The sequence below is a fragment of the Ursus americanus genome, chromosome 21 (assembly GCF_024610735.1).
Source record: "Ursus americanus isolate L20-20 chromosome 21, mUrsAme1.1.p, whole genome shotgun sequence".
Lineage (NCBI taxonomy): Eukaryota > Metazoa > Chordata > Mammalia > Carnivora > Ursidae > Ursus > Ursus americanus.
The window spans coordinates 56,793,316-56,851,140 of NC_142147.1; the positions used below are offsets into that span (position 1 = coordinate 56,793,316).

General features: G+C 43.0%; 3 protein-coding genes across 5 annotated transcripts in view; all 3 read left to right on the forward strand.

Moving 5' to 3' along the window:
* LOC123777515 (uncharacterized) overlaps positions 1-3,057 on the forward strand; it is a 13,311-nt gene extending 10,254 nt beyond the window's left edge. Inside the window, exon 2 of the mRNA XM_045774236.2 lies at positions 1-3,057. This exon is cut by the window's left edge and continues 4,161 nt beyond it. The gene's annotated coding sequence lies outside the window, so the exon portion shown is untranslated.
* A 7,464-nt stretch (positions 3,058-10,521) lies between these two features.
* LOC123777506 (uncharacterized) lies at positions 10,522-32,652 on the forward strand. Of its 3 annotated transcripts, XM_087853262.1 has the most exons (6): positions 10,522-10,772; positions 13,404-13,481; positions 20,574-20,700; positions 22,721-22,816; positions 26,174-26,322; positions 26,593-32,652. In XM_087853262.1, the coding sequence occupies exons 2-6, from the start codon at positions 13,449-13,451 to the stop codon at positions 28,189-28,191; spliced, it is 2,004 nt and encodes a 667-aa protein (XP_087709388.1). In that variant the 5' UTR covers positions 10,522-10,772; positions 13,404-13,448; the 3' UTR covers positions 28,192-32,652. The 3 variants fall into 3 exon arrangements, with proteins under 3 accessions (XP_087709388.1, XP_045630163.1, XP_045630165.1); XM_045774207.2 differs by having other exon boundaries at positions 26,174-32,652; XM_045774209.2 differs by lacking the exon at positions 10,522-10,772 and adding an exon at positions 10,852-10,898 and having other exon boundaries at positions 26,174-32,652.
* Positions 32,653-37,304: 4,652 nt separating this feature from the next.
* On the forward strand, positions 37,305-57,359 carry ZFP28 (ZFP28 zinc finger protein). The gene is made up of 8 exons (XM_087853257.1): positions 37,305-37,578; positions 38,081-38,172; positions 45,988-46,114; positions 46,296-46,391; positions 48,191-48,354; positions 48,967-49,081; positions 49,630-49,725; positions 53,322-57,359. Exons 1-8 carry the CDS (start codon positions 37,359-37,361, stop codon positions 55,022-55,024), a joined length of 2,613 nt encoding a protein of 870 aa, XP_087709383.1. The 5' UTR covers positions 37,305-37,358; the 3' UTR covers positions 55,025-57,359.
* The last annotated feature ends 466 nt before the right edge of the window (positions 57,360-57,825 follow it).

A 57,825-nucleotide genomic window follows, 5' to 3' on the forward strand; every position in this document is an offset into this window, starting at 1 on the left:
GACTTGAAAGGGTTCAGTGAATTACAGTGCTGGAGTGGGTGATCCAGGAAGATTTCTGTGGACCTTTGCATGAGGCAACCCTAGCAGACTCTTGAAAAAGCATGTTCACAGAGAATGGCACTGTTCTTGAGAGATCTCTGATCCCAGGAACTCCTTGGGTAACTTCACTACACAGGTATGATGCATGTTGGTGATGGATTTCACCCACGTAACAAATATAACCCCATCGCGCTCATACCTCCATGCTCAGGGAAGGCCGCTTTGCTGTTTTTTCCTTCTACATGCAATCAAGCACTGTGGGGGTTTTGTTTGTTTTGTTTTCTTTGGCCTCCTTCACTCAGTATTTTGAGAGGCATTGATTTTGTGTCTTTCAGCATTTATTCTTTGCTGAGTAGTAGTCTGTTCTGTTAATATAATTTGTTTATCCATTCTCCTGTTGGCAGACATTTGGGTTGTTTCTGGATGTTTTAATTATAAAGTTCTTGTGAACATTTTTTAAAGATTTTATTTGAGAGCGAGAGCGAGCACCAGTAAGTATATGGCATTTTATAAAGAGAATTGAAATTGGAACATGGAAGCTCCTTTCTCTTTCCCAGGGAAAAAACAGTAGAGATTCTCCATTTCTCACACTTGGTCATGAGGCTGAATCTCATACTTAAGACCTCTTCAGCATGAATGCATGCACTGCCTTAAATTTGAAGAAAAATTTACATACACAGCAGAAAGGGCAGAAATTGTAGGTGCACAACTTAATGAATGTCCACAAGGCAATCTATCCATGCAAGCAGCACTCTGAATAAAAACCAGAACATACCAGCACCCTTCAAATGTCCCCAGAACCCCTTCCAGACACCATCACCTCCCCTGGTGTAACCACTATCCCCCTGCTTCTCAATCATTATAAAATGCCATATACTGGCGAGAACTTTGACAGGACAAGTACATAACAAGAAAACAAAGGTTATCTGTAATCTCATAACTCAGGGAGCTACTTTTCACGTTTTAATTTAAAACTTAGATACATTTTTACCCCCTCATCTCTTTCACATTGTGTGAGCATGGAATTTGCAAAACTGGTGATCTATGTATATACACTCATTTAAACCTGATTTTTAAAAATAGTAATAAAAGGTGATTTTTAAAATAACATTTTGAAAAATGTGAAAGTATGTATTTCTGCAACCATGAAGCACCTTGATGTTCGTTGGGTTGACGCAGCAGAAAAAAGTGTTCCGTGTGTTGGAGTTTGGTAAGCTTTCCAGATGGAGGCAGATGAGGTGGAATAGCACCTTTCTGTGGTTTTCAGAATCATGTTGTCTTGACTTTATTGCTGCTTACCGCACTACCCCAAACCGTAGGAGCTAGAGCAGGAACCGTTTTTTATAAATTTCTCATGATTCTGTATGTGAAGCATTCATATTTTACTTGGGGGATGGGTATCTAACCTTTGGTCTATGTGGTTCCTGCCAGGAAGATGGCTTCTTCATTCATATGTCTGACACCAAGCCTGAGTGGTGAGATCATAATTATGGGGCTCCTATTTGCACCATCAGCTGCTGCTTCGGTCCTCTCCATGAAGTCCCAGCCCCTACCCTCACTGGCTTCTTCCTGTGGTCTGGACAGAACAGCTGGATTCCTTACAGGGTAGATCAGAGCTCCCAAGAGTGCAAAACAGAACTTGCCAGGCCTTTAATTGATCTAAACAGTGTTTTGTAGTTTCCAGTTAATAGAGCTTGCATAACCTTTATCACATTATTCCCTACATATTTCATATTTTTAAATCCTATTTGCTTTTTTCCCACTCAGAAAACAGGGCAACAGCCTTTATATATATTTCTACTACACACGAGGCTCATTTTTTTTTTTTAAGATTTTATTTATTTATTTAACACAGAGACAGCCAGTGAGAGGGGGAACACAAGCAGGGGGAGTGGGAGAGGAAGAAGCAGGCTCATAGCGGAGGAGGCTGATGCAGGGCTCGATCCCAGAACGCTGGGATCACGCCCTGAGCCGAAGGCAGACACTTAACCGCTGTGCCACCCAGGCGCCCCACGAGGCTCATTTTTTAAAATTTAAATTCAATTAGCCAACATATAGTACATCATTAGTTTCAGATGTAGTGGTCAATAATTCATCAGTTGCATACAACACCCAGTGCTCATCACATCATGTACCCTCCTTAATGCCCATCACCCAATTACCCTGTCCCCCCACCAACCTCCCCTCCAGCAGCCCTCAGTTTGTTTCCTATAGTTAAGAGTCTCATGGTCTGTCTTCCTCTCTGATGACTTCCCATTCAGTTTTCCCTCCCTTCTTCTATGATCCTCTGTGCTGTTTCTTATATTCCGCATATGAGTGAAACCATTTGATAATTACCTTTCTCTGACTGACTTATTTTTCTCAGCATAATTCCCTCCAATTCCAGCCACGTCAACGTAAATGGTAAGTATTCATCCTTTCTGATGGCTGAGTAATATTCCATTGTATATATGGACCACATCTCCATCCATTCATCTGTTGATGGACATCTCCGCTCTTTCTATAGTTTGGCTGTTGTGGACATTGCTGCTATAAACATTGGGGTGCAGGTGCCCCTTTGGATCATTATATTTGTGTCTTTGGGATAAATACCTAGTAGTGCAATTGCTGGGTCGTAGGGTAGCTCTATTTTTAGCCAGAAGAATGTTGAAAAAGAAAACTAAAGCTGGTGGCATCACAATGCCAGACTCCAAGCTCTAATCATCAAGACAGTCTGGTACTGGCACAAGAACAGACACGTAGATCAATAATTCTATTTGTCTTTTCTAAATTTCAATTTCTGATCATTCATTGCTATGGTACAGACACACAGTGGATGTTTGTATATTCCGTCTGTATCTTGCAATCGTGCTAAACTCAGTTGGTCTAGTTTGTTTTGGTTTTTGAACATTGGATAGGTTGTTCAACCTAAGATGATCCTGTCTTCTTCAAATAAAGGCATTTTTACTTTTTCTTGCCCATCTGGATGTCTTATTTATTTTTCCTAGCCTTATTGCACTGGCTGAAACCTCTAGTACAGAAGTAAGTAGACGTGAGGGCAGACATCCTTGCTTTGCTCCTGATTTTAGGGGAAAAGCATCCAGGTTTTTTATCATTCTGTATCAAATTAGCTGGTTTTGAAAATGGTTTTTATCAAGTTGAGTAAGTTCTTTCTTGGTTTGCTCAGAGTCTTTATCTGGATTGGATGTTACATTTTGTGAAAAGCTTTTCTGCATCTATTGAAGTAATCATGGTTTTTAATTTTTTGAGTTTTTTTAACATGGTAAATTATTTTGCTTGATTTTCAGATATTTAAACAACCTTGCATTCCTTGGAGAAACCTTATGTGGTTGTGCTGTAAGGGTATGTACTTAATGTTACTGAATTGTACACCTAAAAATGACTAAAATGGTTAATATTATGTATATTTTACCACACACACAAAAACCCCAAGCCCACTCCCCACCCCCCCACCCCCAAAAAAGAAGAGAAATCACACCTGCATTTGGCTACCTCAGCAAGCCAAACAGAATCTCTTTCCTCGAGGGGCGCCTGGGTGGCACAGCGGTTAAGCGTCTGCCTTCGGCTCAGGGCGTGATCCCGGCGTTATGGGATCGAGCCCCACATCAGGCTCTTCCGCTATGAGCCTGCTTCTTCCTCTCCCACTCCCCCTGCTTGTGTTCCCTCTCTCGCTGGCTGTCTCTCTGTCAAATAAATAAATAAAATCTTTAAAAAAAAAAAAAAAAAAGAATCTCTTTCCTCGAGGGAAAATCTGCAGACCCAGCTGTTAGGGGGAAAGGAGCACATGTTCCTTCATGTTATGGGAAAGCCAGGTAAGCAATGAGTGGGCACCTTACACCAGGTAGCCTAGTTTTGAAGTGTCACCTTTTACTTTCCTTTTTTTTTTTTTTTAAAGGATTTTATGTATGTATTTGACAGAGAGAGAGAGCAAATGGGGGAGGGGCAGAGGGAGAAGCCGACTCCCCACTGAGCAGGGAGCCTGACCTGAGCATGACCTGAGTCGAAGGCAGCTGCTTAGCCAACTGAGCCACCCAGGCACCCTGTGATTTTTAAATTATGAAAAATTACAATAAGATTAGTTGCCGTTTCTTCTCTCCTGTCTGGGTAGTAAGTGGGCCACTGCGCCTCCAGATTCTTAGTGTTTCATAAAGTCTGGTCCTTAGAGTGTTGTCTAAGGCGAGGCCGATGGCGTGTCCGTTAGCCCCACCTGACCTTACTGCATCCGTGTGGGTAGCTGCCACCATCGACAGACGCCGTCAGCCTTCACTTGGCTGAAACGTCAATGAATTGCACCCAGGCACTTCAGGGGAACCTCTGTAATTCAAAATCTCCGCTGAGCTAGTGGCTCTTTAGGGAAGGATAAAACTTCCCTGAAAAGGTGTCTGCCGTTCCTCCGAGTAAAACATGACGCCATGGGGGCACCTGGGTGGCTCAGTCGTTAAGCGTCTGCCTTCGGCTCAGGGCGTGATCCCAGCGTCCTGGGATTGAGCCCCACATCAGGCTCCTGCGCTGGGAGCCTGCTTCTTCCTCTCCCACTCCCCCTGCTTGTGTTCTCTCTCTGGCTGTCTGTCTGTCAAATAAATAAAATCTTTAAACAAACAAACAAACAAAAACCCAAAAAAACATGATGCCATGGGGGCACCTGGGTGGCTCAGTCGTTAAGCGTCTGCCTTCGGCTCAGGGTGTGATCCCAGCGTTCTGGGATCGAGCCCCACATCAGGCTCCTCCGCTGGGAGCCTGCTTCTTCCTCTTCCACTCCCCCTGCTGTGTTCCCTCTCTCTCTGGCTGTCTCTCTGGCTGTCAAATAAATAAAATCTTTAAAAAAACAAACAAAAAAACCCCAAAAAAACATGACGCCATGGCGAGGTTGGCTACACCCCTAAATAGAGTATTTCATTCAGCCAGCGAAGTCTTGCTTGCCAGTCATTCAGTCTAAATTGACTTGGAATGGGGACGTCAGGGAAAGAACCCCCAGGCCTGCCTGCTAGAAACCTCAGCTTCCAGGGGAGCTGTTGTACGTGCTGCCCGTGTCCAGCAGGTGGCGATGTTGTACTGCAAAACAGCCACTGAGCGCTTCCTTTTAGCTAATGCGTTCTTTTTTCTTTCATTCTGGGGTTTCATTTTATTTTCTTTAGATCTCCGGGGAAGGGACAAAAATCATATCTCAGCGTGGGACAAGCTTTTTTGGTCCTTTGTGGGTATTTAGAGAATACACATAGAACACATAGATTTTTATTATTTTTTATTATTTCTTTTTCTTTCGAGTTTTTATTTAAATTATAGGCAGTTAACATATAGTGTAATACTAGTTTCAGGAGTAGAAGTTAGTGATTCATCACTTACCTGTAACACCCAGTGCTCATCACAACAGATGCTCTCCTTAATACCCATCGCCCATTTGATGTGGTTTTGGAATATCGGTGAGGTTCAGTGGGGTGGAGTCCGGAGGCCACGACCAAGAAAGAATTCTTGAGATGTCTTTGGTGCAAAATGGTGATTTACGAAAGCACGGGGACAGGACCTGTGGACAGAAAGAGCTGCTGCTCTTTCTCAGAGGGGTGGCTGATGGTATACTAGGGGGTTGGGGGAAGTAAGGAAAAGGGAGGTTTCAGAAGGATTTTCACATGTTAAAGAAGACTCACAGGATGCCAGAGGCCTTGCCATTGTCAAGTTAAGGTTGTTCTTCCCTCTAGCAAGACATTGACAGTCGGGAACTTCCTGGAGGAACATTATGCTCTGCCCACATCAAGTATCTGTCAATGGGCTGCAGGTTATAAAGACATTTAATTCTATTTACATTCCCTTCTGGAAGCTATTGCTAAGGCTTTTGTAAGTAAACTGAGGGGAGACTCTTGTCTTGTAGGATTGTGATCTCTATTAGTTAACTATTTGTTTTTCCTTTGCTGAGTTTTAGGGCAGCCCGGAGTGCCTGAGGAATGTCACATATATCCCATGGGGTGGGGGGGGGGGCGGGTGTCCACTTCTGCTTTGTCCTCAGCTTGCCTTGTGTTCCCTCATCACTTTTAGCCCATCATCCCCCGCCCACCTCCCCTCTAGCAACCCTCAGTTTGTTCTCTATAGTTGAGTCTGTTTTATAGTTTGCCTCTCTCTCTTCTTATTTTCCCCAATGTTCATCTGTTTTGTTTCTTAAATTTCACATAAGTGAAATCATGTGGTATTTATCTTTCTCTGACTGACTTATTTCACTTAGCATAGTACACTCTACCTCCATCCATGTCCTTGCAGATGGCAAGATTTCTTTCTTTTTGATGGCTGAGTTAATATTCCATGGTGTATATATACACCACATCTTTATCCGTTCTTCAGCTGACGCATATTTGGGCTCTTTCTGATGAGGGAACGGAAGGCGAGCTGAGGACAAAGCAGAAGCTGATACCCTGCAACCCCCCCCCCCCCCATGTATGCAACATTCCTCGGGCACTCCTGCCTGCCCTAAAGGACAAAGAAACAGTTAACCTATAGATACCACAATCTTGCAAGACTTGAGTCTCCTTCAGTTTACAAATGTCTTAGCAGTTTACAAGAACAAAGCTATCAGTAACCTAGCTTCCAGAAGGGAATGTATGTAGACACTTAAATTTCCTTACTACCTACAGCCCATTGACAAGTCCTTGAAAGAGGCACGGTGACATTCCTCTAGGAACTCAGCGGCCTCCGTGTTAATACTTTGCTAAGGGCAAAAGGCAGTCCTAGCCTGACCCCCTCCCCTCCCCCAAGATCCTGTAAATCTACTTTAATGGATAAAAATTCCTTTGGAAACTTCCTTTATCTCTAACCCCCCCCCCCAAGATACGTGTTTGCAATCATCCCCCAAGCATGTGGCCCACCGATATACATCTGAAGGGTCTCATGACTAAGGTTTTACTAGACAGTAATAAATGACCTTTTCCCAACAATAGCTAGCCCCCTCAAGGTCCTGGAAACCTTGCTTCCAAAATTCCTTAGAGACTCACGCTATCCCTAACCCCCTCCCAACTTGAGGGTATATAATGGGCCACTCCTCATGACCCCGGTGCAGCTCATTCTGCCCACGGGTCTTGTCCCCGTGCTTCAATAAAACCACCTTTTGCACCAAAGTCGTCTCAAGAATTCTTTCTTGGTCGTTGGCTCTGGACTCCACCCCACTGAACCTCACCTATATTCCACAACCTCATCATTTCCATAATCTGACTACTGTTGAGAACGCTGCAATAAACATCAGGGTGCATGTCCCCCTTCGAATTAGTTATTTTGCATCCTTTGGGTAAATACCTAGTAGTGCATTTGCTGGGCTGCAGGGTAGTTCTATTTTTAACTTTTTGAGGACCCTCCACACTGTTTTCCAGAGTGGCTCCACCAGTTTGCATTCCCACCAACAGTGTAAGAGGATTCCATTCCCCTTTCTCCTCATCTTTGCCAACATCTGTTGTTTCCTGTGTTAGAACACATCAATTTTTAAAATTCATCCATTCAACATCTATTTATTGAGTACCCAATTTGTCCCAGGAAGTGTTCTAAATAGAAATAAAACAAACACTGGAGCATACACTTAGCAAGAGTTAGACAATAAACAGATAAATTAGTCAATATATAACCTAACAAGTATAATGGCATTCCCAAAGCACGATGATAGGACATTATGCTAGATAGTGCTATTTTCTCATTATATACTAAAGCAAGATCACTTTAGCTGTCAATCCCCATTGCAAACATTGCTTACATCTTATCAGCTGAATTTGGGGACTTTTTCCTACAGAAATGCAGATCCAAGGAGTTTAACATGCATGCTGGGGTTTGGAGTAGCTGCCAGATTAGCTGTTCTTTGATGGGAGCTTGAAAAAGGGCAAGGAGTAAGGGTAAGAGAGAGTAGTCTGGATGGTGGAAGAAATGAGGAGGCATTTTTTTCTCCATTTCCAATACCCAGCACTGCCTCCTGCCGTGGGGCCACAGAAGAGGGCTTCTGAATCCAACCCAACTGTAAAAGTTTGGGTCCCTCCTCTGCCTAAGATTCCCCAGGACACTCAACTTTTTGAATTTGCAGTTTTATACTTTCATCAAATTGAGAAAATTTTGGTCATTATTTCTTCAGTTTCTTTCTCCTCTGGTAACTCTCTGGTACTTTCAGGTAACTGTTTTTCATATTTTGTGCAGAGTTTCTATTTTAATCTGTAGAGTTGGCCCAGATAGTTCTAGTGAAAGATGCTAGAAGCTCTGGAGGGTAGACCAACATGTTGGGGAAGGAGAATGTAATGAATTCCAACCCAAATGCTCTGTGTAGTTCTCCAGTAACAAATGACAGTATACAATTCTCTGTGGTTCACATAGCCTCACGAATCTGAGACTCTCTGACCGCAGAAGTGAATGGCACTTACTTACCAGGCATCCACACTGCACCAACAGGAGGGTCAGTTGGCCAAGACTTGAGATAGAAGCATACTAAGAATTTGCTCAGTATTCAGGATTTTGAGCCCAACAACAGCACTTTTGTTCAAATTACTTGTGGCAATCAATAATTTTGACATTGCAATTATTTAAAAATTGACTAAAGAATGCTTTTTGACAAAGAAAGATAATAGAGAAAAATGTTATGGAGATTGTATACTATATACTCCCATTTTTCTAAATTGTTTATTTAGGTATACAAATCTCAACCAGGATGTGAAAGGAAAATAAATTTTTTAAAGATTTTGTTTATTTATTTGAGAGAGAGAGAGAGAGAGAGCACAAGCAAGGGGAGGGGCAGAGGCCAAGGGAGAAGCAGGCTTCCCACTGAGCAGGGAGCCTAATGCCGGACTTGATCCCAGGACCCTGGGGTCATGACCTGAGCTGAAGGCAGATGCTTAACAGACTGAGCCACCCAGGCGCCCCAGGAAAATATGTTTTTAGTGACATGCTACAAATGTTAATAGTGTTAGCAGCAGTTCTGAGTTGTGGGATTATGGATGGTATCTTTTCTCTATTTTTGATGAGGGAACAGAAGGCAAGCTGAGGACAAAGCAGAAGCTGACATCCGGCAACCCCCCCCCCCATGGGTTATATGTGACATTCCTCAGGCACTCCGGGCTGCCCTAAAACTCAGCAAAGGAAAAACAAATAGTTAACTAATAGAGATCACAATCCTACAAGACAAGAGTCTCCCCTCAGTTTACTTACAAAAGCCTTAGCAATAGCTTCCAGAAGGGAATGTAAATAGAATTAAATGTCTTTATAACCTGCAGCCCATTGACAGATACTTGATGTGGGCAGAGCATAATGTTCCTCCAGGAAGTTCCCGACTGTCAATGTCTTGCTAGAGGGAAGAACAACCTTAACTTGACAATGGCAAGGCCTCTGGTATCCTGTGAGTCTTCTTTAACATGTGAAAACCCTTCTGAAACCTCCCTTTTCCTTACTTCCCCCAACCCCCTAGTATATCATCAGCCACCCCTCTGAGAAAGAGCAGAAGCTCTTTCTGCCCACAGGTCCTGTCCCTGTGTTTTCATAAACCACCATTTTGCACCAAAGACATCTCAAGAATTCTTTCTTGGTCGTGGGCTCCGGACTTCACTCCCCTAAACCTCACCGATATTCCAAAACCACTCATTTTCACTCTTTTCTTCATTTCTCCAAAGCAAACCTCATTTCCTCCACTCTCTATTCCTCTGCCCTGGTTTGTTTCTCCATAGTCTTTTCCACCATTCCATACACTATTTATTTTACTCATTCATTTGTGTTCTCCATCCACTTAAAAGTCAGATCTCAAGACGCTAGGGAATTTTGTCTGTTTTTTTTCCCCTTTTGTATCCCTCTGCATGACTTTTTCTTCCAGTGCAAGCCTAATTCTACTGTTTTCTTAGTCCCCCATAGCAGGGACCGTTTCCACTGTCGGGGAGCAGGACGGTGTTCAAGCCCAGCAGTCTGGTTGCAGAGACGTCGTCTCATTCACTGCCTCTCAACAGTAAGGATAATGATGACGCGCCCGTTTGGCAGGAGAGTCATTTACTAATTTGCTGTCGTCACTTTGGGGATAGGACACGATCGGGATTCCCGAGCGCTGTTCTTACTGTCGCAAAACTTAGCGCAGGAAGAAAACCACGATCCCACTGCCAGCCTCGAAGGCCACACTCGGAGCCACTCCACGCTCACACGGACACAGCATCGCCTCGAAAATCCGCACCTGAGCGCGCCCAGGGAGCAGGCGCAGCGCGGCCTTCAGGCAGCACCTGCCGCCAGGTAACTAGGGACGCTTCCGGTCTCCAGGCGAGGGGAGGCGGAGTGCGCTTTCTAGGCGCCTGCGCACACTGCCGCCCAGCTCTGCCACGCCCCTAACCCCTGGGCCACGCCCCCGAGTACCGCGCTGTTCAATCGCAGGCACGCACGCTCCCGCGCTCGGGTTCCTCCCCCGGTCTTCTACAGCCCAAGGACACGCCCCCTCCATTAAGCCACTCCCCCACCCCGCCCCTCGTCCCTCGGGCTCCTCCCCCTTACACCGCCCCTCTCGGGAGATTCCTCGCCTGCGCGCTCGGAGCCCGGGCGTTGGCCCTTGCGGCCCTTCGGGTGAGAGCGGTGGTTTTCTGGCGGGGGCCGGTGGACTGTTCCCGCGGGTCGGCAGTCGGAGCCTGGGGGCCGGGCCGGGTAGGCGAGGCGGGCCGCCGTGACCCCGGCGGTGTAGTCCCCAATCGGACGCTGCCGCGGAGCCTTCCCTGAGCGGACTACATTTCCCAGAGGTCCGCGCGGCGCGGCGAGATCCTGAGGTTCGAGGGATCGCTGCGCGGAGCCGCAGCTTTTGCCTGCGGGGTTGGGGGGCGGCCGGGGCGGGGCGAGTGCGGGGAGTGGGTGTGTGCGACAGGCTGGACCCGAGAGGCCTGCGAGCGAGCAGGGTATGTTGGCGGGAGTGTGAGAGAGTGTGAGAGAAGTGGTGTGCCTGTGCGTGGAAGGTGAGCTCGTGTGAGACGCTCCAGGAGAGACTGAGTGGAAGGTGTGTGTGTGAGTGTGAGATACCAGACATGTTGAAGGTGTGTGAGAAAGTGTGACTGCCAGACATGGTGGGAGGTGCGTGTGTGAGAGAAAGTGTGAGCTGCCAGAGATATGGGACGTGTGTGTGAGATGTGGGACCTGTGTGTGTGAGAGAAAGTGTGAGATGCCAGAGATGGTGGGAGGTGAGTGTGTGTGAGAGAAAGTGTGAGATGCCAGAGATGGTGGGAGGTGTATGTGTGTGAGAGAAAGTGTGAGCTTCCAGGGATGGTGGGAGGTGTATGTGCGTGAGAGAAAGTGTGAGATGCCAGAGATGGTGGGAAGTGAGTGTGTGTGAGAGAAAGTGTGAGATGCCAGAGATGGTGGGAAGTGAGTGTGTGTGAGAGAAAGTGTGAGCTTCCAGGGATGGTGGGAGGTGTATGTGCGTGAGAGAAAGTGTGAGATGCCAGAGATGGTGGGAAGTGAGTGTGTGTGAGAGAAAGTGTGAGCTTCCAGGGATGGTGGGAGGTGTATGTGCGTGAGAGAAAGTGTGAGATGCCAGAGATGTAGGAGGTGTGTGTGAGAGTGTGAGCTGCCAGAGACGGTGGGAGGTGTGTGTGTGAGAGACAGATGTCAGGAGCATGTTGGTGTGAGAATGGGAGACTGCAGTATGTATGTGTGTCCTATGAGGTGTCTGAGTGTGAGAGAGGGCACTCTGTATTTGGTGTGTGCGAGGCGTGGGGGAAGGGGGCGCAGCTACAATGTAAGACACCAGGATGTGTTTGTGTGGTGGTAAAAAAAACAAAAAACAAAAAAACCCAAACCCAGGCCCAATTTGGCACCGTTTAGGCCAAGTCCTCAGACAGGCAGTTAATACCCATCCTAAATGCAGTTTCAACTTACCCCGGAAATGGAGTTTTAACTGTCCAGTCAAGAATTTTCTCGAGGGCACCAATGAGGTAATCTCGTTGTCACATGGGCCTTCTCCATCCCCCAAAGGGAAGCTGAGGTCATCTGCATAAGACCCCTTACATTCCCACTAAGGGAAAGTTACCTTGTGTGAAACAGTCCTTTCCTTTCTTTTGCTAGTAACTTCTTGCCCCACCCTCCTTCCTGTAAAAATGTCTGGTACAACTTGGAGCGCCCCTCTACCTGCAGGATGGGATGTAGCCCTCTTCTTGAATTGATGACTAGACCCAGTTAGATCTTTAAATTTTCCTCTGTTGAATTTTGTTCTTGAACGATATCTATGTGTGACAGAAATCCAGGTGTCTTTGAAAGTGTCTGTTGAGAATGTGTGTGTGTGTATGTAGTGTGAGAGATCATCATGTTTGTGTGTGTGAGAAAGAGGAAAGCTAGTGACGTGGTTGTGTGTGAGACCAGAGTGAGCAGGACCGAGATCATGTGAACTGCAGATTGTCCCTTGAAGGCTTGCAGATACAGCTTCTGTTAGGTTGCGGAATGTGCTCGCCTGAGCAAGGCAGAGATGAGGGCACAGTGAGCCGTGTTATGTGTGAGAGAATAAGATTGGGGGTGTATGTGTGGTGTTTGTGTATCACCATGTGTGTTTGTATACAGGCCTCTCTGCGACCATAGTGTATGTGACTGCAGATGATGTGGCTTCCTTTGAGTGCTTGGGATTGTGTCCTCTGTGGTCAGGAAGCCGGTGAGATCTTGTGTCAGTGATCACGTGTCACGCTGCGTGCTTGTATCTGGCCCAGAGTGACTGATGTGTATGGGGAGACTACTTGGAAGGTTGATAACACTAGCTACTTGATGTGTGTTGGTTTTTGGTATTGTGTGTTGCAGAGGTCAGAATCCTAGAGTAGAATTCCCTGTTCCCAGTTCAAGAATTCCAGTAAAAAGCAATAGGTGGGGTGACTGACTAGAGCCCCTGACTGGAGCAGGAGATACCTTCAGTTCTGGGTGACAAAAGGGAGGGGAAATGAAGGGACTGAAGGCAGAGGTGAGAGTGAAGGCAGCAGAATCAGATGCTAAATTGGTCCATTGTCCATTGTCCCAGTGTGAGAGGCAGGCGAGTCCTATGGGGATTTGGGTGGAGAATGATAACCCTGGCTTCTGATGCATTAAGGAGTCAGATTTTCAAATTGTAGGCTGTGTCAAAGCATGAAGCAGAGATGCAGGAAGGGAAAGAGCCACCTTTCCTATTGCCTATAAAATAAGACCAAGAATGGGAAGGCAACTTTTAGAAAAGAGATTAAATTTAGGAACCCAAGCGTAAAGAGAAACAATTATAAGTTACAGTCCTCAGTGGCCATAGGTTGCCTAGAATATTCCAGTTATTTGGGCAGTGGAATCAAGGAAAGCTGGGAGGAAGAAGGGGAAGACAGAATTTTTAGGCTGATGATTCTGGGAGTGGAGAGCTGGCCTCATCTCACTCTCCTTTCTCTCCCTCCATGCCTGTCCTCCAGGACACTGCTGTTCTCCAAGAGAGAAGCCAGGAAGGAAAGCTGGAAATGACTGTTGAACTAGTGAAAGCCATATCCCAGGTTAGTTATTTCCATTCTCATCCGTGAAAGGCAGTCTTACTCTTTAGGACTTAGTAATCCCTCTTTTCTTTTGAAAATTCCCTGATTAACAACGGTTTTGACGGGCCTCGTTTCCACTTCTCCCAGAGTGCACTAACTCAAACTGCCTGATGGGTAAGTAAAACTGAGTATGATGAGGCATAGAGCCTCCTCTGAGTCCCCTCTTCCCACTTCATTTTTAATAAAGTGTTGACTGAAAAGATTTGGTTTCTGTTATGTGAAATAGAGGTGTCTTGGTACCGGTGAGTTGGGTTCCAAGTAAAATGAGCATTTGCTGGCCCTCTCCTAGTTTTAGAAGAAGGAATCCTCCTTCTGTGGGGCGCCTGGGTAGCTCAGTCGTTAAGCGTCTGCCTTCGGCTCAGGTCTCGATCCCAGGGATCGAGCCCGGCATCGGGCTCCCTGCTCGGCGGGAAGCCTGTCTCTCCCTCTCCCACTCCCCCTGCTTGTGTTCCCTCTCTCGCTGTGTCTCTCTCTGTCAAATAAATAAAATCTTAAAAAAAAAAAAAAAAAAAAAAAGAATCCTCCTCCTGGCTGAATTTTGTTCAGATCTCTGATTTTATCCTTAAGTTCTTAAATGTGTTTCTTTGTTTGCCTAAAAAACCTTATTCTAGTTATGTTTTGCAAATTTAAAAAATTTAAATAGGTGATATATATAGTATGAAGCTTAAGACCTAAAACCTCCCGTTTGCCTTTCAGTTCTTAGGAGACAGATATATCATTCAGGGTATCTATTCATACATAGATAGGTTTTTCCCTTCACAGCTTGTGTTTTTTTGGGTCCTGTTTAAGAAATCCATGTCTACCCCAGGATCTGTAGATTTGTTTTACCCCTCGTGGTTTTCTGATAAGTTTATATTTCATTTTTATGATTTTTTCTGTGAGGATAAGGTTCAAAGTTATATTAAATTTAATTTATGTTAAATTGTTGCATTAAATGTTTACCCTATCATAAGTGAGTCAAGGGTTCATTTTTCCCCCACTTGCCTCTCCAGTTGACCCAGTGGCATTTGTTGAATAATTTATCTCTTTCTTAACTGATTTGGAATGCTCCCTTCATCTTACACTTGATTCTGTTGCTAGACTACATTCAGTTTTGGGTTTTTTGGTTTTTGTGCATTTTTAAAAAGATATTTATTTACTTGAGAGAGAGAGAGAGGGAATGAGTGCGAGAGCAAGCCAGGAGATGAGCAGAGGGAGAGGGACAAGGAGATTCCTTGCTGAGCATAGAGCCCAGCTAGGGGCTTGATCCCATGGTCCCAAGATCAAGACCTAAGCTGAAATCAAGTGTTGGAGGCTCAACTGACTGAGCCACCCAGGTGCTCCAGACTACGTTCAGTTTTACTTGTATTTCTGTTTGTTTGTTTTTTTTTTTAAATTTTATTTATTTATTTATTTATTTATTTATTTATTTATTTGAGAGATAAAGGGAGTGCATGAGCAAGTGGGGAGGTACAGAGGGAGAGAGAGAGAATCTTAAACAGACTCCATGCAGAGCGGGGAGCTGGATGCAGGGCTTGATCTCAGAATGCTGAGATCATGACCTGAGCCAAAATCAAGAGTCAGGCCCTGAACTGACGGAGCCACTGAGGTGCCCCCTTGTATTTGTTTTTAATCTTATAATTTTAAAACCTACCTTTTGTGAAAGGAACTATGAATGTAAAGGAAGACCTTAGTTTTCCAGATGAGAAGTTCTCCATTCCAGATTTTTTTCCAAGTGGAAAACATGCTTTCATTATATGGATGGGAATCAAATGTCCACTTATTAATATTTAATTACACATTTTATATTAAAAATCACATTAAATTAATTTTAAAACATTGCCCTCCCCCCATCTCCCACTATCAGGGTTAATGAAATATTCAAAAAGAATACATGGATTTGGGCATCTGTGTCTTTCTCGGCATTAGAAACACTTTATGAATCATCTACCATAATTTTCCAGATACAGAACTTTTAGAATTTGTGTGTATGAGTTATTGAAATTTTATGTGATCATAAGAACCAATTTGCATACTGTTAAGATTTTTTTTTGTGCTTCATTTGTCCTATAGGAAAAGTTGGGGATCTCCACAATGTTACTACTTTATGTCTTAGTTGTTGTGATATTTAACTTCATACTCCTGAATAAAATGTTTGGAACACTATTCCCTAACTATTTTAGTTTTAGATATTACCTATTAACCTACTACTACAGATAATAAAGATTCTGTTCAGTAATAACCCCAAACAGACATACACTTTTCTTTTTTATCAACCTTCCAACATTATTTTATTACTGTTTCAGTTTTGGTCTGTTTAGGGTAGCTTGGTGTCTTTCACTAATTTCGGAAAATTTTCAACCACTATCTTTTCAAACCTTAGCTCTGACCCTTATCTCCTTCTAAAGTTACAATTACAAAGAGGGTAAATTTTTTTTACTCTGTGTATATTTATTTATGCTCCAATTCTCTTCAACTCTCTGATTTGCTGTTAAATCCATCATTGAATCTTAGCTTTCATTATTGCATTCTTAGTTTTAGAAGTCTGTTTGATCGTTTTATGTAGTTCCCTGTTTTCTGCCTAAGTCCACCATTTATTTATCCAGTCATTTATTTGTATTAGCATGGACTCGTGGTTATTTATTTTATACTTTAGGTTATAATCCAATACTACATTATTGTGGTGTTCAAATTATTCTAGCTTTGGTTATTAGGAGCTATTTTAGCAACTCCTGTGTCCCAGTAACATACCCCATCATTGTGGGATATTTTTTGTTTGTTGAACACCGACTTCGATACTGCATATCTAGGTTCATCCTGTATACTTTCTGTACCAGTCCTACAAAGAGCCATTTCTCCATGGTAGAGACAGTTTACTTTTGCCTCAGACACACAGCTATGCTAAGAACAGCTCAATCTTAGTCTAGTCAGGAGCTGAAATGATTAGAGGCAGGGCCTCAGTCCTTCTGAAAGCTGGGTTATTTCTGGTTCACCGTCAATTCTGGGGTATAGTCCTTTTTTTGGGTTCTCAACTGAAAGCCTGGGGTATTTATTTACCAGAACCTATCTTGGGCAGATTGTAGTAATCTGTGAATAGTCTAGATTAGCATTTATTACTGTTGTTTCTCTTCACATGTTATTCTTCAAAAGTCCTCAACTTGTCAGCTGTGAATATTTTATCAGTCTACTTCTGCTTGGGATCTCTGGATAAAATCTCACTGGGTATACTGACATTGGAGACCTTGGAAATAATTTATGGTATAAAACACATTTGGGGAAATTTTTGCCTTGTCTTTGGGCACTTAGGGTATTTTATAATGTGGCAGGGCTAGTATTCTTCCCATTACTCATCTTTTCCAGAATTCTCTTGACTATTCTTATAAGTTTATTTTTCTAGCAAATTTTAGAATCAAGCAGTTTTTTTTAAATAGCCTGCTGGTTATTTTAAAGTCATTTATTTAGTAGATACTTTTTGACCTTGTACACGCCAGGTGGTCTTTAGGTTCTGGCAGTGCAGCAAGAAATGTCAAAGACTGCCCTTTTGGGGCAGAGGGGGAAAATAGACATAAATAAATGAATTAGTATACATAAAATTAGAAAAGTGAAATGTGTAAGTCTTTATTTGGAGATACGTTTTCATTTTTCTTGGGTAGATTAACCTGGGAGTGGAATTTCTGGGTTGTATGGTAAATTCATATTTAACTGAAGAAATTGCTAAGCTGGGGTGCCTGGGTGGCTCAGTCGTTAAGCGTCTGCCTTCGGCTCAGGGCGTGATCCCGGAGTTCTGGGATCGAGCCTCACATCAGGCTCTTCTGCTGGGAGCCTGCTTCTTCCTCTCCCCCTCCCCCTGCTTGTGTTCCCTCTCTCGCTGGCTGTCTCCCTCTCTGTCAAATAAATAAAATCTTAAAAAAAAAAAAAAAAGAAATTGCTAAGCTGTTTTTTCAAAGGGGCCATGCCACTTGACCTCCTCAGCAGCAGTGTATGAGGGTTCCCATTTTTCCATATCCTCTCTAAGTTTGTTGTCTGTTTTACTACTTTTATTTTATGGGGCGCCTGGGTGGCTCAGTCGGTTAAGCGCCTGCCTTTGGCTCAGGTCATGGTCTCAGGGTCCTGGGATTGAGTCCCATGTCGGGCTCCCTGCTCAGTTGGGGAGTTTGCTTCTCCCTCTCCCTCTGCTGCTCCCCCTGCTGTGCTCTCTCTCTCTGTCAAGTAAAATCTTTAAAAAAAATAATAATTTATTACTGTCTATTGGTTACATATAGATTTTTCAAGTAGATAAGGTTTTAAATTCATCTTTTCACAGTTTTTAGTTGCTCTGAAGCCTGAGCAGAGAATATAGCCTGAAAATTTTGGGGTTTAAAATTTGTTAATGCTTTTGTTGGCCTAGTATAAGATCAGTATTTGTTTACTGAATATTGGGGCATACCAGAAAGCTAAAAACTGCATTACCCAGACTTCTTTGCAAATAGGGTTCTTTTTTTTTTTTTTTTTTTTTTTAAGATTTTATTTATTTATTTGACAAAGAGAGACAGCCAGCGAGAGAGGGAACACAAGCAGGGGGAGTGGGAGAGGAAGAAGCAGGCTCTTAGTGGAGGAGCCTGATGTGGGGCTTGATCCCAGAACGCTGGGATCACGCCCTGAGCAGAAAGCAGATGCTTAACCACTGCGCTACCCAGGCACCCCTGCAAATAGGGTTCTATATATGACTTATATATGCCAAGTAGAGGCTTCCAATGCAATGTGTGGAAGGCAGAAGTTAGCAACAGGAAGCAGTAGCTAAGTTCAGGGAAATAGGATTTTAAAGCCAACATAGCAGCAGAGGGATTTGGTTTTTCTGGGGCAACTCTGGCAGAAGTTCCTACTGGTCGAATCCTAGCATGTTAGGTGCTTATCTGTGGGTGACACTGGAGAATGGGATTTTTTAAAAATACCATCTTGGTCTAATTGGGCTTTTCTCCTGATGTGTAGCTTTTGGTTGTGTAGCATGCAAACTTTGTTCTTTAGTCCTCCTGGAAATCCCATATATTGTCTGATACTTTGCAATAAATGTTTTTCTTCTTAAAAAAATAATTATAATCTCTTCAAATGCTATAAATTAGAATTTATTTAACCGAATATAAGATTACTGTAAAAAATAAGAACTAGACATACATGCATATAAAGATACTTATATAAACACTGGGAAAAGTCTGATGGTGTACATACCAAATAACTAGCCGTGAGTACCAGGATCACAAGCAATCAAATTTATTTTTCTGTGGGAATAACCACCTATTTCCTTACTAGTGACCAAATTATACTAAATATTGGGAAAAAAGTGACTACTTCTGCTTGCATTGGTAAATTCATGTGAATGAATTTGGTTTTATAAGAACATGTGAAGTGGGGGCGCCTGGGTGGCTCAGTCGTTAAGCGTCTGACTTCAGCCCAGGGCGTGATCCCAGAGTCCTGGGATCGAGTCCTACATCAGGCTCCTCCGCTGGGAGCCTGCTTCTTCCTCTCCCACTCTCCCTGCTTGTGTTCCTTCTCTCGCTCGCTGCCTCTCTCTCTGTCAAATAAATAAATAAAATCTTAAAAAAAAAAGTTGTTGTCTGATTCAATATGATACTATGTTAATGTGCCATAGAATGAGCACATTAAAAAAAAAAAAAGAACATGTGAAATGATGGGTATCAGCCAAAATGGCAGCCTCAACTAGCTAGAAGGGGCAAACCAGAATTCAGGAAAACCAGTAGCTCACAGTGAATCTTAAAAAAAAAAAAAATTAATACCAGGGTGCCTGGCTGGCTCAGTCAGAAGATCATGCAATTCTTGATCTTGGGGTCATGAGTTCAAGCCCCACGTTGGGTGTAGAGGTTAAAAATAAACAACAAAAGAAATATTTAATACCTTTATGTGAAAAATATACTAAACATTTTCTCAAAGGTGTGTATATCCTCTAAAGTCCCGTACATTGCATATCTTTGTATCATGCCTTTGTTCTAAACTTAAAGCGTTCACTGTCAAAAAGCAAATTAAGATGTTCTGTGTATAGCTTTGTCTTTTATATAGTCAGTTACCAATGTCATTGTACAAGGCACTGAGCATGAAGACTTTTCTTTTCCATGGAAATAGACAAATCTGAAGATGAAAAATGCCCATAATATTTTTAAATTTCTTACAACCTGCTAATGATTATAACTAGATGTTTATTTTTCTTTTAACACATTTAATTATTTAAGAAACTAAAAATTAGGGGCACCTGGGTGGCGCAGTTGATTAAGCATTCAACTCTTGGTTTCGGCTGAGGTCATAATCTCAGGGTAGTGAGATTGAGCCTTACGTCAGGCTCTACACTCAGCACAGAATCTGCTTAAGACTCTCTCTCCCTCTCCCTCTGCCTCTCCCCCACCCCGCTTAATAGCTCTCTTGCTCTCTCTATAATAAATAAATCTTTTTAAAAGTATTTTAAAAAGAAACTAAAAATTTTACTTATTCAGTTTCATTTTGATATTGTCTTAAATATATAGATTTGTTGTACTCAGACTCAGTATACAAATTGAATGTGTTGTAATCTTAACGCTGGGTTATTTCTCATGCTATTACCCAGTTTATGCTGGTATGGCATGTCATGCTAGTTCTTAATGAAATAGCATGAGAAAATTGCATTCTAATTATGTTCATTATTTTTACTGTGTTAGAAAAAAAATCAGCCCCATCAGTTCATTGCCCCTCCCTTCTGAAACTAGGATCTCATAGAGTACCATTTGGAAAATATCAATTTAGATAATCTTTTTTGTTTTTAAAGGTTCAACCACGAGTATAAGCCATTCCTTGAGGCTCTTATTTACTGCCCTGTGGCCACTTGTCCATATTTCCACATGTTGGGAAATAGGTTAGCGTCCGTGCATACAGTGCAATTTAACACTTCAATAACTACTATTTTAGGTTGGAACTTCATATTGTAATGGCTTAATTTTTTTTCTCCTCCAAGGGCTATTTCTCACATAAAGTAGAAAGAATTTAAAGCTTCAGCTTGGAGTTATGCATGAAGATGAGCATTGGTTGATCAAGAGCGTATTTGTGTCATTTCAGGACTTGGTGACATTCAAGGATGTGGCAGTAGACTTTTCCCAGGAGGAATGGGAGTGGCTAAACCCTGCTCAGAGGAATTTGTACAAGAATATGATGCTGGAGAACTATCAGAACCTGGTGTCCCTGGGTAAGAATATTTTCCCCTCTGCATAATTTAGGATTACATCAGGGACTCTTTACATCTTTATTTATTATTAAAACTTATTTTTAAAAGATTTTATTTATTTGGGAGAGAGAGAATGATAGAATACAAGTGGGATGGAGGGGCAGAGAGAGAGGGAGAAGCAGATTCCCGGCTTGAGCTGGGAGCCTGACTCAGGGGCTCGATTCTGGGACCCTGAGATCATGACCTGAGCCAAAGGCAGATGCCCAACCATTTGAGCCACCCAGGTGCCCCGAAAAGATGTGTTTCATGTATGAGTGAACAGTGTATGCACAATGCTTCTCTGAGAAGCCCCTTTTATCCTGCTGGTGGTTCACTGAGCTTCTTGAAACTAAATGTATGTCTTTCATCAAATTTGAATAATTTTTGGCTTTATTTCTTCAAATAATTTTTTTTTTCTGTCTCTCCTGGTATTTCAATTACAAGTATTTGATATTATGTCCTAGGTAACTGAAGATCTGTTCATTATTTAAAATCTTTTTTCTTTGTATGTCAGATTACATAATTTCTATTGACCTAACTTGAAATTTACTTACTCTTTTTGTGTCTTCTTCAATGTCTTGTTAAGGCAATGTAGTGAATTTTTGAAAAAGGTTTATTTATTTGAGAGAGAGAGAGCACGAGTGGGAGGGGAGAGGGAGAGAGAATCTCAAGCAGACTCTGCACTGAGCATAGAGCCAGACGGGGGGCTTGGCCTACGACACTGAGATCAGGACCTCAGCCGAAACCAAGATGCTTAACCAGCTGCACCACCAAGCACCCCCAATGTATTGAATTTTTAAATTTCGGATACTTTCCACTTGGTTCTCTTTTTATAATTTCTGTTTTTCTGCTGAGAAATTCTAAGCATATTTTCCTTTACGTTTTTGGGTATGGATATAATAGCAGTTTTTAAACGCTGGTCTACTAATTCCAACATTCGTGTTATCATTGGTTAGCTCTTCATTAATTGCTTATTTTTCTGAGTGTGGTTCACTTTTTCCTCTTTCTACTTAGGTGTAATAATTTTGGATTTTATCTCAGACACTATAAATAATACATTGTAGAGGCTGTAGATTCTGTTATATTAATCTGTGAAGAGTTTTGTTTTGTCTTTTATTTTATTTTATTTTTTTTCCAAGGGAAAAACAATTTTATTAGGAATCAAAAAAATAGAAACTAGGGGCGTCTGGGTGGCTCAAGGGGCACCTGGGTGGCTCAGTCGTTAAGCATCTGCCTTTGGCTCAGGGCGTGATCCTGGCGTTCTGGGATCGAGCCCCACATCAGGCTCCTCCGCTGGGAGCCTGCTTCTTCCTCTCCCACTCCCCCTGCTTGTGTTCCCTCTCTCGCTGGCTGTCTCTCTCTCTGTCAAATGAATAAATAAAATCTTAAAAAAAAAATAGAAACTAAGTGTGGACAGCATTTCCCCCCTTTTTTTTATAAAATTTTTTTATTATGTTATGTTAGTCACCGTACAGTACATCCCAAGTTTTTGATGTAAAGTTCCATGATTCGTTACTTGTGTATAACACCCAGTGCACCATGCAATACGTGCCCTCCTTAATACCCATCTCTGGCCTATCCCAATACCCCACCCCCTCCCCTCTAAAGCCCTCAGTTTGTTTCCCAGAGTCCACAATCTCTCATGGTTCATTCCCCCTTCTTTTAAAGCAGGCAGTTAACTTGACTCAAACTCCAAACTCTGTCTCTAGGGCTCTTTACAATGCATCACTTACTGGCTGTCTGATGATCCTGTGAAAATGCTGGGCAGAATTTCTTCCCCGAGTCCCTTAGAAAATTGTTTAACTTCTATAGAGTTGACTGTTGGCAGTCCCACTAGACTGCCAGAAGCTTTATGTAATCTGTCTCTAAAATGTGTTTTATCCTTTGATCTAATCATTCATGTTATGTCATTCCATCAGTATTAAGGAACTGACTTATAGTTCTGAAATACCCAAAACGTGGCCAGTTTTCATGTCTTTTTTTTTTTTTTTTTTGTATGCAGGTCTTTGCGTCTCTAAGCCATATGTGATCTCCTTATTGGAGCAAGGGAAAGAGCCTTGGGAGACGAAGACAGAGATGACAAGAAGCCTATTCCCAGGTGAGCGTGGGAGAATCAGGGGAATCCTTTCTAGATAATGGCTCAGCTATTTTCAAAGGTGACACTTTCTCCTTTCTTATGCTATTTAGAAACTCTTCTCAAGTCTTCCAAGCCTGAGGAGAAAATTAAAACTTTACTACTTAGCCTAGGCTCCCCAAATGTCTAGATATCTCTTCCAATAACTAACTCATTTGGCAAAAATCTGTATCCAGCTCTTTCCCATCCCCTTTTTCCTTTTGCCATATAGACTTATATAAGCTTCTCTGTTTCTTAAACCTTAACTCCTAAATTAGGTGCTGCTTGAGAATCATAATCTGTCCCGCTGCTTTAAATCTTTCTTTGCTTTCCTGTTGCAAACAGGAAAGACCCAGACCTTACCAGGTCCTATGTAACCAGCTCCATCCTACTTCTCTTACCTTATCTTCTATGATTTTTTAGCTTTTTCACTCTACTTTAGTACAGAGTTTTCTAAACTATGCGAGGTACCCAGATATTCAAGTATGTTAAAGGTATGCCAACATACTGAATCTCTAAGCCTTGGGAGACCAGGTGAGGCCAGAGGCAGTCTGAATTCCAAGTTTGGTTGCTTATGATCACAGGTGGTATCTTCTTTTGTCTCTGTTTGCCTCACAAATGTTGATGGGTGCCTGACAGTACAGTTGAGAAGCACTGCTCTTACCTGTTGGTCACCTTTTCTGAACTCACCAAGCTCTTTACTGATTCAGGCTTTTGCACTTCCTGTTTTCTCTGCCAAGCATACCCTTCTCTTGGCTGTCTGTCCATGCTTGACTGTTGTCGGGTTTGGCCAGCAAACCCTGAGATGGCAAATGAAAAGATTATTCCAGAGACCTTCGTAGGAGAAAGGAGAGGGCCTGGGGACCAGATGCTCTAGTGGCGAAAGTTCCCGAGCCAGACTCTGCCTCTACCTTTATTGTGAATGTTATCAATACAACATGGGAGTAAGAAAAACAGGAAGGAATTTTGTGAAGCTGTAATAATCAGGACAGTGGTATAGCGAGTGACACGTGAATAGAACACGCTGTGCTTGTGAGGGACGTGCAGACAGGGCGTGCGTGGAGTATGTGACCTCCAAAGATAAACGTTTCTCCCAAGTCAAGCATTTACTCCCTGGATGAGTGCATTGAGCTGCAATGAGGTTCTGGCTATTTTCAGCCCAGAAACCTTAAAGGGACCCAGTTTTCTCTATAGTCCTTTGCTTTTCAACTAGTTTCATCCAGGGAGACATGTGTTTATTAAATCATATCTAGCCAGGCACTGTGAATTCCTACAGACTCTCAAGCCAGAGCTCAAAAATCATCTCATCAGAGGCCTTCTCTACCCATCTTCTGTAATGAACATTCCTTTATTCCAACCCAATTACTTTCTATCAAGGCACTGTTTATTTTCTTTGTAACACTCAAGAAAGCCTATAATTAACCTGTTTATGGTTTATATGTTTATTTTTCTGCCTCCCCTACTGATCTGAATGTTCACAAAGACAAGGGAATGTTGAGATCATACATAATAATTGTGCCTTTATGAAATTCTCCTTTCACTTCCATAACAGTATTTGATCTTTACATTTTGAGATGATTTGGATCCTAGACTTTCAGGGTTCTCCAAATAGCCAAATATTGGAAGATAAATTAACCCTGCTTAGACATGCTTTATACTTTGGTTGTATAGGAATCTACTACCTGCCTTAAATAGGGAAATAGAGGAACTTTCCTGATAAGAAGTAATAATTGGCCTTGTGAAGAATAGGTAGGTAGAAGGAAGCGGGATGAAGCCTATACATTTGGTGGGATATTGAGTCGTAGTATAGATTTAACTATTATTAAGTGAGTAAGATATCTCAGCTATTGTGTTGAGAAAAGCCAAAAAGCTAAGGGACAACCATGGTTCCCTGTGGGAGGTTGGGGTGTTGAAGACTATCTTCATGGGAGGAATCCATGATGTATCTAGCTTTCTGTTTTTCTGTCTAATATTCCTCCCCTCAGTCGTCTATGTAAGAAAAACCATAGGTAATCGGTTCATTGAACTCTCATGGCCTCAATTCTAGAATTACTGAAGCCTGAGTCTTACGAAGGAAAGAAGGAAGTAGGAAGGGGTAGGAAGCTTGTTAACACTACAGAGTCCTTCTTAACTGCTTTAGTAGATTTGATCTCTTCCATCTCTGAACTTCTATACTAGTTTTACTTTTTACCATATGGGCTCTCACTTGATATTTCCTATTTTCCTCTCAAATTACTTTCTTTGTTGGTCTGGCCTTTCTAATTACTGTCTATACGCCTAAGGAACAGCTGGTCTTTTATTACATTAGTGTCCGTAACACTTAACACATAGTAGAAAACTGCTTTAGGGAGCGTCGGATTAGTCTGTAATTTGCTATGGATAAGATAGGAAAGGAAAGCACTTTCTCTTGCCCTTTCTTGATACCAGCCTTTTCCCTGAAGTTTTCTCTCAGTATCATCTCTTCAATGCAAATTTCTGTATGTATTTATTGAGATGCCTTAAATATGCCTGAGTTTCTGTGATATATGTTAAGTGACTTGGTAGCAGTGTTTAAAGCATATTATTCCTTCCCTGAAGCTTATATTCTAGCTCACAAGGCAAGAAAGGCATTTTAAGGGGCAGTAAAAAGAACTTAATTAATAATAGTAATACCTACCTATATACCATTGTCAAATTAGTTTTTTCAAAAAGACTTATGGCAAAACCCCATTAAGATGTGGCCTGGGCCTACACTCTTCGTAGGCTGGTAAAAATGAGCAGATGAATGGAAAAATGGCTTACTATGTAGCCTGAAGTTCAGGGATCTCTGAGAAATAAGGAGTTCACTGTCCTAAAACATGTAGCAGTGGTACATACAAACACTGTTTTCTGGTAATGAAAAGATGAGTCTAGAAGTTTACCTAAACCCCAAGGGAAGTCGTGAAGCTTACGGTATTTGTGGTTGCTGGGGATCTGTAGAGATTTTTGATCAGCAGTAGTTATGTGATGATATTGATATTTAAACAACAGTAAGCTACTAGTATATGCAAGTCAACCAGAAGTGGGGAAGAATAGAGGAATGGTGTTTAATTTGTATAGTCTGTTATGTTAATACAGGATAAAGTGAAAGAAAATATTACTACTGTAGTCTACTTCTCTAGGACCTCATTATCTGACATTTAATTCTCTTAATCACCTTTTCCATGTTTCCCTGAGCTCTGAAATCCACTTGCATATTTTTCAGTTGATGTGCTGGTGCATAATAGATTTTGTGGGATTCACTATTTTTGAGTCACCTTGTCCACATTAAATATTTCCTTTGTCCATGATAAAGGAAGCACTTGCTTTTTTGGTATCTTCCAGATTCGGGATCTATATATGAGACACAAGAATTATCTCTGAAGCACTTCATGTATGATGATGTTTTAATAGAGAGAATTACAGGCTATGGACTTGAGTGTTCCACTTTCAGAGAAAATTGGAAATGTGAAGATCTTTTTGAGAGGCAGTTGGTAAGTCAAGAGACATTTATCAGGCAAGAAGTAACCACTCATAATAAAACCCTTACTAAGGAGATAGGTCACAACTATAACAAATCTGGGGAATTTATCCATCTAGGCAGTGTAGAAGAAAATATTTATAATCAAAAGTCAGATAAAAAAAGCTTTTCCCAGAATTCTGTGGTAGTAAAACACAAGAAAGTCTATGCAGGAAAGAAAGTTTTTAAGTGTAACGAATGTGAGAAAACCTTTACCCACAGTTCCTCCCTTACTGTTCATCAGAGAATTCATACTGGTGAAAAACCATATGAATGTAAAGAATGTGGGAAAGCCTTCAACCAGAGTCAGCACCTTGTGCAACATCACAGAATACATACAGGAGAGAAACTCTTTGAATGTAAAGAATGTAGGAAAGCCTTCAGCCAAAATGTGCACCTTATTCAACATCAAAGAATTCATACTGGAGAAAAACCATATAAGTGTATGGAATGTAGAAAAGCCTTCAGCCAACCTGCACACCTTGCTCAGCACCAGAGAATTCATACTGGGGAGAAGCCCTATGAGTGTAAGGAATGTGGGAAAGCCTTCAGTGACGGCTCGTCCTTTGCCCGACATCAGAGGTGTCACACTGGCAAAAGACCCTATGAATGCATTGAATGTGAGAAAGCCTTCAGGCAGAATACATCCCTTATCCGTCACTGGAGGTATTATCACACTGGGGAGAAACCTTTTGATTGCATCGATTGTGGGAAAGCCTTCAGTGATCACATAGGCCTTATTCAGCATAGGAGAATTCATACTGGAGAGAAACCATATAAATGTAAAGTGTGTGGAAAATCCTTCAGTTATGGCTCATCCCTTACTGTCCATCAGAGAATTCACACAGGAGAGAAACCTTATGAATGTGTTGTCTGCGGGAAAGCCTTCAGCCATCATGCTTCACTCACGCAGCACCAAAGAGTGCATTCTGGAGAGAAACCTTACGATTGCAAGGAATGTGGGAAAGCCTTTAGACAGAGTATACACCTTGCTAGTCATTTGAGAATTCATACTGGTGAAAAACCCTATGAATGTAAAGAATGTGGGAAAGCTTTTAGCATCAGTTCACAGCTAGCTACTCATCAGAGAATTCATACTGGAGAGAAACCTTATGAATGTGAGGAATGTGGTAAAGCCTTCAGCCAGAGGGCACACCTTGTCCAACATCATAAAATTCATACAGGAGAGAAACCTTATGAGTGTAACGAATGTGGGAAAGCCTTCAGCCAGACTACCCGCCTTATTCAACATCAGAGAGTTCATACTGGAGAGAAGCCCTATAAATGTAGCGAATGTGGAAAGGCTTTTAGCGACAGCTCATCTCGTTCCCAGCATCGGACACTCCACACCGGCCAAAGGCCCTATGAGTGTGTTGAATGTGAGAAGGCATTTAGAACAAAGTCATCCCTCATCTGTCATCAAAGATGTCATACTGGGGAGAAACCTTATGAATGTAGTGTGTGTGGTAAAGCCTTTAGCCATCGTCAGTCCCTTACTGTTCATCAGAGAATTCATTCTGGAGAAAAACCGTATGAATGTCAGGAATGTGGGAAAACCTTTAGCCAGATTGGACACCTTAATCTACATAGAAGAATTCACACCGGAGAGAGATCATATGAATGTAAGGAATGTGGAAAAGTCTTCAGACAAAGTGCGCACCTTACTCACCATCAGAAAGTTCATGCTGCTGAGTCATCTCAGGCATCCAGCTCTTCCTCATCCCATATGTCACCAAGCCCCGTGGATATATCTGCTAGATATTTTTGGAATTCATCCACTTCTTTGAATTCTCACTGTCCTACTCCAAAACACACTCATTTTACCTGGACTGTTCCAATATAAAAACTGGTCTTACATCCTGTTTTATTCCTTTCAGGTTCATTCTTCACATTACTGGCATGGTGGTCTTTTAAACGTGTAAATGTAATTAAACTGCTCTCCTCTTAAAACCCTGATTATGAAAATTTAAACTATTCGATGCATATAAAGTGCTTAGCATAGTGCCTGACCCAGACTAAGTGCTTGGTAAATGTTAAGTCAGTATCATTCAGAATCTGTTCAAAATTATTTTTAAAGAGTGAACTCTGGAAAGCAGTATATCAGTACTAGGAGATTATACTAATTTTGGAACTGAAACTACATCTTAAGATGGATAATGGGGATTAGCATGTTAGTATTTTTAAAGTTTGACATCAGAATAACATAGTGGCTTTCTCGTGACTCCAAGGCTGTATGCCTTTGTTGGTGCAGAAATTTAGTGTGACCTGGGACATAGAATATGTTTTAGGAAGTATCGAAAGCTCTGGATAAGACTGAAACAAAATAATTAGAATTAACCCAGGAATGTAAGACTATAGTTAATCAAAGACAGAAAAGAAAAATTCCTTAATATTTAAAACTGAAGCAACAGAGAACTTGAATAGTCTAGCCCTGTTTTAAGACACCTGGGTTCACAGATTAGTTCTAAATTTCCAAGGAACCACTAATTAAATTGTTGTAGAGTATAGAAAAACTATTTAAAACGTAATACTTTGAAGCATTTGGAATACTTTCATGAGGCTAATTCAGTCCTGATATCAACCCCCCTCCCCCAAAATGAAATGATAGATTCATTTACTTACGGTTCTATATAGAAAGGAAATTTTATTAATCTTTATTGAAGGAGAACAGAGGTTCTGAATAAATGGAGATCCATACATGTTTCTAGATGGAAGTCTCAATACTGTAAAGATGTCTCCATTCACTGTTCCAGCCATGATAACTGTAGGATATTTTTACGTTGACAGTTTTGTTCTGAAAATCACATAGAGTGGTAAGTAGGCAAGCATAGGAAATTTTTGGAAAAGATCATATACCCATGAATTCAGTGTATTGTAAAAGTAGTATTTTTTTATGTTTCTTTTTATTTATTTTTAAGTAATCTCTATAGTCAGGGCTTGAACTCAACCCAAGATCAGGAGTCGCGTGCTCCTCTGACCGCGCCAGCCAGGCGCCCCACTGAAATGGTATTTTTGATCTATCAGTGGGGGAGATGGATTATTTAAATGGTGTTTGACAGTTAGTTATCCAGCTGGAAGGAAAGTCAGAGCCACATTTTACTCCTTACAAAGAAGTTCCCTGAATATGGATTAAAGATGCAATAGGAAACACAAAATTCTAGAAGAGAATATAGAACATTTCTATCCGTTTGAGTTCAGGAAGACTTGGTAAGCTGAACACAGAGTCCAGAAGCCATGAAGAGAGAGTAACAGGAAGGAGCACATAAAAGATTTAAACCATTTGCATGATATAAGGCACTATGCAAAGTTAGAAGGCACATGACAGGCTGGGAGATATTTTAAACATATACATATTATGACGGATATAGCCCTTCTAAAAAGTGCTGTTGAAAAGCAGCAAGGATAAGTAAGATACAGTCTGAAAATCACACCAACAAGCAACTCGCAGATGCGGAACGTGAAATTGTCAAATAAAATAGAGGAAGTTCCTAACTGCAGCAATGATCGGATAAATTGAAATTTTAAAAAGCCCTTGCCACCAACATAAATCAGCACAAATTCTGTGGATAATATCCAGTACTGTTGCAGATGTGAGAAATATATTTTTATACATTTGGAGGATAAATTGGTTAAAAGCCATTTTATTTTTTTTTATTTTATTTTTTTAAGATTTTTAAAATTTATTTATTTGACAGAGATAGAGACAGCCAGCGAGAGAGGGAACACAAGCAGGGGGAGTGGGAGAGGAAGAAGTAGGCTCATAGCAGAGGAGCCTAATGTGGGGCTCGATCCCATAACACTGGGATCACGCCCTGAGCCGAAGGCAGACGCTTAACCGCTGTGCCACCCAGGCGCCCCTAAAAGCCATTTTAGAAGCTAATGTGTTACCTGTCAACATTTTAAATGTGACTAATCACTTTGCTGTGATTCTAAATCTAGGAATTTATCTTCTTGAAAAGCACAAGTGCAGAAATATAGTTGCATAAGCACATTTATTATAGAATTGCAGGGGCGCCTGGGTGGCACGGCGGTTGAGCGTCTGCCTTCGGCTCAGGGCGTGATCCCAGCGTTACGGGATCGAGCCCCACATCAGGCTCCTCCGCTGTGGGCCTGCTTCTTCCTCTCCCACTCCCCTGCTGTGTTCCCTCTCTCGCTGGCTGTCTCTATCTGTGTTAAATAAATAAATAAATAAATCTTTAAAAAAAATTAAAAAAAAAAAAGAATTGCAAGAAATTTGGAGCAGCTTAAATGTCTAGCACTAGTAAACTAATCAGTTAAATTATAGAAAATCCAGTAGATTACACAGTCACTGAAAAGAATGAGGTGGATTTTCATACTCACAGAAAGACATCTTATAATTTACTAATTGAGGGAAATATTTTCATAATTATAATATGATTGCATGGTTATAAATACCAAAAATTTATAAAATTAAAATTATGAAAATACATACATATCAGATATTTGTTTTTGTCTACAATACAAATTGAAACCAGGCACACAGAAATACAGATTTTTTTCGCGGGGCTGCTCTGACCTCATTCCGTGAGATTTTGTGTTGCCAGTTGTTCCTGGTTCACGTTAATCCAATCAGAAACTCTGTCCTTGGGACATAGGAGGAAGTTGTGAATGAGTCATCCTTTGGCCACAACTTTAGGCTATACTGCCTACGTTTCTGCTGCTCTGCTCACTAGAGCTGACCAGTTTATTCTTTCCAACTTGTATCCGCCTAGTATCTTGTTTTCATTTAAAATTTAGATTAAGTTCTTTTGCCGTCAACCAAAGAAACCTAACCAATACAGAAGTTGGTATCCTTGAATGAATTTCAGGCAAAACATCCTGAGAAAATGTGGGTTATTATTAAAGATTGGTTATTGGATGAAACGGAGCAAAGGATTATAAGGCTTCTCTTTGTGTTCTGTGCCGGCAAGGAGCATGCTTTGATAGCAACAGTGCAACAGCTAATCAGCTGTGGTCGGGATCATTTTTGGACCAATCAAAAGGCCAAGAAATGCCAGTCCGAGGGGTTTGTATGATGCTTGTTCATAATGGAATTGGAGAATATAATGCAAAAGCAATAATGACTTTAAAAAATTTTTGCTTTAAAGGATAGACTAGAACACCAGCCATTTTTTAACATGGTTAAAAGACTCTTCCTTGTAGCTCTTTGATTGCTAAATATGAAAGAATGAGCTACAATGCCAAGTGAATTCACAATTCTGGCAGATTTCTTAAGTAAATTGTTTGACATTAAGGGGCATTTGGTATCCTGGTTATTGGAATGATGATTTGTGGGAGAATTTGGGGATTTTAAAACTCTTAAGCCCGTAAGAAACCGTATCAACTAATTATCTTTCGCCTGAGATAGCTGTGGATGAAGGTTAGAGGTTAGCCTATTTCCCTTTTAGCTCACCCACACTGTGGCTTCATTGATTTAGAAAAGAAAGAAAATCTGATTCTAAAGCGGCCTAGAGGTTGATATCAGAAAAGAGGTTAGGGAAGGGTGGGAGACTCCGCAAAGTATCGTTCATATCAGAATCTAGAAGATGGCTGCAAAGACGGGTTTTCATAGTGCTTGACCTCAGATATTAGAAAAAAATTCTGAACTGGGCTGAATTTATGGTATACACGTAGGGTATTACATATTTGATGTGCTAATTTGTGCAGTTTATTGCTTTTCTCATAATTTTCTGGGTAGATAAGTGCAAATCTCTTAAGTCCTGACTGAAACTGAACGATATTTAAAGCACAGAAATGACCTTGCCTGATACACAGGAAGGAACTGGAACATTGGGGATGCTGAATTTGCTTTCTCATGTCTGAGTTTCTCACTTACCTTGTCATTAGGCTCCCTGAGACAGGGCCAAAATGCCTTTCTTTGAACCTGTGCCATGAGGAAAGCATCACTATCTTCCGAGAGTACTTGCCAACCTTAAGATGTCTGGCTTGCTGGGAAGGGGGACTGCGCTTAGAAAGGGATTTCTGATCTCTAGCAAGTGTAGCAGCCCAGGGAATGCGGAGCCCTCGCAATAACTCCCCAGAAGCAAAGCAGTTGGTTTAGTGGTGCAGTTGGGCAGGTTCATTCTGGCTTGCAAGAGCTAATTGTTATATTTTTAGAAGTTTTGTGAACTTGGTTGTTAAAAGGTAGATACGTATGTGTGTTTATGTGTGTGTAGAAATATATACGTGTAAATTCATGTCTGTACTGGATAATATATAACATGTATGTATTGTATACAAATGTTTATAGGTTATAGTCTAAATTTTTATTATAACCAGTAAGTTATATTAAAAACAGACAATAGTTTGGAAACTGAGTTTTGAGCATTTACTTACCATATTTTATTTACGACTAACACTGGTAGGGGGGACATACCACATAATAGTTGCTGCTGTGCACCTCTTTCCAGCTCTGCACTCGGTGTCAACATGTTGGTGGCTTTAACTCAAGTCTGATGGGAGTATTTAACAGTATACTCTACAGATCGAGGCTGGTCGATTTTAAAAGTTGACAGGGAAAATGTTAGGAATTCAGGTTAAACTTAAAAATGTGCCATGTCTGTACATTGTGAACTGCGCAAAAAGTAGAGGAAATATTCTTCCAGTATTCAAAAGCTATTATTTATCAAAGAGCTCAGTCCTGTCATTGACACGAGCGAAGTTCTGACCTATGTCCTCATCTCGTTTCACTTTGATCTTACTCTTTAACGTAAATGAAAATATCAACCAACATTGTCAGAATTATACCCATTTGTCAATTTTAAGCATGGTAAAGGTCAACAAAGGCATCCTAAGAGAATCAACTGCTATACAGAATTGACAATCCAAGAGTATTATATTTTGCTATCATTTGTAAATAGGTACTACACATCTGTAAAACTACAATAAACTTACTACACACAGTATACACACACTTCTTTACCTTGGGAAGCTTCACGTCAAACTTCACGTCAACCCAGCATACCACTGATGCCTGACAGATTGCTGACTGTGATTACCAGCAGGTCTACAAATGAGATCAGTAGTCAAACACTGAAGTTTACTTTGTTATTTGTCTAAAAACACTTCATGTCTGGTCACGGAGGCCTCAGTCCAGTTATCACCCATGCTAGAAACTGCCTGTCACCATGTTCCCAGATCTGGGTGTATGGACAGGAGGCTGGGTACTCCCGAGGAAAACCTTCCTATAACACCACTATGATCTTTACTCCTAGGATCCTCCAAAGAATTGCAGCCATTTACCAAGGTAAGTGCATCCTAAGGAAAAGGAAATAGCATTTCAGGAAGAATTCTAGGTTACAAGGACATGTACTGCAGTCATTCTGGAGGATTACGGGGCAGTTCTTGCCCTGGTCCAGCTCAGAGTGGGCCCTATGAGATCCTGTGCCAGTCATTTGCCTTTTTGCTCTAAGATCCTTTTTCTGCTTTATCCCCTGCTCTACACTCTATTGCATAGGTTTAAGCTCTGCAGGTGATGTTTCCCAGAGTCCTTTGACAGCTGGTTTTCTGTCTGGTTTACTAAGTGGGAAGCATTAGCAATATACCAGAAGGTGAGAGTTGAGGAGAAGTCAGCGTATTTCTCTCTCACTTGCTCTGCTTTGGGTGGTGACTATGGTGATAGCTACATCGCCTCTGTCCTGCCTTCCTCCAGTCACCCCTAATAATGGTCCGCCCTCCTGCTAGGGACGTCCTTATGGATCTGTCTAGCTCCTCTAGGTGGCCCTGGTTCCTGGCTGTGATAATATCCCCTCCACCCTTTGGCCTTCAAGCTCCAGGTTGGTAACTGCTCTCCCATTACTGATCTGAGTAGCCTCCCTGTTCTTCCTCTCACCTCTCCCAGCACCTTTGTTATTAAATTAGTTCCCTGTGTTAAATTCCCTCTACTGAACCCCATGGTGTGTGTGTTTCCTGACTAAAGCTTGGTAGACAAACTCAAAACTAGTTATTCCTCCTTGGTTTGGTAACAGTCACCCCAGCCTGAATCACATCCCAAGACAACACTGGGAACTGCCACCTTAGTGAGTTCCCTGTGTGCCCAGTGGTTGGGAGGCATATTGAAGAGCAAGTGGCTACTCCTTGCCCTCCCCATCACTAAGAAGTAGATACACTAAGTACACTATAAAGAGCAGTACTTCAGCATAGGGTTTCAGACAAAGCACACTACCAATTTACTCAGCATAACAGTTTTTAGTTAGGGACTATCATGTGGAACAAATTTGACTTGCATGCCACGTGTAGAACCCAAATATTGTGCTTTTTAATGCATACAATAAGCAAGAGGTATGTTTTGTATCACTTTTAGCCTATATTTTGCCTACATATTTTTCTTTTTTCTGTGACGTGACTACTCGCAAGCAGAAACGTACAAGATAAACTCAAGCCCCCCAAAAGGTTGAAACACTGAGGGGGAGCAGAAAGAGGAATGTTCTTCCTGAAAAAATGACTCCTTGGCACCACAACCCACTGTCTTCTGTTTCCACTTGAGCAAGTACGATGAATCTTCATCAGGTTACATTTTATGTGTTAACTGTATTTTTTGCTCGCAATATTTTTTACTCTTGTAAACTTGTGTTCACTGTTCAGTTGATCTCTTTTTCTATCTGCAAAAATTGAGTACTTAGGGTTGGGATGTAAAAGCGTCATCATTTTTACATTATAGTGGGAATCTTTTTTTTCTTTTTTTTTTCATTTAAACAGGCTTTCACTTAGTGGCACTTTTATCAGGAATGGATTAAAAATCCTACAGAAAGGGTAGGTGTGTGCTGAAGGACTCGCAGTAAAACTTTTGGTTCTTTATCTCATGCTTCTGGGTTCTGGTGATACAGAGGTTTGTTTTTAGCACCAAATGGAGGAATTCTTCTGTTAGGCAAATGGTAATGGTATCATTAAATCAGAAGCTGAATGCCACCGGAGCTTTTTAAGCTCTTGTCATTAGGAGAGCAGATTTTTTAAAATGAAGGGAAAAAAATACAGTGGTTGTTTTTATAAAGTTAAAAAGGCAGGGATGGGGTGGGGGTTTCTCTACAATAGTTACTGGAAATACATTATGTTTGGGTCATTTCCTTGTACTAATTGCCATGTCTGGGTATAATGTCCCATGTTCAAAATTGATAGTTTTTCTCTCCCAATTCTGAGTTATGCTTGTGTAAAGGTTTTAGTCCTGGGAGAAAGTCTTCCAGTCAGGGACAACAATGGGTGCAGTGAAGGCCAAATGACCTCTGTCTGTTCCATACGTCTCATGCCACTAGAGGGATAAAAAAGCCACAGTGATTGATCCTGACAGGCAAGAATAAATAGAATATTGAGGCTTGGGAGGATTATGGACGGTCCACTTCCTTGAACTATCATGCACAATGGTAAACAGTAAGTGGAAATAAATGGAAGACACTTGAAATACCACCCAGGCCTTTGATGGTTTGAGTCAGATTATCCCTGACTAACTGAGATGTTGGTCAAGCCTAGGAGAAGTATGGCATTATATAAAGTAGAAGAGAAGTCCTACACACCAATTTTTTAGAAAGAAAAGCGACAGGTTATATTCTCTACCCATGGTTTTCTATTTGCTGGTTCATAATTAAGCTCCCTCCCCAGCCAGTCCCCTTCTTTTTAATTAAAGTGGTTTAAATTCAGTTCTATGTCGGTGAGGGCTTTACAACTTTATTTTTAATGAGAAAATATTTACATACAGATGTTAAGTGTAAAATTTCATGAGTTTTTAAAAACTAGCACAGTAGAACATACTCACTTTAAGTGTAGAATTCTAATTTGGACAAATTCATACGGTCCTGTAACTACTACGACCAAGATACAAAAGACCTTTGTTGTGCGTCTCCTCCTCCTGCCCCAGCCCCTGACTACCACTCATCTCTTTTCTGTCTTAAATGATATACAAAATGTCAAATAAATGTAACAGCGTGCAGCCTCTCCGATCTGTGATGGTGAGTGTAACAACAGCATTACGCCCCTGCTGTGGGTAAGTGAGGTTATTCATTGAGCGGAACGAGGCTTTCAGCTCGAGGTATCCAGAAAGCTCTGGACGTCTCTTACAAGACTGGCCCTAAACACGTAAATTAGGAAAAACATCAGTTAACTCAGATAACGATGAAGGTTACGCGGCATTTTGAATGGTCACGAGGTGCGTGGCATATGTGACTGCGAGTCTGGGCAGCGATCTGTGAGAGTGTCAGGTGGGAACTCTCCCCGACGAGAGTTCAGGTGCAGGACCCACAAGCGCAGGGGGAGTGGCATCTGGAGAACGGGTGTCTCTGGACTCGGGGACCCACCTGGGGTCAAAAGTGCGCAGCGAATCGGACGCGAAGGCACGCCGTGCTCACACGCCCCCAGTAGAACCACACTGTGGACACCGGCAAGGCCCAGCGCAGCCCTTCGCCGCGCGCGTCCCCGCACTCGGCCGGCGGGGACACCCGTGGGACGCCCACCCGGGGAGCGCGCCGCCTGCCGCTACCCAGCGCCTCCCTCGTCAGCCGTGCGGCCCCGCCCCTCCCCGCGGCCCCGCCCCTCGCCGCGGCCCCGCCCCTCGCCGTCAGCCTCGCCCCCTCCGTGGAATTGCGCCTGTGCGAATCCGAACCCAGCGCCGACTCCCAGAAGCCCGTGGGGCGCCGTCTGTCCGTCGGCGGCCTGTACTTCCGGCCAGATTTGGGCCGGGCGTCGACTGCTACCCGGAGGCCGCCGTCCCGAAAAGCCGGAAGCGGCCGGCCGGGAGACGAGACGACGGACGCTGCGTAGGCCCAGGGAGGGCCGGCGCTTTGCGGCCTGCGTTCAGCTCAGTCCCGCCGCAGCCCTGGCCGGGACTACGCTTCCCAGGGGGCGTTGCGGTGGCCGCACACGCCCACTTCCGGCGGCGGCCCGCGGCCCGGGTTCGTGCGGCCGGCCGGGTCGGGGGCTCCGCGGCCGCGGTGGCCGCGGGGCGGGGCGGCGCGGGGCGGGGCCCGCTGGACTCCGGGCGTGCCCGCGGAGGGTGGGGGGAGCGAGCGCGCGCGCCGCGCGGACATGCAGGGGGCGGCGAGTGCGGGCAGGGGCGCGGGGGCCCGCGGGCGGGGGTCCCCGCCGCGGCGAGGCGCTCCCCGCACAAAGCCCGGGGCGGGCCGAGGCCGGAGTGCGGGGACGCCGGCTGCCTTCACCCGCCCTGCCCGGGGAAGGCCGCGCGCAAGGAATGGGCCCCCATCCAGAGGCCAACGAGGAACGGTGACCGCGGGGCCTGAGAACCGAGGTGAGAGTGACAGGTGGTCGGGCCTGGTGGACCGGGACGAATTCACCCCCACAGAGTGCGGGGAGGGTGAGGTCTTGGGGCAAAGGACCTCTCGGGCCCATGTGCTGGTGAATGGTTGTCCTAGGCTCTGAGGCTGTAGATCCCAGGAATCCAAAGGTTTGGAAGTTTGCCCTGAGTCCGAGCATTAAGCAGCGGTGCAGGGAGGGACCATGACTTGCCCAGGGTCAGCCCGACCCCACACCATCCTAATTCGTGCTCCCAGAGAGAGGAAATCCCTCTCCTTCCGTGGCAGTCCCTAGGTAGAGTGACAGTCGTATTCAGATCAGTCCCTTCAAAATTGGTCTCATCCGTTCGAGCCCGAGCATTTGATTCTCCAACCTGTTGAAGCCCTTTCCGATTTATGGTTTGTAGTTAAGAGCAGGAAGGGACCGTTCGTTTCCAGGCTGGTGATTAGGAGCGAAGTGCAGTCTCGGTCTCCAGCGACTCCTTTCTCTTTCCCCAGCTCTTCCTTCCAGGGCCACTGCCCTTCTCCAGGAGAGGAGGCATAAGCAGGAGGCAGCAGGGACAAGAACAGAACTGAAAGTCATGTCTCAGGTGAGTTGGCATTTCCACTCTCCTCTCTGAAATGCAGTTTTGCTTTTCAGGACTTAATAATGTTTATTTTCTTTTAAAAGTTTTCAGTTTAAGAGACCTGTCCTGGGAGCTGATTCCCATTTTCTCACATTCTGGTGAGTGATGGGCTACAGGGGTAGCCCAGGGCCTCCCTCCCTGCTTCCTCTTCATCCCATTCAGTGTTCATTCTTCATTGGTGAAGTGATTCAGCCCCTCGCTGTGCTACTTTTCTCCGAGGGACTCTGATGGAGCTGAAAGGTACTCCTTGGGGCAAGTGCTGTACCTGGTTTGTTTAGTATCCGCTTGGTACCAGTCCCTGGAGAAACAGATGGCTAAGCCCCAGTCCCTGCTCTCAAGGAGCTCACAGCCTGTTGGTGGAAAGTGACGGAAGCAAACAAGGTTTGCTCGAGTGCAGGTGAGAGCCGACTAAAGGAGCTCTTTGCCTCTAGCTGCCTGTGATGGAAGGGCAGGGGATCTTCCCCGAGGAGGTGATTTTGGAGCCATGTTTTGAAGGGAGAGGGGATGTTTGGCAGGCAGAAGAGGGAAGGGCAGCACTGGTGCAGTGTGAAGGGCTGCCTTTTTCTCACTTGATTGGGTGGCGTCTTAAAATGCTAACAAATAGTTTTGTTTGTTTCTGTCCTCTGTCTCATAAATATGATGCCGGCTCGTAAATATATGAACCAGGTTCCGGTTGTCCCACCCAGGCTACTTTTAAGCAAGTTAACAGATGCACTGCCCAGTCCTCGGTCTTTTTGGACTATCATTGGCATTTGAAGGAGGTCGGGTTGGCAGACTTTTACTGTAAAGGGCTAAATAGTAGATATTTTAGGCTTTGCAGGCCGTAAGGTCTCTGCCGCAGCTGCTCCACTCTGCCTTCTAGAACTAAAGCAGCCACAGACAACAGGTAAATGAATGGACAGGGTTGTGTTCCAATAAAACTTTATTTACAAAAACAGGTGGCTGCCAACTCTTGAAATAGCTCATCCCTTGCTCTCCAGTGGGACCCTCTTTTCCCTTGACTTTTCCCTTGACTCATCCGGCCTTCCTCCCACCTTCCTGACTTCTCAGTTTTCACTGCTGGTTCCTCCTCATTTCTCAGACCCACAACTGTCAGTGTGCTTCAGGGTGATGTTCTTGGGTCTTTTCTTGTCTGTCTGCACACGTTCCCCTGAGGAGGTTGGCCTGTTCTCATCTGTAACAACTAGCCACAGGCAGGCTTCTCCCAAATTCACCTTTCCAGCTCCAACCCCCCCTCTGAGCTCCAGGCCTGTGCGTCCAACTGGACGACTCCTCTTGCATGTTCAATAGGTAACTCAGACCTAACACATTCACGGCTCAATTCTGAGGTTCCCCCCAACCTGGCAGCTCCCCCAGTTGTCTCTGTCTCAGACTGTGGCAGTTTCATCCTGTCAGTTACTCAGGCCAGAAACCTCTGCGTCATTCTTGTCTCCTCTCTTTCACTACTGCCCATGTTTGCCTCGTGGCAAATCCTGTCAGCACTATTTGCATGTTGTCTTCGTAACCTGATGATTATCGTTATGCCTAGTGCCTCCGTCGCTGCCTCCGTGCTTGTTATCTTACTCTCGGGCCCTCGACTCTGCTTCCGTGACCTCCTGCTTCTGCATACGCTTCTGCAGTCGCATCCCGGTGCTGCAGCCAGGCAGGGTCTGTTCTAACTGCTGGGCCCTGCTCTGCTCAGAACCTTCCATGGCTTCCCCGAATCCTTCATGTGTGACAGTGCCCTACCTGACCTGGCCCTTTGGACCTCTGACATTCTCCATCCTCCTCCATCACTCACTTTGCTTCCTCAAAAATGGCCTTCTCATTTTCCCGATCCTTCTGTCTAGAGCTTCAAAGACTCCCACCCGAATTCCTCACATCTCCTTCTTTGCTTTACGCCTTTTTTAAACTCTTAGCACATGTCAACGTGCTGTATATTTACTTCATACATCTGGTTTTCCGCTCCAGGTTCACTTGACACAGGCAGGGGTTTTGGGCCGTCGCACCCTTAGTGCCTGATTCAGAAAACACTTGGTGGAGGAATGTGTAAGCTTCTTTTGTAGCCGGTGTTTTGCTATTTGACATGGTATTATAATAATCACTCTTATACCTGGAAATGTGCTTTATCCCTGATTATTTCCTATGAATACATTCCTAGAAGTTTTTCTTACTTTGTGGATTAAAGTTAATTAAACTGACATGAAATCAGAATACTTTAAGAGTTGTATTTAGATGGAACAGCAATAGAGCCTCAAAAGCTAGAATTTATGGTGTTAAAAAGAGTAGACTCAGGGGCGCCTGGGTGGCTCAGTCATTAAGCATCTGCCTTCGGCTCGGGGCGTGATCCTGGAGTCCTGGGATCGAGCCCCATATCAGGCTCCTCTGCTGAGAGCCTGCTTCTTCCTCTCCCACTCCCCCTGCTTGTGTTCCCTCTCTCGGTGGCTGTCTCTCTCTCTCTGTCAAATAAATAACTAAAATCTTAAAAAAAAAAAAAAAAAGAAAGTAGACTTCACCCAAAAAGAAAAAAATTACCAATTTTTCATTCATGTGCCTTAAAAATTAAGTGAGTTGAACTGAACCAGAAAAAATCCCTCTTTAATGCATTTTTTCTTAGAAAAGGCTTTCATTCATTTTTTTCCGGTGGATTATTAATACAAAGTATTTTTGTGTAAGGATAGAATTGCTTTTGTTTTCTGTTTGTGTGTATTTAATCTCTCTCTCTCATCTTTATTAAGAGTGAGACCAGCAGATCAAATTCTTATATTGGGTGTGCCATTCATTATGTTTTCTCTCTGGTGTAGTGTGACGTTTTGAAACCCTTTTGGAAATCCACACTCGTCCACACTAACGATGGGAATAAGAATAGGATGTGCACAGTTGAGAGTGTTTTGCATGCCCTTGAATAAAGCAGGTTGATCGGACATGAGTTGGAGAAAATTTGTTCTATCTGAAAGCCATGTTGCCCAGTGGATCCTGTTTCAGGGTGAAGGGATAGCAAGCATCATGGCTGTTGTTGGACTGGAACCTTGTAGTAGAGACGTGCTAGTGTCATGCTCACAGGTGTGAACAAAGGAGCCAGGCTGCCTGGGTTCCGATGCTAGCGTTAGCATTTAATCACTGTGTCACCTCAAGGCAACTTAAATGACCACATTTTCTTCATCTGTAAAAATGGGGATGATAATGGTACTGGCTTAATATGGTTCTTTTAAGGATTAATTAAGTGAATGCACATAAAGTGCCTAGAAAAACGTAAAGGGGCCTGGCACATAGTGGGATCTCAGTGAGTGTTAGCTGTCAGCATCCTCGTGTCATTGTCGTCTAGAAACTTACGGGCCAGCCCCTCAGGAGATGCACAGTAACAACAACATGGGGTGTGGGACAGGGCTTGGCAGACTGGCCTAATCTGACCTGCCACTGCTTTTTGTATAGCTCATGAGCTACAGATGGTATTTACATTTCCCAGTGATTGAAACAAATGAAAAACAGTATGTTATATCCTGTGAAAATGACGTAAGTTTGCCTTTGGTGCCATCAATGAGGTCTCCTTGGAGCATGGCACACACGTGGTTTAGCTGTGGTCTGTGGTGGCTTTCGTGCTGCAAGAGCAGGGTTGAGGCATTGTGGCAGAGGCTGTCTGGCCTCCAAAGCCGAAAATATTTGCCCTCTGGCCTTTTACAAGAAGACTGCTGACGTCTGATGTAGGGGTTAAGGGTGTGGACTGTGGAGCCAGACTGCCCAGTCCAGAATCTTGGCTGTGCAGTTGACTGTGTGACCTTGGGCAGGTTACAGCTCTGTGTTTCCTCATCTATAAAGTGGGAGCAGTGCCAGTGCCAAGTCTCAGGGTCGTGGGGTTGAACAGCTTATATGTATGTATATAGAATGGTGTCTGGAATATCGTGATAGCGCTGTGAGCGGTAATTGTTACTGTTCACGGTACAAGACGTTTGCTAGCTCCTTGAGTCTGTCCGGGCTGCTATCACAGACCACCACGGACTGCGCGGCTTTACACAACAGACATTTATTTCTCACAGTTCTGGAGGCTGGGAAGAACCAAGATTATGGTGTTGGCAGAGTGTATGTGGTGGCTGATGTGGACCCGCTTCGTGTCCCCCTTTCATAGCTGACACCCTCTCTCCGTGTCCTCATGTGGGGGAAGGAGCTAAGGAGCTTGGGGGGGCGTAGTGTGTCTCTTTTATAAGGACACGAAGACCCTTAAAGAGGATTCACCCTTATGACCAAAGGGCCTCCCAAAAGGCCCCACCTCCAAATGCTATCACACTGGGCGTTAGGATTCCAGTGTATGGATTTTGGGGGGACACAAACATTCAGATCATAGTACTAACAGAAGTCATTGAATCTTTTTTTTTTTTTAAGCAGTTGCTTTTCTTTTCTTTTTTCTTTTTTTAAAGATTTTATTTGTTTATTTGAGAGAGAGTGCACACGAGCGGGGGAGGGGCGCGGGGGTGGGTAGTCTGAAGGAGCAGAGGGAGAAGCAGGCTCCATCCCAGGGCCCTGGGGTCATGACCTGAGCTGAAGGCAGACTCTTAACCGACTGAGCCACCCAGGTGCCCCCAGAAGTCATTGATTCTATACCTAAAGGGCAGTCTGTACAAACTGAGAAAATGTCTTACTTGGACGGTTACACATACACTGTTAATGCTACGTGCCTCTGGAACATAGGAGTAGAGAGCTAGAGAAGGGGGCATTTGTTACTAAGGAAAAAAAAAAATCAGACCCCTCAAAAAACCAGTTGCCAAGTATAAGAGAATATTGGAACTTAGACTCTTCTGTGTAGTAGGGGCCCCAAATTCCATTTCCATATTCTTGTTTATTCCGTTTTCTTGCCAATGACAAAATAGTAACAAATCCAAGAAAATTGGGCATTATTTTCTCTTGCGCCAACAGACTTAACAAAGTTATTGTAAAGATGCTGGAAAGATATTATAGATTTAAAAAAGGTATTGTAATTTGTATACAATTTATGTACTATATTTTAAATAATATTTCCTTTAGTAAAGACTATCCGAAAAGATTTTGAATATCAGAAAAAAATAAGTCCAAGACTTGCCAGGCAAGGAGCACGTATTTAGAACTGTAAGGCTGGAATCTGTGAAAAACTGGCTTTTAGAATCAGGTCAGAATAAAAACACAGAAGTAGCATGTGTCTGAACACCTATACCTTTGAACACAGTTGAAAATATTTGCATTGAAATGGGTTTTTTGGGGGGGCATCTGGCTGGTTCTGTCAGAAGAGCATACAACTCTTGATCTCGGGGTCGTGAGTTCAAGCCCCACATTGGGTATAGAGATTATGTGAATAAATAAATGTTAAAAAGAAAAAAAAAGAAATGGTTGTGTTTTTTTTGTTTGTTTTTAAGCACTTCATTGAGGTATGATTGACATGTAGGAAGCTGCACGTTTTTAATGTGCACAATTAAATGAGTTTGAGGAAAAGTATATACTCGTGAAACCGTCACCACCATCAAAGCCATAAACTTATTCATCACCTTCCAAATTTTCCTCCTCCTATTATTATTATTATTAGCAAGACTATTTAACATAAGATCTAGCCTCTTAGCAGCTTTTAAGGGTATAATAGCACATTGTTAGCTATGGGCATGATGCTGTACGTTACTCGTCCTGCGTAACTGAACTTTGTTCCCTTTGACCGTCACCTGCACATTTCTTCCTCCCCCCGCCGCCGGCAGCCGCCCTTGTACTCTCTGCTTCTGGAAGCATGACTGCTTTAGCTTTCACATACAAGTGAGATTGTGCAGTATTTGTTTTTCTGTGTCTGGCTTATTCCACTTAGCATCTGCATTGAAATGTTTGAGTTTCAGTCTACTGGAAGATCCCCCTGTGTCCTACACAGTTTTCAAAATCTGAAGGCATTTAACTGCTGGTGCAGGTGGCTGTGGGCGGCCCAGGGAGCTGGAGCCGAGCCTTCCCAGCAGAGTGAGCGCTCTTGCTGTGGACTCCGCCCGCACAGCAGTTCCTCTGCTCTCCTGGCCGCTGCTCCAACTTGACGCTGTTAGTGAGAGCTGACCAGCGTTGTTCGAGACTAGCTCACTCAGGTAGGCCTGTGGGCACGTCTTTTGCCCAGGGCTCACGCTAAGCAGTTCTTAGCTGTTTCCTGCAGGTACTCGCAGGTAGTTTCTGTGGCGTGGGGCCCTTCCGTCTCCCATGTAGGAGATTTATGTGTCAAGAGTTTCCTGTCTTCACACAAATCAAGATATATTTACAGAACCCTCTTGACTCGTCTTTACACAATTTGGTGAAAAATACCTTCAGAATTCGTGCAGGTTAGAGAGCACATGATAGCATATGATTCAGCAGACACCGAACCTCAGAGGGCCTTTGTTTCCAGTAGAATTACGTGAAGCTGTAAGCGGGCGTTCAGCTGCTGGCCAGCAGCACGGTCGCTGACGTTCACGTGGCACGTTCAGGGCGCCTTGCCCGTTCCAAGTGCTGAGCACGTGCTGCGTTGTTCAGCCACGACCCGTGAGGTTTTGTTGATTTTTCCGAGACAGAGAGGCTAAGTAGCTAGCTGAGATCGCAGCCCTGGCGTGTGCTGCAGTCTGCGTCCAGGCTCTGCGGGTAGTCGGACTGTCCTGCTTCCTGATTTCAGTATATACTTTTACAATCCCAGGGCTGCTGGTCCTTTCAATATAGAGGGCAGCTACTGGTGAGCTCTCCGGGGTCAGAATTTGGATTAGATCTATGTTTCAAATACTTTGGAAGTATCAGAATTGGTGGACCTGGAATCATACAAATACGCTACATAAGAATCCCAGCGGGTGAGACAGGCAACGTGCTCACTGTCGCGTCTGTGTTCACGGCTCCTCCTCGGCAGCCCCCAGCTTCTCTGACACGGCACCCTGATCCTGAAAGGTGTTTTGTAGTATTTTCCATTCTTGTTCAACACTCATCTTTATTTCAGAAATAAAGATTTTGTTAGGTTTTTTAAAACTGTTATTAACGCGAATGCCTAACGTCTAATGAGCACTGACAGTGAAATCGAAATCCTTAGAACCCACTTTGAGGTTTAGTCTTCTGTGCCTTTGGAGGTTCCTCTTCAGGTCGCTTTCCCCATCCTTGTGCTGATCCAGGCCACTCGTGTGTCCTCATCGGAAAATGCTCGGGTACCTGTTGCGCGTGGAACAGTCGAGCCTCCATTATTTATTGTTCTGAACTGATGGCAGATGTTTCTCTTGTGTGTACAGCTGCATGAAACTGCCATTTCTCCAGGGGCAGGGGCTAGCTTTGCATTTTTCTCTTTTCTCTGGATGTTATTCCTTGTATGCATAGTCTCACACCCAAAATGAGAAGGAGCTAATCCTTAGACCCCTGTATGGGTCTGCTCGGGCAGCCGTATCAACATACAGCAGACCAGGGGCTTAAACAACAGACACTTGCTTTCCCAGTCTGTTCTGGAGGCTGGAAGTCGGAGGTCAGGGTGCTGGCAGCATTGGCTTCCCCGGAGTCTTCTCCCTGGCTTGCCGATGGCCGCCCTGTCACTGTGTCCCCACACGTTCTTCCCTCTGTGCACTCGCATTCCTGGTGTCTCTTCCTCTTCTAAGGACGCTAGTCAGATTGGATGAGGGCCCGACCACATGACTTCATTTAACTTTTAATCACCTCTTTCAAGGTCCTGTTGCCAAAACTAATCCCATTCTGAGGTACTACATGTTAGACTTCAACGTATGAATTTGGGGGACACATTTCAGTCCATAACAACCCCCAGTCTGGGGGGGGCATGAGCACTGACTGAGCAAGAATGTGGTTTTGTCCTTTCAGAGCTTGGTGACATTTGGGGATGTGGCCATAGATTTCTCCCGAGAGGAGTGGGAGTGGCTGAACTCTGCCCAGAGGACTCTGCACAGAGATGTGATGTTGGAGAACTACAGGAACCTGGTCTCGCTGGGTAAGGGGCCCCCCACCCCAGTTCTCCTACCTCTCCCCTGCCTGCTGCTGTGGCTCAGAGTCCTTTACTCCTTTAGCACCAGGCCCTGCACTGCCACTCTTTCATCAGGCTGGGGGGGCCGCATCTCAAGTCTGCACAGACCCACAGCGTGACCACCTCCTATTGCTTCTTGTGTACTTAGGACTTTGCGTTTCTAAGCCCGATATGATCTCCTCGCTGGAACAGAGGAAAGAGCCCTGGATGGTGAAGAGAAAGTTGACAAGAGGCCGGTGCCCAGGTGAGCATGGGAGGCCTAGCTGGGGGGAAGGCCCTGCGGGTCACAGCTCAGGACCTCAGCCATGTAGGATCATCAGCAGACTCTCCCCGAGCCCCCAGGCCTGGAGGGAAAACTGAGGCCTCTTCAGCACGGGCTCCCCAGACGTTCATCCTCCCTAATCTCCTCTCCACCTTTGCTCCCCTCCCTCTGAACATGCCTTCTTTCCCCTCTGGATCCCGTTTTTCTCCCTGGCTCCTTCTCAGACCCTTTGTCATTCAAGCTTACATAATCTTGCCTGTTCTTTAAACAGTCCTTAACTGATACTGATGTTGTTGTTGTTATCTTATTTCTCTTTGATTAAATGACTGTATCATGCGTAGGCTTATTTCACTGACTTTTATTGTCGGTTTGGTAAGGCCGTCAGATGCGGGTTGGTGGATGAGTGTAAGCTATTGAAGAGTTAACCATGTCACCCGGGAAGTCGGGCATATCTATATGGAGCTTAAGTGAAGTAGAAACTGCTATGTATGGTAAGTATAAATAGGGCCCGAAGAGGAAGAAGAAAAATCACTCCCAGTTTCAAGCCAGAGAAACAAGAACGAGAGTAGAGCCTTTAGCAGAAACGTTAGAATTATAAGGAAGAGACCAGAAGGCCAGGAGTTGGGTCTGGGCGGGGCCATTATGGATTTGGGTGCCAGGGGCTCTCCCAGTGCAGACAGGACCGGACAGTGGGGTGACTGGCTCTCAGAAGAAGAGAACGCAGATTCTGATTTGACAGATTTACAGATATTGTGATGATATTTCTATCATTTGGAAATATAGTGATTTCAACTACAGCATTATTTCTGGAACAAAAAAATCAATGAAGTAAGACTAGGGATCAGAATTATAGACTTCTGGGGCGCCTGGGTGGCACAGCGGTTAAGCGTCTGCCTTCGGCTCAGGGCGTGATCCCGGCGTTACGGGATCGAGCCCCACGTCAGGCTCCTCCACTTTGGGCCTGCTTCTTCCTCTCCCACTCCCCCTGCTTGTGTTCCCTCTCTCGCTGGCTGTCTCTATCTCTGTCAAATAAATAAATAAAATCTTTAAAAAAAAAAAAAAGAATTATAGACTTCTTTTGGAGGTTACTACAAGAGAAAATGGCAACAATTTCTAAAGAATTGAGAATCTCCTAAAACCTCTTTGTCGAACTCATACTTTGAGGAAAGGCCTTGCATTGACAGAGCAGGACAGGCCACTGACAGATGGAACTTCGACAGCTCTCGAGGATTGTCGTAGGGTACGGGAGAGCTGTGAAACTTCTCCGTGTAACGTACTAAATCACGTGCTCTGAATGAGTTTCATGAAGCTAAATAGCTTCCTTCTGTCCGTCCTTCATCTCTTGCCAAGATTCTAGTTCATTATGAAGACTTGCACTTTTAAGGCTGGGATTTGAACTTTTGTTAGTTGGCATTATAATAAAAGATGCATTATTAAAAAGAGAGAGAGAAGGAATTTTTGCTGGAAAAATGGAGAAAGAGTCAAAGTCAGTTTTACTTAATAATGTTGAAATAAGCATCATATAGCAATTTTCTTCTTTAGTCTGCCCTCCCTCCTTGTTTATATTAGCCACATTTCATCTTCGATTTCAGTGAGAAAGCTCATACTGTATTCTTTAGGGCGAAAGCTACACAAATATGGGAATGTAGGGTTGGCTAGTCATAAAAAAGCTTTCAAAACGGTATGGTTTTTTGAGGATTTTAATTCCTCTGATTACATTTTGGAAGTTTTCTTCATATTAATACATAATAGAGAAAACGTTCTTTCTTAATATCTTTCAGATTTGAAGACCATGCAGGAGACCAAGGAGTTACCCGCGAAGAAGGACATCTCTAAAGAAAAGTTACCCCCAGCCCTGATAATGGAGAGACTCACAGACTACAGTCTGGAATGCTCCGTGTTAGGGGAAAACTGGGATTATGGTGCTCTGTTTGGGAGGCAGCCGGTAAGTGAGGCAAATTCCAGTCAAGACACAGTATCCTTCCAAAAGACACCCTTCTGGAGGGGAGAGACCATGACCACAGGGAGCTGGGGAGAAGTGTCTGTGCGAGTGTGGTGCCTCCCATAGAGAGAGCGTCCCGCCGGAAGGCAGAGCACGCAGTCTCAAGGCACACTAGAAGCGGGGGACAGTCCAGCTGTAATGAATCCCACACAAGTCTCTTAATCAAATGTTCAGTGTGATGACGTGAGAAGACTTTGAGCAGGATCTCAACCCGCCCCCTCATCCAAGATTAGAGGGAAGCCCTGCAGACATGTCGAGTCGTGCGTGTTGAAGGTGGGGAAACCTTTAATCTGCGTTAGGAAATTCCTACTGTGTGTAAGGTCCTTTTCTCCTGCAAAATTACAGATTCTCCATGGCAGAAACAGATTCTCCTCTATTTTCTCTGTTTATTCCCCCACATGTAGACAGTAGGACTAGGCCCATTCGTTATGTGACCTGGGTCACGCAGAACCTAAGTGAGAATTCTCACACCTTTTGCCTCTTTCACACTCCTCCCCCGAGCCTTTGTAGGTTCGTGGGCACGTTTGATCAAAAAGTGTGTTTGTACCATTTCAGGGCTTGGTGACCATCACGAATATGGCTGTGGACTTCTCCCAGCAACTGGACCCAGCTCAGAAGAGTTTCTGTAAGAATGTGGTATGGGAAAACCGTGGTGACCTGGGGTCAGTAGGTAAGGATGTCCCTCTCCTAAATCTGAACCTATCTTCAGAAACTGCCACTTTCATTCCTCAGGTTTTGTTTTCTGCTTTGTTTTAAGATTGTTTATATATTTATTTGAGAGAGACTGAGAACGAGAGAGAGCACGGGCAGGGGGAGGGGCAGAGAGAGAGGGAGAAGCAGACTCCCCGCTGAGCAGGGAGCCCGATGCAGGACTTAATCCCAGGATCATGACCTGAGCCGAAGGCAGACACTTCACAGACTGAGCCACTCAGGCGCCCCCATTCGTCAGTTTTGAATTGTGAAGGTCAGGGAGGGGCCTTCTGAAGTGTTGGGCTAAATTTCTGTCATGATTTCTAAGATGAGAATTTGACATTTGTAGAGTTGAAAGTTGGTATCTTTGTTATGCTTGAAGCATTGTCTTCAGTGTCTTTTAGATACTGCTCACTTTTCTTTCTGCTTCTTCCTCTAATAAAATACTTTTCTATCAAAACCAAGGAGCTGGTTCTCAATTTAAGAATGTCAAGTGTGTGACCGAACCCCATGTCTGCCCATATGCAGGACCCTGTGTTTCTAAGCCAGATTTGGTTTCGCTGCTGGAGCACGGGAAGGAGCCCTGGATGGTGGAAAGAGAGGTGACAAGGGGCCTGTTCTCAGGTGAGTGTGGCGGGCCCGGGGGGGTGGGGAGTGCCACTGCAGGTGAGAGCAGAACGTTCACCAGAGGCCGAGTCTTCACGCATGTACAGGAGAAGATGCGCAGGACTTTACCAAGCCCTCCAGGTCTAGAGAGAACATGGAGGTCTGGGGTTTCAAAATTATTCTCTTTCCTCCTTCTTTGCTGCCTTCTCTCGAGTGATTGCTCATTCCCTCTAATGTTCTTCCTGTTCTTGGCCACTCTTGTCGCTCAGTTCCTTACATAACCCTGTCCTGACCCCGATGTACTTTTGAGCTGTTTTTCATGATCACATGGCCCACTCATTTCATTACTCATCCATTCCTGTAAGAACCACGTATTGAAAGTTATTTGAGGGAGCCGTTGTGCTTGGCACTGGCAGGTACTTGGAGAAGAAGGGAATTTACACGTATGTTGTCATTGTAAATGGTCACTCCAGTGGAAAGGATGAAACATGTTTATGGATGAACTGGCTGAAGTAGAGTTTGCACAATTTCCAGGAGGGTACTGCAGAGGCGAAGGAGAGGATTGATTTCCGGTAGCTTCCTTGTTTGAGTCAGACAGGGAGAGCAGAAGTTGGATTGCAAGGAGATATAAGTGGAGAATCTCGTCCTCTTTTGTGTGTGTGTGTGTGGGGGGGGTTCTCTTCCTCTTTTGATACATAAAGGAAAGAAGAAATTTCTTTAGAAAATAATGGTTATAGAAAATGTAATCCTGACGCCTGTTTGGAAGCAGAATGTAAAACCGTGACCCATAACCACAGTATGTTAACAGAGCAAGTGTAGACTTGCTCAGGTTGTGAAAACACCTATTTTTCATGTAGTTGGACTTATAGTGTGTACTCCGTCATGCACAGAGATGTTTTTCACATGCATTCTGTATCATATATCCCATTGCTCATTGAGCTTACTTCACATTTTTGGTATTTGCAACAGGTATCTTTATGGAAGTGAAAACTGTACCTTCTTGGGATTGCTACATCCCTGGATATGAACATCTTTTAGGCTCTGAACGTTTTGTTTGCTTTCAGCAACTCTAGCAGTGCTTAGATGACTTGATGTATGGGATTAATTGCATCCTGCCAGCACGAGGTATTTTGATGAAAATATCTGCTTATTATGTAGTGAAAGATTATTCCCTGAAGTTATTTTTTTTAATTGTGAAAGAGATTGAATGCTGTTTCTACATTTGTTTATTCTCTTTATCCTTTTGTTACATGTACCTCGTTTATATTCATTTCTCTATCCATGTCTTAAAAGCTTTCTTTACATTTCCAGTGATTTTTTTATATCAACATACTAATTCTTTGATGTATTGTTTCACACTTTTTCACATATGGTGGTAAGAGTTTAATTAGACCTTTTAAAATTGTGATATGTAAGAACTCTAGCATTTTATGTAGTCTAGTACATTACTTCTTTTATGGGTTCTCCTTCCATTTTTGTCCGCAGAAACTTGATATATGTCGTCCTACTTCATTGTTTTAATGGATGTCTAGTATTGCAATAAATGAATATGAATTTACTTCACCGATTTACCTTAACAGGGCATTTGAACACTTAGGTCTTTCCCAGTTTTTACCTGTAATGAACCGTGGTCCAGTTTATACTAATCTCTTTGCATGATCAAAGTATACATTTAAAAAAAATATATAGGGTATACCACGAACAATATATGAGCATACCTGTTTCTAGACATCTTCATCAATAGTGAGTATTTTATATTTTTTAAATTTTTGCCAAGCTCCTGGGTGAAAATGGATGTTTTATTTAATTTGCATTTCTCGGAGTACTCGTAATGTTGATAAATACGCAATTTAAATCCATGTAGAGTTCATATTCTGTTAATGGTGTCTTTGTACTCATCACCCATCTTTCTCTTGGGTCTTCCTTCCTTGCATCCGTACTGTATGACTATAAATGCCGTCTCAAAATATGATAGATGTTGTTCCCACTTTGCAGCAGCCTATACGTTTGCAGGCTGTTTCTTCTCACGGTACAGTGGTTTGAGTTGGGTGCTGTCTTTACAGACACATTCACCTGGTTGACCTCTTGTGTCACTAATAGTTCTTTCTTTTTACTTATTCCCATTTGTACCACATCACAAATTTGGTCTTGTTTCTATTGTTGTTTAATCTTTTCCTGCTCTCTTCCTATCTGTGAACAAACACAGGATGGCTTTCCATTTATTTGTATCTTCTTAATTTCATTCAGCAATGTTTTGCAGTTTGCAGCATACAGTCTTGTACCTCTTTGGGTAGATGTATTTGTAAATAGCTTATGCTTTTAATGCTGTCCTTCGTGGAATTGTTTTCATAATTTCCTTTTCAGATTGTTCATTCCTAGTGTGTAGAACTTAAAACTGATTTGTGTGTGTTGTGGTCTTGTGTCTTGTAATTTTGATGAATTGATTTATTAGCTCTAATGCTTTTCTGGTGGATTCTTTAGGGTTTTCTGTATGTGGGATCATGTCATCTTCAAATAACAGTTTTACTTCTTCCTTCCTAACTAGGATGCCTTTTATTTCTATTTCTAACTGCTTCGGCTAGAACGTCTAGTACACTGTTGTGTAGAAGTTGCGAAAAGGGCATCCTTGTCCTATTACTGTTCTAAGAAGGAAAACTTTAAGTGTTTAGATATCATTAAAAAAGACTATTTTCCCTTTTTTAAGATCATCTTTTTCCGAACATTTGATTCTCTGCATCCTCTCCCCAATACCACTTTCATCTCTCTGTATTTATTGGGATATAACTGTACGTGCACAAATTTTTGGTGCATGCTCAGTGATTCAGCAAAAGGACCTCAGGCTATACAGTTCTCCCTGTAAGCATTAGAGTCTGACATAAGACAAATGCTTGTTCAGTAGCGTGTATGATGTGATTAAATGTAATGGCAGCACTCACCATTTTTATAAGAACAGTTGTTTCGAACTAAGAAATTAAACTTCAAGGTCCTATTCATTAATATATGGCCAGAGAAGTGTCAGGCCTATGAAAGCACGCAGGTAAATGTAAAAATGATTTTATGTGTTTGCTGAGCCTCAGCTATCAGTTGGTAATGTGGGTTTTGTTGAAATTAATCAAATAAGATGTGGTTAGCAGAAACCTTATTTTCTGGTTGTAGGGGAATGAGCAGGTTTCAGATAATCTTGAAAGATGTTAGTGAATACTTTTTCTTTTTTGTGCTTTGGTGTGCTTCCTGGAACAGCTTTCATGATGTGATGACTGCTCTGGCATTGAAGCAAGACAGGGCGGGAGAGAGGTGAAAGGCAATAAGTGTCAGAATAGTTAGGTGGTGTGATTGCAGAATATTTTCCCAGTTCCTTTCCCCTAATACATAACTGATTCCACATTTATTTAATTCTTTTCTGGCTCACGTCTCGTAGGCTCCTGTATAAAGTCATGCTGGGGCCTACGTACACTGTAGACCGCCTTTGACGTGTTTCAGAGCCTCATAGTTTATGCGGTTTAATTAGGGTTTATGTCACCAATTAGTGAATTCATTCACAATTTTCCTTTTAGCAAATTCCTTTTTTTCTAGCACACAATAAATGAAATATTTGTTTTCTTGATATCTTTCAGGCCAACGATCTATACATGAGACCCAGGAATTCTTTCCGAAACAAGATTCATTCGCTGAAGTAACAGATAGAACTTCAAACATGAATTTGGAGTGTTCCACTTTCAGAGAAAATTGGGGTTCTGAGAGTGTGTTTGAAAGGAAGCTGGTAGGTCAGGAGACACAGTTCAGGCAAGAGACAATCACTCATAACAAAACCCTCTCAAAGGAAAGGGAACGTACTTTTAATAAATCTGGAAGATGGTTTCATTTGGACATTTCAGAAGAGAGAGTTCATAATCGTGATTCAGTTAAGAAAAATTTTCCCAAAACTTCAGTGGCAATAAAACATACAGGAATTTATGCAGGAAAAAAACTTTTCAAATGTAACGAATGTAAGAAAACTTTTACCCAGAGCTCATCCCTTACTGTTCATCAGAGAATTCATACTGGAGAGAAACCCTATAAATGTAATGACTGTGGCAAGGCCTTCAGTGACGGCTCGTCCTTTGCTAGACATCAGCGATGTCACACTGGCAAGAAGCCTTATGAATGTATTGAATGTGGGAAAGCTTTCATACAGAACACGTCCCTTATCCGTCACTGGAGGTATTACCACACTGGGGAGAAACCCTTTGATTGCATCGATTGTGGGAAAGCCTTCAGTGATCACATAGGACTTAATCAACATAGGAGAATTCATACTGGAGAGAAACCCTACAAATGTGATGTATGTGACAAATCCTTCAGATATGGCTCATCCCTTACTGTCCATCAAAGGATTCATACTGGAGAAAAACCATATGAATGTGATGTTTGCAGAAAAGCCTTCAGCCATCATGCTTCACTCACTCAACATCAAAGAGTGCATTCTGGAGAAAAGCCTTTTAAGTGTAAAGAATGTGGGAAAGCTTTTAGGCAGAACATACACCTTGCTAGTCATTTGAGGATCCATACTGGAGAGAAACCCTTCGAATGTGGGGAATGTGGTAAATCCTTCAGCATCAGTTCACAGCTGGCTACTCATCAGAGAATTCATACTGGAGAGAAGCCCTATGAATGTAAGGTTTGCAGTAAAGCATTCACCCAGAAGGCTCACCTTGCACAGCATCAGAAAACTCATACAGGAGAGAAACCATATGAGTGTAAGGAATGTGGTAAAGCCTTTAGCCAAACCACACACCTTATTCAACACCAGAGGGTTCACACTGGAGAGAAGCCCTATAAATGTATTGAATGTGGGAAGGCCTTTGGTGATAACTCCTCCTGTACTCAACATCAGAGACTCCACACTGGCCAGAGACCTTATGAATGTATTGAATGTGGGAAGGCCTTCAAGACAAAGTCATCGCTTATCTGTCATCGCAGGAGTCATACTGGGGAGAAACCTTACGAATGTAGCGCATGTGGCAAAGCCTTTAGTCATCGTCAGTCCCTTAGTGTCCATCAGAGAATCCATTCTGGAAAGAAACCGTATGAATGCAAAGAATGTAGGAAAACCTTCATCCAAATCGGACACCTTAATCAGCATAAAAGAGTCCACACTGGAGAGAGATCCTATAACTATAAGAAAAGCAGAAAAGTCTTCAGGCAAGCCGCACACCTTGCCCATCAGAGAATCCATAATGGAGAGTCATCGGCACGCTCCTCTTTGCCTTCCACATCAAATCCTGTGGATCTGCTGCCCAGGTTTCTCTGGGGAGCGTCCTCACTCCCATCGCCGTAGTTTCAACATTGTTATTTCAGCTGGACTCCTCCATTAGTGAGAAAACTGGTCCCTCCCTCTGTTGGGTTGGTTCTGTTGTCCTTCCTAAGTTTGTTTTTCACACTGCAGTCAGATTGACTTTTTTTTTTTTAAGCGTAAATACAGTTCATTCACTTCTTATGTAAAAACTTGTGTTGAGATCCTTTAAATGGGTTAATACGTAAGATGTGCGTAGCACAGTGCCTGGTCCAGACCAGCTGTTGAGCAAAACGTTATTTTGGGACATTGTAGAGTTACCACAGTCAGGTCTGAACAAAAATGATGCATAGAAGGAGGCCAGGAGAAACCAGTTGAGATCAGGAACAGGAGTTCAAGGTAATCAGTGAGGTTTTGCCAATGGTGGTTTAAAACTTGTTTCCATAATGTTGAGTTAGAATTGTGGCTTTCATCTCATCTGCATAAACGTAAGGCGATGTGATTTTATCGGTGAGAGAATTCAGCTTTACTACACATCTGACAACAGTCTTAGGACGTGTGTAGAGAACATGCGTCAGTAGGCCTCTTGGAACAAAAGAACTGAAACAAAAAAAAAGCAAGATTTATATGCATAAAGTTAAAACTACTGACGTGTTATTCAATAATTAGAAAATTTGGAAAGATTTGCTCTACGTAAAATCACTTAGGCTTATGAAGGAACTCTCTTCAACCTCTGAGGAGCTGTCAGCCTTGAGGTGAACCATTCTAAAGTAGGTGTCAGCAAACTAACCCAATGACCTAAGTCTTGCTGGTTTTCCATCATCTAAATTAAAAAAATAATTTTTTAAATGGTCGAACCAGTGAAAAGAACATTTTGTGACAACATGAAAGTTACATTAAATTTAAATTTTAGCATCTGCAAATCAAGTTTTATTGGCAAATAGCCACGCTCGTTTGCTCCCATTTTCCTGTGGCCGCTTTCACTCCACAGTGGCACAGTGGGTAACCGCAGCAGGGCCAACATGGCCCGCAGAGCCTCAAGTGTTTGCTCTGTCCTTTTACGAAGAGGTTTGCCAACCCCTGCTCTGGCACAGAGAAGAATATAAAAGGTTCTAATTACTTCTAAGTGTGTGATACAACCCTCACTTCAAAAACAAGACAAAGTACAAGGCAACTTACGAATAGAGGTGAAAGGGAATTACTAAACTACTGAAATATGAAAATATGGCAGTAAGAGGAGAAATACATTTTTTCTAGATGAAATACTCAATACTGTTAATGTGTTAGTAAATTGTCATTCACAACAGAGTCCCAGTAGCATATGTTTACTTTGACAGTTTTAGTTGAAATTACACAAGGAAAGATAATTTGGCAAGCAAAGCAGGACATTTTTGAAATAGGTTTCTTTGCATTTCAGATTTTGGTATGTAGTAAGACTGGTTTTTCATTATTGGGGAAGTGATGTCTTGACAGTTGCTTATCCATCCTCTTCAAAAAAAGAAAGAAAGAAACACACATACCTTACAGAGAAATATGCAATTGTATTTAACATTTCTAATTATGAAATGATAGGTAAGAAGCAAACATAGAAAGAGAAAGGCTTTACTAAGTAGGATGTGGGGTCCTTGAAGACATGAGGAAGAGAGTAAGCTGTCCTGTACAAAGATTTAAAACTCCAGCCTGGTGGAAGGCGCCAAAAAGATAAAAAAGACAGTCGACAAAGTGATACAAGTTATATGAAAAAACACGTCATTTGTGAACAAAGTGCCATTACACATACAAAGCCGTGGGGAAAATTGGCAGTGCCTCCCGACAGGCGTGTTGGTGAAGAATTCAAATGAATAGAGAAAATGGGTTAACTTCTTAGCCTCGCTAATCAGGAAATTACAAATTAAACTTTCTTGGCTTTCCGATGGATTAAAATCTACTGGATAATATCCAGTACTGGCATCAGGGTGGGAAAACAGATACTTGATCATTAGCTGTGTAAATTTGTCTCCTTTTTGGGTGGCAACATAGTATGACCTATCAACATTATAAATATGCATTCCTTTTGAAACAGTAATCCTAGATCTGGGAATTATGTCCCATTGGAATAAATAGATGTAAATAATGTTTATTGCAAAATTGTTGTAATTATGACAAATAGGATTTCAGTGTCCTGCTAAGCAGGGTCATTAAATTGTGATTATTCAACACTGTATTGTCTGGTTAGTAGAAGGGGGCTAAATTCTATGTATGCTTCTGTGGAGAGCTGTCCGTCCACAGTATATTAAATGAGATACGTGACTTGGAAAACCTAATGTGTAAAATCTTGTAGTCATAGCGTCAAAATTAATATTAAATCTGTATATGTGTGTGTGTGTATGTATGTGCATGTGTGTATATATACATATTTTTTCGGTATATACGTGGAAATCTGTTGTCTTTAACACACACTTTTCCTAGCTCTTTGTTGAAACGTTCACTCTCTCCATTCTGTAGCGTTCCACAGTCACACATGGTCCAGTTAAGCCAATGAGATTTTTCATTCTTTGTATGTTGATTGGAGACAGAGGGGCAGGAGCAGGGCCAACATTCAGCCCTGCGTATGGCACGATGGATGTTTTCTTTTATTCATTGTGATTGGTTGGGGCCCTTTTGTAACCAGCTGCTAAGAGTGTGAACGTCACTCCTGGGCTGAAGTACTGTCGTAGGCGAGTCATGCTCTGGCAGCAGCGTGAAGATTTCTGCATCCCTACCCACCACTCTGATCCACCAAACCTTTCCCGCTTCCTCACATCCTGGTTTGATTCTTTAAATCTGTGAGGTACTTGATATTCTTCCAATATTGAACTTCTGATTTT

Coding starts and splice junctions, on each gene's coding strand:
- LOC123777506 (XM_045774207.2), top strand. CDS start 13,449: ATGACTGTTGAACTAGTGAAAGCCATATCCCAG. Junction 13,482..20,573: donor TAGTGAAAGCCATATCCCAG/GTTAGTTATTTC, acceptor GTGTCATTTCAG/GACTTGGTGACATTCAAGGA. Junction 20,701..22,720: donor TCAGAACCTGGTGTCCCTGG/GTAAGAATATTT, acceptor TTTTGTATGCAG/GTCTTTGCGTCTCTAAGCCA.
- ZFP28 (XM_087853257.1), top strand. CDS start 37,359: ATGCAGGGGGCGGCGAGTGCGGGCAGGGGCGCGGGGGCCCGCGGGCGG. Junction 48,355..48,966: donor CTCTGTTTGGGAGGCAGCCG/GTAAGTGAGGCA, acceptor GTACCATTTCAG/GGCTTGGTGACCATCACGAA. Junction 49,082..49,629: donor TGGTGACCTGGGGTCAGTAG/GTAAGGATGTCC, acceptor GCCCATATGCAG/GACCCTGTGTTTCTAAGCCA.